The sequence below is a fragment of the Adiantum capillus-veneris genome, chromosome 25 (genome assembly GCF_014529385.1).
Source record: "Adiantum capillus-veneris isolate H3 chromosome 25, ASM1452938v2, whole genome shotgun sequence".
NCBI lineage: Eukaryota > Viridiplantae > Streptophyta > Polypodiopsida > Polypodiales > Pteridaceae > Adiantum > Adiantum capillus-veneris.
In genome coordinates, this window is record NC_140955.1 from 51,680,961 (window position 1) to 51,753,049 (window position 72,089).

General features: G+C 41.6%; 1 protein-coding gene across 3 annotated transcripts; it reads right to left on the reverse strand.

The window, feature by feature from the left end:
- Positions 1-6,818: 6,818 nt before the first annotated feature.
- On the reverse strand, positions 6,819-31,218 carry LOC147424878 (uncharacterized). 3 transcript variants are annotated; one of them, XM_086500288.1, is made up of 6 exons: positions 30,990-31,218; positions 9,658-9,827; positions 9,428-9,577; positions 9,176-9,329; positions 8,791-9,067; positions 6,819-7,189 (listed from the first exon to the last, which is right to left on the reverse strand). In XM_086500288.1, the coding sequence occupies exons 1-6, from the start codon at positions 31,024-31,026 to the stop codon at positions 6,982-6,984; spliced, it is 996 nt and encodes a 331-aa protein (XP_086356414.1). In that variant the 5' UTR covers positions 31,027-31,218; the 3' UTR covers positions 6,819-6,981. The 3 variants fall into 3 exon arrangements, with proteins under 3 accessions (XP_086356414.1, XP_086356415.1, XP_086356416.1); XM_086500289.1 differs by having other exon boundaries at positions 9,658-9,824; positions 30,990-31,216; XM_086500290.1 differs by lacking the exon at positions 30,990-31,218 and having other exon boundaries at positions 9,663-9,818.
- Between the last annotated feature and the right edge of the window lie 40,871 nt (positions 31,219-72,089).

Below are 72,089 nucleotides of genomic sequence, written 5' to 3' on the forward strand. Positions count from 1 at the left end.
TTCCTTTCACTGCCTCCCAATGTTTCTTGCCTGGGTTTGACATGTATAGACTTACTACTCCCACTGCAAATGCAATGTCTGGGCGAGTAGCAATCATTGCATACATCAAACTACCCACTGCAGACGCATATGGAATCTTATCCATTTCAGCCTGTTCTTCCTCAGACACAGGACAATCTTGTTTGCTAAGTTTCACATATGGTGGCAATGGAACACTCAGTGCATTTACCTTCTCCATATTGAAACGTTGCAAAACCTTGTCAATATACTCTGTTTGAGATAACCAAATCAACTTCTTTGATCTGTCTCTCTCAATGCGCATACCAAGTATATGACTTGCCTCACCCATGTCTTTCATGTCAAACGAGTTTGCCATCTTTGACTTCAAAGCTGAAATTTCTTCCAAGTGCTTGCCAGCAATCAACATGTCATCCACATACAAAATAAGGATCAGCCAACTACCATCCTTATCCTTCTTTGTATATAGACAGTGATCGAACTCACTACGTTTGTAGCCTTGAGAAAGCATAAACTTGTGGAATTTATGGTACCATGCCCTCGGTGATTGTTTTAAGCCATAAAGACTCTTTAACAACTGGCATACCCAATCTTCCTTGCCTTTCTCAACAAACCCTTCTGGCTGCTGCATGTCAATTTCCACATCTAAATCACCATGCAAGAACGTTGTCTTGACATCCATTTGGTGCAACACCAAATCTAATATGGCAACCAATGCAAGAAAGCATCTCAATGTAGTCATCTTGACCACCGGAGAGAAGACTTCATCAAAGTCAATGCCTTGTTCTTGCTTAAAGCCCTTGGCAACAAGCCTTGCTTTGTACTTTGGCTGACTATCATGAGTGGTGATCTTATACCTGTAAACCCATTTACAGGGTAGAGCCTTTTTGCCCCGTGGTAATTTAACTAGCTTCCATGTCTGGTTTTTATGCAGAGCTGTCATCTCTGACTGCATGGCCAATTGCCAATTCCCGGAGTCCTTCATTTGCACCGCTTCCTTGTAACATGAAGGCTCATTGCAATCAGTCAACATGACATAGTTCATAGATGGAAAAAACCTATCAGGAGGTCGCGTGACACGTCCAGATCTACGCACAATAGGTGGCTCATGCTCAGCCACAACCTGTGGTTCCACTCTATCCTGTCCTTGCTCCTCTTGAGCCCTGACATTTTGTCTTGCACGTGCAGGTCCATCTTCTTGGAAGAAAACTCTTCTAATCTCCTCAACCCTCTCTGGTTTAGAATGATATTTGGATTCATTAAAGTGAACATCATTGCTGCAGACAACCTTTCTGGATTCGGGATCCCAAAGTCTGTACCCCATCTCACCAGAATTACCATAGCCTAGAAAGATGCACTTTCTACTCTTTGGCTCAAGTTTGTTCCTAAATTCCTTTGAAACGTGAGTATATGCCTCACAACCAAAGACTCTGAGATGCTTGTATGAGGGCATTTTGCCTGACCATACCATCTCTGGCATTGAATCCTTCTGCAAAACCTTGCTAGGAGATCTATTTACAAGATGAACAACTGTTGATACAACTTCAGCCCAAAAACCATTTGGCAGCTGTGCATTAGACAACATACTTCTGACCTTCTCTTGTATGGTCCTATTCATCCTCTCAGCAACACCATTTTGAGGAGGATTGTAAGGAGCAGTAAGTTCACGTTTTATACCTTTTGACTCACAAAAGTCTTGAAAGGCCTTTGAAACATACTCTCCACCATTGTCAGTGCGTAAGCATTTAAGCTTCTTGCCACTCTGATTCTCCACAAGTGTCACAAACGTTTTGAAAACACTAAACGCTTCATCCTTGTGCTTGAGAAAGTAAACCCATACTTTCCTCGAGTAATCATCTATAAATGTCATAAAGTAAGAAGCTCCCCCTAGAGATAGGTTAGGTATAGGTCCACACAAATCACTATGAACAAGTGCCAACTGTGTATCTCTTCTACTGCTTCTATGCTTATGTGGCTGTTGTGTTTGCTTACCATACAGACAATGTTCACAGAATTCAAAATCATTAAATGAAAAGCCAGGCAAATAACCAGAACGAGACAAGATTTCCATTCCCTTCTTGGACATATGTCCTAACCGGCTATGCCACAAAGAAACGTTCGGCTGCTCGGTTACAGTGATTACATTTTTAGAGACATTTGATACATAAATCATGTAAAGTCCTCCAGACTTTACTCCATGTGCTACTATCATAGAACCCTTGGATATCTTCCACATGTTCTGTCCAAAAGGGGTGACGTAGCCAGCATCATCAAGTAAACCTGTGCTGATCAAGCTCTTTGTAATTGCGGGAACATGTCTCACATTCTTCAGTGTGAAAGAAGATCCATTCTGAAACTTCAATTGAACATCTCCAACACCTAAGATCTCACATGTCTGCCCATTGCCTAGCCGAACATGATCTTTAGTGGTCACATAAGAGGTAAACCACTCCTTGTTTGGAGACACATGAAGTGATGTCCCTGAGTCTATAATCCAGTCACTCATTGCATTTCCATCAGATGCTGTAAGAAGAGCTGAGTCCATTGTATTCTTCAAGAAGTAGATGTCTCCTGACACTAGACTGTCATCCTCTGCAACAGTGTTTGTCACATTTATTTCTTGAATCTTCACTGAGGACGTGTTCTTCTCACCATGGTCTTCAGCTTTCTCTTTGCCTTTTTCTGCTTTCCATTCTCTGCAGTCTCTTTTCATGTGACCCTTCTTGCCACAATGGTAGCATTCTATGTCACTCTTGCCTTTAGCACTGCGGGACTTGCTACGAGACTGATTCCTCTTTCCACCTTTGTACTTTTCTTTGGTCCTTCCCCTGACAACTAAGGCTGTTCCTTTGCCTTTGTCCATTGTCTTTCTATTGGTTTCTTCAGTAAGCAGACTTCCTTCTACACCTGCTATGTTCAAACCATCTGGAGGTGCAGAATTACTCAAAGCTGTGCGAAAAGTGTCCCAACTTTCCGGCAATGTGATCAACAGGAACATAGCTCTAACAGGTTCATCAAACTTGACACCTTGAGCTGACAACTGACTATAGATTGTGTTGAATTCATTCAGATGATTGGACATAGGTGTCCCTTCTTTCATCTTCAAGTCAACAAGCTTCTTAAGCCAGTATACCTGTGAAGCTGCACTCTGCTTCTCATAAAGATCACTCAGCTTTAACCATGCTTGATAAGCCGACATCTCGTCTGCTACATTGAAGTAAACGCTTTCTGCCAAAGTCAGCATAATGGTAGAAAGTGCCAATTCATCCATTTCGCTCCATTCATCTTCGTCCATATCTTCTCGTTTTATCCCCTTGAGCTTTATAGGTTTTATCTGCTTCTTTTGTACCAACACGTGCCAAATCTTCTTCTTCCACAATGGAAAATTGGTTCCATCCAGCTTCTTGATATCGTAAAGAGCAGTGTCCTGTGATCCAGCCATAGCTACGCTTCACAGTGGTTTACTTTCCTGGGAAAAATTCGGCAGAGTTTCCCCTGTAAACTGACCTCTGAACCAATATCAACCTGTCAAATGAACCAAGAAAGCTTCAGATTCTGCATAAATTTCGATAGAGTCTCCTTTGTAAAATGGCTCTGGTGTACTAAAAACAGACCAAAAAATAGCTCAAAAAACATTGTCTCTCTGACACTGTAAGCTGCGGGTAAACCTGTCCTGCACCTGTACTGTCTCTGACTGTCCTGTCACTGTCTTGTAAGCATAAATTGTGACAATGCCTCAACGGCAATAAAGCAAAAATGCAATCCCAACTGTCTAACTCACAGTCAATACATCCTAGCTGCCTATCTAAGGGTGCTCGAGGGATCGCTCCAAGACCTGTATCACCGAAAGAATCTCAACATTCGAGAATCCCCCAGCTCAATAAAACCTCACTCGACCCTCAACAAAGGCTGCAGTAAATCTGACAGTACATAGACTTCCCACAAAGTCATACATCCACAAATTTCCCATTGTATGCTGTAACCGCTGCGACGGTTGTTTGCTGCGTGACTCACAGCCAGCAAACCCTCAACAGACATACATCATCTCTGACAATACATCCCATGTGAAAGTACCTGCAATGTCAGGATGAAATCTGGAATATCAAGCAGCAAACACAAGCTACCTGATGAACTAGTGGATGTCGCCTACAATCTGTGTGTAGATGCGTCCGTGTCGTATGTGACACGCCTCCAAGAACTGTGAGCCGTCCTTCGATGTGTAGACAGCCACAAATCAACACTCTGGGAGTGTCGATATCCTCAGCACCTGCAGTCGTAGGCCGAAAACCCCAAATTTGCAGAGTCGGATCTGCACCCGCTGAGACCACGTAGTCGAAAATGGCCTGCGAAGAACTTTGTCGAAGCCGAACGGTGACCGAGATGACCTCAGAATGAAATTCTGACAACACCAAGCCCTACGGGCTTGCCCACGAGATTTTGGGCCGTGTCTTCGCCTGTCAAATTTCACTTCAATCTGAGTTGGTGACTCTAGCCTCCTGCAGTGCTGCCCCGAGCCTCGATCTGAGCTCTGATACCAGTTGAAGGAGTACGAGCGGAAGTGCGACGCGAGAGAGAGTGCGAGAAGAAGAGCACGACGATATGGTGAACTCGCTCTACTGTAATGTGTAGAGCATAGTGAGTTCTTATTAGGTTTTTACAAAAGAATATGTGTACATACCTGACGGCCCGCCCACTTACCTAGGCAACCACATTGGGCTTTATACCCCAACACCCTATAATCAAATTGAATATGTCGTTGTTATCCTTTGGCTTCTACCCTAGTCACAAGTCTTAATACTCTAGAAAGGTGGACTTATGGCAATGCACAATAGATTTATAGACTTTAGTCTCTTCCCTTCATTTGGAGATGCTTCTTGTGTATGCTCACAGTTGTGTATTAAAAGCACATTTGTGTCTCATGTACTTATGTTCCATCTGACTCTAAATGTAGATCCTCTTAAATATATCTAAATGTCAGATGCATCTATGAGGTCTCTTGGGATTGTTCCTAGGACCGTCAAAGTCGTGAGTCCAGGGGCACGTGATCGGTGACGTCCATCCACTCGACATTCTTGAGTGGAATGGATTGTTGCAAAGCTTAGATGCACACCACGTTAGCACGGGGAATTTATGGAGTCTGCAAGCAATGAAGGAGCTCCAACTCAGTGCACTGAATTTCATGAGGTGCTACCAAATCAATGCTCATAATTTTCTCTCCCTATCAAGTTTTGTCTCTATTGCAAGCGCGTTGTCACATCACATTCACGGCCCCCCTCCCCCCACGACGTTTGATGACCGAGAAAGGACCACGATCCACGAGTGTACTTTCCCTTAGAAAAATCCTCCGCTCCATAGCTCCCGACCTCCGCAGGTCGCCATGGCAGGGTCGCTTTATAATGGGGAAAGGACAACAAGCCTTTCCCTACCCCTTAAAAGTTCTCTTCTTCTTCTTCTTCTTCTTCTTCCTATTCTTCTTCTAGTTGTCCTCTCTCTTGGGATTGGTTATCTTCTCTATTTATTCAGCATCAAGGTGAGGCCCTTGTAGTTACAAATTTGGTGAGCATATGATCGAGCCGATGAACTCTGCATCAATTTCGCCTGCGATTAGCGCGAGAAAGGTACGAGCTGGTCTTCCATGCCTCTATAAATACCATGGCAGGAACCGCAGCAGCAAGTACACACATATTCTTCATTACGCATACATAGTACAAACACTTTTCTTCTTGCTCGCACTCAAGCGATGGCAGCCTCAGCATTGAGCAGAATGGGAGCTCTGCTTCTTCTTCTTGTGGGCTCTGCATTCGCCCAAGAGTTGGCCGCACCAACACCAGCTACTACATTATTCATGTCAGCTCCGGCGCCAACACCGGAGGTTGAGTTCTCATCAGTGGAACAACTCGCCGTGCCAGCAGCTTCTCCTACAATTAGTTTTACTTCTGTGCCAGCACAATCACCCAGCACCGCAAACTCGGCAGGGCCAACACAAGGGGCCGGTAGCATCTTCGCAGGGGTCGTGCCACCACAATGCAGCACTGCAATGCTTGCATTTACTGCTTGCCTGCCTTCACTAGGATCTGCCATGGGGAGTGGCAGCAATGGCCTTGGCATACCCAGTCTTTCCCCCAGTGCCGCATGCTGTTCGTCTCTACAAACCATCGACCCCACCTGCTTTTGCACCCTCCTCTCACAGGCCCAGATCTTTTTCCGGTCCATCCGAGGTGGTAGTGGTGGCAGCAGCACCAATGAAGACGACTCCCCTCTCCTCGCCTCCGCTGCCTACAAGCTCCCCTCACTCTGCAGCCTCCAAGCCATCTTTGTGCCCTCGTCCTAAATCAAGTTATCCTGCTTAGGTTCATACTCTAGTGTCAGCCAGAGTATATACCTAGATACTGAAGAAATTTACTTTATTTGAATAGGCTAGTTTAATAATATATTCCAGATGCTATTGATACTTAAGGTGTTGTAGGTCTAGATTAAGGAGTGTTAATCTACCAACGGGCTTCAGCATATTCCAGGAAGAAGACACTATGCGGGATTGATTCCCCTCCATAGCTTCAAATTTGTACTCTGCATTGTTGGCAATGAGGATTCTTTTTTAAATCATTTACACTTAGGGAGCTTGGCCTCTTGTACTGTGCATTGTTGGCAATGAGGATACTTTTTTAAATCATTTACACGTAGGGCGCACATTGTAAGTGGATTTGTTCAGAAATGCCTTTGTTCTTGTGTCTCATTCCCAATATTTGAGAAAGAGCTTCTTGCAAGGAATTAAAAGAGTTAAAAGGAAAAAACAAACCATAGCCTGTGTGAATCCCTCAAATTAACTTTAGAAAATGTACTTATGATTTACTGAGGTGGTATTGACACACAATCTATGCACAGGCTGATGGCCAAATTCTGGCCCAAGAGGCAATTTATACACAAGTATTGCTTTTTCTGAGCTACTGTGGAAGAGAGTGAGAACTAGATTGGCATTATACCCAGCCTTTTCCTTAGCTGCTCAAATATGAAGAAAGTGACAATGGTGTGTGGTCCAATTCTCAGCCAGACGGGCACAAACCCTTTGTATAGCCCGTGCGGTCCTTCGGACCGTAAGGTTTTCCAGAAGCAATCAAAGGTTGAAGAATACAGCATCCCGTGACCCTTCGCATCCACTGCTTGTTGCATTATTCTGAAAACCAGGAAATAAAGAGTCAAGAAGATCAATGCCCATAAGAGAGATGAGAACTGTGAAACAATTTATTGAGACTGCTCTTTTGATGTAAAAAGCTTAGGGCCTACTCCCACTACTCACCCTTCGACAAGCCATAATAGATCCAATCCCAATTCTCATACAACCACATCTAGCTACAAAGCAGAAGAGACCTTAAACTTAGCTCTGCTGCAAAGACCAGGAGCTCGGGTTTAGGGCTGAGGGTTTGGGGTTTGGGGTTTAAGGTTTAGGATGCACTAGCATATCTTGGTTTGGATACCCCAAGGAGAGTTCATTACAGAGACCCTACGTTTCTTGACATTTATACTAGTTGAAATATGACTCTCATGTATATGAATAATGATGATAATGTTACAAAATTAATCAAACCTTTCTAAGATTATACGTACTTAGTTGCATGCGCAAACACCACAACCGCTTGTGCCCTGAGCTCAAACAGTCCAAATTGAGTTCACCACAGGAGTTCACCATTCAGTATTGAAGATTTTTCCATTTTTCAGCAATTATACAAATGATCACCAAGTTTCATCACATGTAAGGAGGCGTAACACCTTCACGTTCAAGAATTGTCCTCACCTTTACGAGGGTCTCTTCAGATGAAAATCTTCCTTTGGAGGTTAAAAGGTTACTTCCCTCATTGTTTCCCCGACTCTTTTTACCTTATTGAAATCCAGCTTGTGTGATGGGTTATAGGGTTAGGGTTTTTGTGTCGAGGTCATGGACACAACCAATCATTGCTTCTTTTTTCACATGGACCACCTTTCAAGAGAGTGTTTGTGATTGCCCAAGCGAACTCAATGATCAGTTGCATCTATGGCGTCAATGCAGAAACCCTATCTCTAAAACCCATCGCAGGCTGACCTGGCAACAAGCTTGCTGGCATTGAGAATCAGTGAGATTTGGGCCCTGGTCCACCTTGTATTTTTACAAGTCAGGTTAAGAACACACCATGTCCAAAATTTAGCCCTTGGCCACATTCTCAGAAAGCTGCTGATATCAATGTCAAGGATATGTTGTTCCAAGTTCTCTCCATGTGCTGTGCCTCCACTTGCCAATGAGGATCTCCACCTCCAGAAAATCATTGAAAAACAGCATCATCGAACCAGTTTCTTCTTTCCTGTATTACCAAGCACTTTCCCTAACCATTGGAATGTAAGTATTCCAAGTATATTTTTACAAGCCCTTTAAACCAAGTGAAGGTTTGAACAATACATACCGAACTAAAGAGCTGCTAGCACTTAGGCATGAGAAGATGCTCCTCATAGACTATCATTTTCATAGTGCACTGTGAGTTCGACGTACTTAAGACGTCACCAAAATTGCACCACCCAATTATGCTGTTTGCATACTCACTCATGGCCCATTGTCCACTCCCTACGCTTAAAAGAAAATTCACCTTTTCTTAGCCGTAGCAACGGCCATCTCAACCAATTAAATCCATTGCCCATGAAAGGTATTGTTTTCTGTTCTTTGGCCTACATCCTTGCTTTCATTCTGCCAGTAACAAACTGCTGCTTAAATCAAAAGAGCTAAAATCAGCACTGCTGCCATTCATTTACCTGGTTCTTATGAGGTCTACAGGTGAGATGACAATGGCTGACATCAGTCCTGCCACCATTGAGGCTATCATATGGCATGTTACACCTTCACCTACAATTCCAGCATTCAGTATTGCATGTTTTGCATGATCATAACTTGGAGCTTGTGCTGCATTTAGTAGTGCTGCTCTTTGCATCGTTGGTAACAACCCTCGGTAAAGACCCCTTAACCCTTCTGTCCTTGCTATTGAGGAAAACGCTTGAAAAGGTCCGCCATAATTCCACCCAGCATGAGCCCCTAGGATGGCCACTTAGAAATATTTAGCGAAGCTAGATTGCAAGGTACGGCTTGAATATGGAAACTCAATATGTCAAGTATCAAGGAGCTTGCTAAGTGACATGCTACCTTTGAAAGGCACTTGAGCAGGCCGTTGTGCTTGCATTCTTACCATCACTACATCTGTGGGATTTGCAACAGCACTTCCAATAACTCCCGCACTTGCCCCAGCAGTAATCTTTATCCACAACGGCGTGTGGGCTTGATCATCACCTCCAAGCATCTTTCGCCCAAAAACAAAAACAAGGCAAAAACTTTAATGACACCTTCATAGCAAAGAAGCACCGCTTTCTCCAGGAAAACACATGCACACCACATTACCATTTTGAAGGGTTCATAGAGGCCCATGCGTATACTAGAATATGATGCCTCTCTAAGCAAGGCAGCTCCTGTTCCTCTCCAAAGAGAGGTAAAACCCTCATCTCTCCTTACCCGAAGAATACCAGAGACAAAGCCTCCATACACACATTCCTACACTTGCACCAAACGGGCTCCTTAGCCTTGAGCTTACATCTCCATTCAAAATAGCAATTCCACTAAAGAAAACTCACTGAACTTGACGGCAAAGCACCATCCAGCTGCATTCGCACTTTCACGACATTGACAGGATTCGTTACAAATGCTCCACACATGTTGCTGAGGCCAGCCAGTGCCGTTACAGTCAGGCTCTTATGCCAGTCCCTAAGTTGGGAGCTGAGATAGGTACCTTGTGAGCGTTCTGCTGCAAGAAATCTATTAGATTATGCCACGGGCTTAAGCCTTGGTTAAACAAATTGTGCCATGATCTTCTAGTACATGTTTAACAAAGATTTCATGTATGAAGAGTCTCTCTCTCTCTCTCTCTCTCTCTCTCTCTCTCTCTCTCTAAAGAAGGGGGGCTTGGTACCCTTTTGTATTATGTTATCAAATTACAGGACCAAAGGCAGTACATAAGCCCATAGACACACATAATATGACAGATTTGATAGTGAAAAAACCCCTAAGCTATTCAACAACCACAAACCTCAGGGAAAAACTGCCAGTGATATAGAGTAACAAAAGATGGGTGATACTACTCAAAATCTGGGAGCACGGGAGTAAGGGAAGAAGGTAGTAGAGAGCTGAAGCGGAAAGAGGTCACCCAAACTTCTGCTGAGAAGGCCAAAAACTCCACCAAAGAATCTCCAAGAACCAACTTGTCACGTGCACATCTAACACTATGTGCATGTGGACAAGCTATAAATTCTAATTCTAGAGTTTGAGACAGCCTAGGAAGTGTTCTGCCAGCCTTTGTGAGCTGGTTCGCAGGACGGGTGTAATCTCTTCCACCAAGTGATCGAATGGAAACACAGATATAACACACTTGGCAACACTCTTAGTACTTCAAAACAGCTTAAAAGAGTTAAGAAAAAGAGAGAGAGAGAGAGAGAGAGAGAGAGAGACAACACCACTCGGCAAATTCCGAGCCCAGACATGTTGGCCCCAAAGAGTGGTGCCTCTTTCGGTATTTCTTTATTATAGACTTGCAAAGGTACAACTCCCGAGGGTCCGACTCTCTCCGAGACTCTGCGTCAAGATGCTCTGAGAAGTGGCCTGTGGCACTTATAAAGAGTACAAGGGATGCCAAAAGAAGAGCCCCAAAAGCATCAAGCCCAACAGCACTTGCACCAAAGTCTGGCGCCCAAAGGCTGCCCAAAGCTGCCAACGTAAAAAGCGAAAATCCATACAACTGCCACATCATCACGAGCAACGCCAATCGTAGAATTTTTGTATAGCAGCTCCTACGTGTCACTTTCACGTATCTTTTGTGTGTGTGTGTGTGTGTGTGTGTGTGTGTCCTTTAGTTTTATGTAACAAACTACTGACGTGTCAAAGCCCTGAAGAATGGAGCCAACTTGAACATGTCGGCCGAGGGGCCTAAACCCTAAGAAGGACAAGTAGTAAAAGAAGAAGAAGTCCTACCAACTTATGGGGACCCCGTCCGATGGGGCCCCAGTGACATAAAGGGATTAAAATAAAGCAGAATCCGGACACACGCAAAAATTGATGACGTCGCAGATTTCCGAAAATTGCAATGGCATGATGACGTGGCAGGTTGTACGGATTTTCGCGTTTTGCGTTGGCTGATGACGTGGCAAGCTGTACGGATTTCCGTAAATTATGCTGGCAGCTTTTGGCATTGCTTTTTGAACCAAAAGCTTTTGAGTTTTAAAGGCTTTTTACTGTAACTGCTTTTCAGGCCAAGGGTCTTTAAATATGAGGTTAGGTCTCATTCTCTGGCATGCTTCCTGGCGAAGGTGCAGAGTCTCGAGTACCGGCTTGTACTGTGTTGATGCAATATAAAGAAATCCGAAAGGGGCGCCAAGGTTTGGGGCAATACTCTCTAGGGTGGAATTCCGTCACTCCGTGTCGTGTGTCGTCTCTCTCTCTCTCTCTCTCTCTCTCTCTCTCTCTCTCTCTCTCTCTCTCTCTCTCTCTCTCTCTCTCTCTCTCAGTTCAGTTGTTATTGAAGTGCTAAAAGTCTATTGGCACGTGGTGCCCGTCTTGTGACATTTTAGGCCCCTCGGCAAAACTTTATAAGTTGGTATTTCTTTGTTACTTCTTGTTGTTCTAGGTTTTAGGCCCTCGGACGATTCTTGCAAAACTTAGTCAAGTTAGTTCAAGACTCGAAGGTCACTCGGATATCCTAGTGCCATGCACATGATCACAAATGCAAATACCACAAAAAGAGAACTAATCATGGCACAAAGGATTCTGGCATTGACCGAGAGATTGGCATGGACCACCTTTCTAAGGAGCATGAGTCTGAGGCAAGGCAACAAATGCATTGTACCGATGCGTCTATGACCTTGACACAAAAACCCTAACCCTAAAACCCGTCACATGCTGCCTTCTAAAATCAAACTATGAATGAGAGTGTTGAGAGAGAGAGAGAGAGAGAGAGAAGAACACGACACCAGACGGTTCTCAAACCCTCCTCCAAGGGCCCCCCTCTCTATGGCGAGAGAGGTCTATACTATAGATTGCACAAATTTGGTACAATGGTCTTGATGATGACAATGTCGACGATGGAGACTATGACGACGACAACGATGGTATTGTCGTCAAGTCCGAACTGCGATGAAGATCACGATGTCGACGGCGACGATGATGTCGACGACGACGAGGAAGGGCTGAGAATGCAAAACGCTAGAGATGCTGCTGGCTGAAAACTGAAATCTGATCTGCTGCGGGAAATTAGGACTATGTCGGCGACGATGATGGTGGTGACAACGGCGACGACGACGAGCAAAACGCTAGGTGCTGAAATCTGAAAACGCTGGCTGAAATCAGAAACGCTGGTTGTTCTGACGGTACACTGAGGATCTACTAGTGGAAGGGTGTGATCTACGAGGCTAAGGGACTGATCTGCAAACGCTGAGGCTGAAAACCAAAACGTTGGCTGATCTGTTGTGCTTGAGGCTGAATCCAAAAACACTAGGACTGATCTTGGGTTGAAACTGAAAACGCTAGGTTGTTGGGATACTACTGAGAGAGAGACCACCTGCTGGGTGCAACACTTGGTGCACCACCTTCTGCTGCCTCCTCTGCCTCTACTGAGTGCCCAATAGGTTTCTTTTATAGCTCTTTAGCAATTTGCCCTACCTATTTTTCCAACAAACATCACTTATTAAAAAATAAGTGAAAAATGTGTAATTTGGAAAAAAGGGTTCTATGCTATGGGAAATGCTCATGATGGAATAATTGTTATGTGCAAGAGAGGGTATGTAACAATGTCAGACTTTGTAAATAATTAATTTATTTACGAGAAAATAATTATCTAATTAGTTGTGTGCACATCAGAATAGAACTAGCAGTCCTAGCCTCTAGGGCCTCAAGGTGCGCCCAAATTTGGGCCAAAGCACCTCAGGGAGACCCTAACAGAAAATACCTTGAAGCCTTAGTGATTGGGAAATCGGGTCTTCAATAAAGGGGTAGATAGTAGCCTCAGATTTCAGGCTCAAGAAATTACGCACGTCAGTGCGAGCACAAGAATGAGATGGGATCCTTAGAACGGTAACCCTAAGGCCTGAATTATTTTTACGGTCTTAAGATAAGTCAATTAAAATATTTTAAATAGTTTGTGTTGGACCAAATGGTCGGACAAGTGCGAACAGGTAATGCCAAAGCAGTGTCGGTCCGGCATTGTGCTGGGGAGCAACTAACATTTCACTAGTAGCATCTGTGTGTGCAGTTGTGAGTTAATTTGCACATTTTATTAATAGCTTAGGGACTTTTAAAATGTGAAAATTGAATGGTTTTTAAGTTTGTGCCACTTGACACACTTACCAATGCAAAGTGACTCTCTCACTCTCACTCTCACTCTCCCCTCCCTCATTCTCTAGCGCCCCCTCTTCCTGCTGGCATTTAGGAGCACCCCCTCCCCTCTTCTCAGGTTGGCAATGCACCTACCCCCCCAAAAGTGAGCGTGCTCTACGCATCGGAGCTCTCCATTGAAGCTAGAGAATCAACCCTTGTGGTGTATGTGGAGTCTTGGAGCTCCCATCACCTAGAACAAGGTTTCTCTTGATCATAGGCTGCTGTGGGGAAGATTCATCGTGAAAAAGTAGAAGGAAACTCTCTTTCTTTCATACCTAGCTATTGCAAATTCTCTGTTTTCAGCCCCTAATCACCTCTATTAGGGTGAGTTTTAGCAAAGCTCTCACAGAATCTAGTTCTTCTCTACCTACACTACGCGCACACAAAGTTTGGTGCGATTTCATTGCAAAAAAGATCTCTATTTCGGCATTTAGGTAACATTTTCAGGTTATGTGAAAAAAATTACAGCAAGCATGTGTGCATGCATTTTGCGTATTTCTCCCTTGTTTTTATTGCAGGAATGATTATGCATAAAGGGACATAGTTAGCAGAAGACACTCTCATTTATGAGAGCTTCCGTGGAGTTTTGTGGAAGATAGACTCCCGTTTACGAAGCTTCCCAAAATCTTGCAACAAAGGAAAAATCCTCGAAGTATTCAGAGAGTAGTTCTCTCACTCTCTCACTCAGAAGCAGAAAAGAAAGAATAAAGGACGGGCTTTTGCCCCGTTCCTGTGCTTGTAAAGATTCTCCCTTAGTAATAAAGATATTCTCTTTATGGGGGGGGGGACCAACCCATCTTCTGGTCCCCAATGAAGTGTCAAGCTTTCTCTCTCTCTCTCTCCAATTCTCTTGAGTATTTGAATTAAAATTAAAAGTTAGTTTACGCTTCCATATTTTTGTGACAATGGTATCAGAGCAAGATCATCTCTCTCTTTCTTAAGGGATTGATGACTCTTGGCAGACTGCAAAAATGGAAGGACATGAGATAGAGTTCTCTATCCTTCAACATCAGGTGGCAGAGTTGCAAAAAGCTATCTCCCATCCAAAAGTCCATAAGATTCTCCATACCCTTGAGAAAGGGAAGGAGAAAGTGCCAATGGGGTAGAGAGAAATCCCGCAGAGCCCAAAGACGCAAGAAACAAAGAAAGATCCTTTAATTGGAACCTCCCGCATGCACGTGAGACAGAGGAAACCTCCAGAACGTCATGTGCGGTTTAATCCAAAGATTCAAGCGCAGGATCCTCCTGATTCTCCTCACTTTTCTTTCATGAAGGATCTGGATGACATAATCGCTCCAGAAGACATGTTTCTTGGACCTCCAGAACGTCATGTGCGGTTTAATCCAAAGGTTCAAGAGCAGGATCCTCCTGATTCTTCTCAGTTTTCTTTCATGAAGGATCTGGATGACATAATCGCTCCAGAAGACATGTTTCTTAACGATCCATCGTAGCAGGAAGTGCATTCGAGGAAAGGACTCATGTCCACAAGGAGTCTAAGCATAGAAAGAAGGAGCACCATAAGAGGAAGCACCACAAGCAGAAAACATTCAAATCAGGTGACAAAGATGTAAAATTCGACACCTACAATGGATAGCGTGATAATGACAAAGCTTTGACTTTGATCCGCCAATTTGAAGTTTCATTTGCAAAAGGGAACTTTAAAGAAAGATCCAAGCTTCGCCATGTCAGTATGTACCTGAAAGGCACTGCCAGCAGTTGATGGTTAACCCTAATCCTAGAAAAACGCAAACCCCAAGATTGGGACAACTTTCAAGAAGGAGTTCTACGCACAGTTCCTTCCTCCAGACTATGAGAAAGAAGTAAAGAAAGAATGGGATCGACTCTCACAGTCAGAGAACGAAACTGTTCCACGCTATGTAGATAGGTTTTGGGACGTTCTCTTGAAAGTCACCCCATTCAAAAAGATTGAAGATTCGGAGAAGATGTGCAAGTTTGAAAAAGGATTACATGAAGCCTTGCAAAAGGCTATGAAGCTTTACCCTCGAGTTAACTTGCAGATACTTATGGAATCATCTCGCATAGCTGATGGAATACATGACAAGGGTACTCCTAGGAAGATGGAGCAAAGTACCTATCATGCCAAGCAGAAGGCTCTCCATGAACAGCCTACCTCTACTTCTTCTTCTCAAAAAAAGAAAAGAACCGCCTCCGATGCAGAAGCAAGCTAAATCAGCCCGAGAAAGGGAAATATCTCTCTCCTGATGAATTGAGAACCTACATTAGCAAAGGAAGATGCTTCAAGTGTGAAAAATTGGACATATGAAGGGTGATTGCCCTACCAAAACCCCACAACCACCTTCTTCCAATGCAGTCCCAGATGTACAAAGGAACACAACCAAGGATGGAAAAGAAAGAGCTCTTCTCAAAGCATGGGTAGCTTCAACAACCAACGGGCTCTTATTCTGTTTGATCCTGGCAATACAGACAATTTCATCTCTACAAAGCTAGTTGATGACCTGAATTTACAACCCAACCGTTTTGGAGTTTCTATTCAAGCACAATCTGCTTTCAAAGGGCAAAACTCCAGTTCTACTCCAATCATAGGGAAGCTGAATTTAAAGGTCGACAACTAAAAAGATCAAGAGTCTTTCTTACTAGCTTCACTTAAAGGGTGTGATGTCATCTTGGGAATGCCTTGGCACTACAAGATGCATCCCATGCCTGACTATGTTCAAAAAACTTTATTCTTTGATCATAAAGGAAAGCAATATCTTGTACTTGCGGATGCACGTGATTGGCGTATCCCCATCGCCAATCACATTGCAATCAAGAAAAAAATGAAAATGTGTTTCAGTGTACTTAATTTTTGCAAGAGAGAGAGATGTGTCTGCTTCACAATTTCTTCTTCTTTAGAGTAACAAAGAATTAAGTTATTAGAAAGTTTTGAAGATTGTTTTGCAGATGAACTTCAGAATGAACTCCCACCTTCTTGACCTGAGGATCATACAATTTATTTGATCCCAGGAAGTTCTCCTCCAAATCAGTCCCCTTATCGCGTTAGTTTAATGCAATAAGAGGAAATCCTTAAGCAGGTTAACGAACTTTTGGAGAAGGGTCTAATAAGGCCTAGTACTTCTCCATATATGTTCTCCTGTCTTGCTAGTACAAAAAAACGCACATTCTGCATGTGCATAGACTACAGATCTTTAAACAAGATCACAATCAAGAATCGATTCCCAATCCCTCGGATTGATAACATTCTTGATAAGTTACAAGGAGCAAGTGTCTTTAGTTGTATAGACTTGAAGAGCGGGTATCATCAAATCCGCATAGCTCCTCAGGATGTGCATAAGACTTCATTTAGAACAACCTTCGGGTTGTATGAATTCTTAGTGATGCCTTTTGGACTCACTAATGCACCAGCCACATTCAACAGAATGATGGATAGAACCTTTCACTCATATAGAAAATTTAAGGATTTTTCTTCGATGACGTCTTAATCTTCTCAGAGACGGAAGAAGAACACTATAAGCATCTCGCATTAGTGTTTGAAGAATTACGCAAACACATTATTTGTGAATGCTAAGAAGAGTGAGTTTAATCTGAAAGAAATTCACTACTTGGGCCATGTAGTATCTCACAACCAGGTGAGAATGGACCCTCATAAGATTCAAGCAGTTGTAAAATGGCCTGCGCCAACTACAGTACATGACGTACGAAGTTTTCTCAGCCTCTGTTCCTATTATCGGCGTTTCATTCGAGCCTTTGCCGCCATAGTGGGTTCTCTCCATGATCTGACAAAGCAACCGATTCCATTCCATAGGGAGCCTGGACAAGAACAAGCTTTTGAAAAGCTTAAGTATCTACAGTCGCGGACCTGTTCTCACCGTCCCTGATCTTCGCAAACCTTTCGAGGTGTACTGCGATGCATCTAGAGATTGTGTAGGAGCAGTTTTGAACCAAGAGGGTCACGCCACAGCCTACGAAAGTCAGCGCCTTAAAGATGCAAAGTTGCATGCTTCCATTTATGAGAAAGAGCTAACGGCAGTAATTCATGCTCTTTCCATTTGGAAACATTATCTGTTAGGAGCTGACTTTGAAATCAAGACAGATCATCAGAGTCTTCACTACTTTCTCACACAAAGAAAATTATGAGAAAAGCAGATAAGATGGGCCAATTTTCTTTCAACGTTCCATTTTCAAATTTTACACACTTCTAGAACAAAGAATGCAGTTGTAGATGCTCTCTCTAGGCGTCCAAAGATCAATGCAATAACAACTATCTATCATGAGGAACTAGAATCTCTCAGTGAGATGTATCCTCAAGATCCAGACTTCGCTACAATTTGGGCAGATCTTCAAGCTGGTCACTCAAGGCCACCTTATTCCATTAGGGATAGTACACTATATTGTCAATAAGCAATATGCATAGCTCAACCCTTACGACAGAAGGTGATGAATGAAGCACATAATTCTCCTTATGCCGGACATCGGGGAATTGTTGCTACCACTAGTAGCCTCGAAAGATATTTCTTTTGGCCTACACTCTGGGCGGACATTGAAAAATATGTACGTGAGTGTTTAGTCTGCCAAAAAGTGAAATATGACAGACATAAAGTTGATGGCAAGCTTCAGGCACTCCCTGTACCTAACACGCCATGGGAAAGTATTGCCATGGATTTTATTACAGATCTTCCTAGATCCAAGAATGGAAATGATGCAATTTGGACTACAGTAGACAAATTCACCAAGCAAGCACATTTCCTTCCTGTTGAAAAGACGATCAAAGCTGATCACATGGCTAGACTATTTCTACCTCAGATTTTTAAACACCGTGGATTGCCAAAGACTATTATCAGTGATAGAGATCCTTGAATGACTAGTCTATTTTGGCAAGCATTGTTCGAGAACTTGGGAACTAAGCTTGATTTTTCATCAGCTTATCATCCTAAACAGATAGTCAAAGCGAAATCGCTAATGCCACTGTTTTAGATCTCCTCAAGTGCTATGTTTCGAACAAACAATCCAAATGGGAACAGTACTTACCTTTAGTTGAGTTTGCGTATAATAATACCATACATTCCTCAATCGGTAAAGCTCCCTTCGACATTATTTATGGGAAGCCACTCTTACTTCCTATTAAGGTCACCAAGGAAAACATCTTTGCCGCAAAAGATCAATACACGAAGATCCTCCAGAAGTCGAAGAGACTAAGAAAATCCTTCAACCTGAACAGATAATATACCACATTGAGAGACAACTAAAGTCCGGGAGCCTACATCGAAAGTATTTAGTCAAGTTCAAGAATTACACCCCTTTAGATCCAAAGTGGATAACTGAGTCCGATCTCAAGGACTACCCAAACATCTTGCACAGTTATGTTCACGCTCTACAGTCGAGGTCAACTTTTTAGAACCAAGAGGGATGTAACAATGTCAGACTTTGTAAATAATTAATTTATTCACGAGAAAATAATTATCTAATTAGTTGTGTGCACATCAGAATAGAACTAGCAGTTCTAGGGCTCAAGGTACGCCCAAATTTGAGCCACAGCACCTCAGGGAGACCCTAGCAGAAAATACCCTGAAGCCTTAGTGATTGGGAAATCGGGTCTTCAATGAAGGGGTAGATAGTAACCTCAGATTTCACGCTCAGAAAATTACACGCGTCAGTGCGAGCACAAGAATGAGATGGAGTCCTTGGAATAGTAACCCTAAGGCTTGAATTATTTTTACGGCCTTAGGATAAGTCAATTAAAATATTTTAAATGGTTTATGCTGGACCAAATGGCCGGACAAGTACGAACAGGTAATGCCAAAGCAGTGTCGAAAGCAGCTAACATTTTACTAGTAGCATATGTGTGTGCAGTTGTGAGTAAATTTACACATTTTATTAATAGCTTAGGGACTTTTAAAATGTAAAAGTTGAATGGTTTTTAAGTACCAATGCAGTGACTCTCTCACTCTTACTCTCACCCTCCCTCATTCTCTAGTGCCCCCTCTTCCTGCTGGCTATTTAGGAGCACCCCCTCCCCCTCTTCTCAGGTTGGCAATGCACCTACCCCCCGAAAAGTGAGTGTGCTCTACGCATTGGAGCTCTCTATTGAAGCTAGAGAATCAACCCTTGTGGGTTTCTGTAAGGTGCAACGGAAGTGAATGTTGAACTTTGCTCAAGATGAGTGCTTCGGACTATGCTCAAGGTTCCTTTTACTTACAGAAGAGAGAGCCTTCCGTTCCTTTAGGGAGAGAGTGCAAATGATCACAAACAAAGTGAATAGAACTGTGAATGAAGGTGCTGAGACTGAGAGAGAGAGAGAGAGAGAGAGAGAGAGAGAGAGAGAGAGAGATATGACACCAAAATGTTGTCAAACCCTCCTCCGAAGGCCCCACTCTCTATGGCGAGAGCAGTCTACTATTGATTGCAAAAATCTCTAGAATGCAATGGACTTGCCGACGATGTCGACGACAATGAGGACGACGACGAGACGGACTGAAATCTGAAAACGCTAATGGCTGAAATCTGCAAATCTTGTATCTGCTGAATTCTGACTCTATGTCGATGACGACGGCGATGACAACGATGTGACGACGACGCGCTGAAAACGTAGATGCTGAAATCCGCGTTTTCCGGGCTGAATCTGCAAATGTTGGCTGATCTGACCGTGCGGCGAGGATCTGTTGTGGGAAGGTGAGATCTGCGAGGTTAGGGGCTTGATCTGCGGTGTCTAGATACTGAAAACTGAAAACATTGATGCAGAGAAGGTTATGACGTCGGAATCTGCAAAAACGCTAGGCTGAAATGCTGGTCCAAAAACGCTAGGCTGAATGCTGTCCTGTTGCAAAAACGCTAGGGAATCTGCTGGGTATCTGCTACGCCGGGCTGATCAGCAACTGCAAAACGCTGGGGCTGATCTTGATGAAAAACGCTAGCTATGTTGCTGCAGAAAACGCTAGGGCCGTCCGCTGCAAAAACGCAAGGTGGTCTTGTCTAGGTCTTGCTGAGAAGGTGCCTATCAGATGCTGAGTCTATGCTGCCTCTTCTGCCAGAAAGTGCTAGCGCTAGCTTTTCTTATATATTATCTTAGTCAGTTTGCCCTACCCAATTTCCCAACAAAGTCATTTATTAATAATAAGTGACAAAATGGCTAAAATAGGGAAAATAGGTCTGTGCACTGTAAAAATGCTCCTGATGGGTTGTGATGGTAATCTGATGATTATGTTGTGTGCAACCAAAGGAAATGTATCTACTCTAAGTGTCTGGACATGCACGGTTTGCGAACAGACTCACAAAAGTGCCAGAACACTTCCTAAGCTAACTGAACTGAATTGAACCCTTGTCATGAAGTAGCTTGTCCACGTACACATAGGGTTTGATGTGCATGTGACATCCCCTCCTTTTCAAAGTGAGGTACTGCTACCGACTGTATGGCATCGAGGGAGATCGCCAACAATGTCTAGAATCCTGGGAAGGACTCTTCGCCGGCCCACTCTGATGCGTGGGTCGTGCGATACTTGAACTTCATAAAGGTCTGCAACGCTTGCTTATTTGGGCCGCACCGAAAGCGACACAAAGTCATTTGTGGCTCCTTCAATGCTTCAACTTCATCTATAGTCATGCGTCTACGTTCTTCAAGAATCTCCGAGGATGAAAATTCATGAAACCACTTCCAACACAAAAACATGAACATATCCATTCCATGTAAAGTGACTGGAAAAATCCTAGTCTTCCCAAAAAACTGTGCATGCAATGTAGATGAACATATAGACGAAGTGCCAAACCGTTCATCAAACATACACAAACAATGGGATCGAATCTGACTTCCTGATCTAAATCAATCAACTGTGGCAAGTCACAATGGAAATGCCTATGTTTGATGCTCAATCATACTTGTGCTCTTTCGGATACTGTGTCATGCCAAGGAAGAGACATGGAATGTGAATTCCTTGGATGCAAACATTTCATCTTTCCATGAGTGATCCGCATACATCCGTGCTCATTCATGAGTGAATCGCGTTCATCGTACCATATGCCATGCCTATGAAAAGGGATCACATAAGGACGGTGACTAAAATACAGGAAAACATCACGAATAAAACACTCGAACAATGCGTGCTGACTAATCATTCGAACACAAAATACTTTTTGTGGAGGTTCTTTGGACCTCAACTCGAGAGCCAAGATCGGTTCTTCGTGATTGATCGAATCTGCAATGAGGTTAGCTTCACTAGAAAAAACATCAACTAAACCATCATCCTTGTGAACAATCACATCTTTGTCATGCAAATCATCATGCTCGTGAATAATCACATCTTGATCATGCAAATCATCATGCTTATCATTATCATGCAATTCATGTGTGTCGTGCTTTGGAGAAGACAAGATTGAGAGAGTCTCCTTCTCCCGATTCTTGTCATCTGCGCCTGCACATTAGAAAAGAGTAGGACCAATGCGGCTTTCCTTTCGTTGTGCTCACGCTCTATGGCTGCCATTCTTTCTTCATGTTTACATGCTATGGCTGCCATTCTTTCTTTGTGTTCACGATGAAATGCTGCCTTTCCTTCTGCTTTTCTTTCTTCGCGCTCGCGCTCCAAGGCGACGCATTGCGCTTCTTGTTGTAACTTCTTCCTGTCCATCATCGTCTTGATCAAAGCCTCCGTAGGATCTGGTACAATCCTTGCCCGCAGATGGGGAAGGGGGAGGGTCGAAAAAACCTTCTCGTGGGGAAAATTCTTCTTTGCCACTTCCATTGTAAGGTGCAGCGGAAGTGAATGTTGAACTTTGCTCAAGATGAGTGCTCCGAACTGTGCTCAAGGGTTCCTTTTACTTATGGAAGGGAGAGCCTTCCGTTCCTTTAGTGAGAGAGTGCAATGGACACAAACAAAGTGGTGAACACTGTGAATGAAGGTGCTGAGACTGAGAGATAGAGAGAGAAGAATACCACACCAGAATGTTGTCAAACCCTCCTTCGAAGGCCCCACTCTCTATGGCAAGAGTGGTCTACTATTGATTGCACAAATCTCTACAATGCTTTGGACTTGCCGACGATGTCGACGACGACGATGGGCTGAAATCTGAAAATGCTAAGGGCTGAAATCTGCAAATCTTTATCTGTTGAATTCTGACTCTATGTCATTGACAATGTCAATGGCGACGATGCGACGACGACGCGCTGAAAACGCAGATGCTAAAACTGCGTACTTCGATGGATCTGACCGTGCAGCGAGGATCTGCTGCGGGAAGGTGAGATCTGCGAGGTTCGGGACTTCTAGTGCGGAGTCTAACTGCTGAAAACTAAAAACACTGATGCTTCTTGGGGTTTCGTCGCGGTGAATCTACAAAACGCTGAAGTGTTATGCTGATGCAAAAACGCTAGGGCTGAATGTTGTCTTGCTGTGGAAATCTGCTAACGCTAGGGCTGATCTGTTGTTCTGCTACTGCCGGGTTTGATCCGCTATGCAAAACGCCAAGGCTGGTCTGTCATGCAAAAACGCTAGGCCTTGCTTGTTGCAAAACGCTAGGGTCTGCAAGGGGGAATCTTGCTAAGAAGGTGCCTGTTGAACGCTGTGTTCCTGTTACCTCTTCTGTCGTGGAATGCTAGCGCTAGGTTTCTTATATATTTCCTTACTGAATTTGCCCTACCCAGTTCCCAACAAAGGTTACTTAAAAAAGAATAAGTGAAAAATGTCAAAAATAGGGAAAATAGGTCTATGCACTGTAAAAATGCTCCTGATGGGTTCTGATGGGAATGCTGATGATCATGTTGTGTGCAACCAGAGGATATGCATCTACTCTAAGTGCCTGGACATGCACGGTCTGCAAACAGACTCACAAAAGTGCCAGATCACTTCTTAATTTAGGCTGACTTGACTGAACTGAACCCTGGTCATGCTGTAGCTTGTCCACGCACACATAGGGTTCGATGTGTCACGTGATATTCCCTCCTTTTCAAAGTGAGCCTTTGGAAAAGGATCACGTAAAGACGCTGACTAAAATACAGGAAACGATCACGAATGAAACACTCGAACAATGCGTGCTGACTAATCATTCGAACACGTATTACTTCCGGAGAGGGCTCTTTGGGCCTCGACTCGAGAGCCAAGATTGGTTCTCCATGATCGAACAAATCTGCAATGAGGTTAGCTTCACTAGAAAAAGTGGCAACTAAACCAATCACATCATCTTCCTACAAATCATCATGCTTGTGAGAAATCACATCTTGATCATACAAATCATCATGCTTATCATTATCATGCAAATCATGTAATTCCAGTGTGTCATGGTTTGGAGAAGACGAGACTGAGAGAGTCTCTGTCTCCTGAATCCTTTCAATCTTCGCCTGCACATTAGAAATGAGAGATGAAGAATGAACAACTTGCTCTCCACAAAAGACAAGGGGAGAGTCACTTTTGACATTGAAAATGAACGTATTTTCCGCCCAATCAATGAGAGGGTTATGTTCACGAAACCATCGAATGCCAAAAAGCATATCACATCCTGAAAGAGGAGAGACTACAAATATCCTGCGGAAGGATACTTGTTGAACAGTGAACAAAACATCAAGGCACTCTTGCGTGATGAAGAGAGTCCATACCGGGAGAGAAGCCAGACACCTCGAAAGGAGATGTCTTGCGAACCTCCAAGTGGGCTCTTTCGACAAGAGAGTCACTAATCAAATCATGCATACTGCCTGGGTCAAACAATATGACAAAACATTGACCATTCACACGACCATAACACTTAATGAGAGACTCATCAATGGGAGGATTATGAGAGACTTGGGTCACACTCGCGTTCTTATTTATTGCATTGATAGAGGAAGTGGGTTATGTGGATTCTTTAGATTCATTCGATTCAAGCTTAGAACATGTTCTTTTTATGTGACACTTGATGTGACAATGAAAACAACGACCTTCCTTAAAATAAGTGCTTTGCTCTTCCAATGTGATGTATCCTCGTAAAATTCCTTGTTCTACCTTTTCATATGGAGTGAGCTTAGGTTTAGCAATTGTGTTAGCCTTACCCTTAGGTTCATTTGGAGAGTTCTTTTCTGAGAGACTACTGGGAGATTGGTTAGAAGAGTTACCGTTCTTACCAGTCTTACCGTTCTTACCATTCTGAGAGGTACTTGTGGAAGTCTTGTTTTCCTTAGGCTTTCCCTTGTTCCCTTGTTGTGCTGCATCTCCTGTGCAAGAGCAATCGCTACCGCCTTGTTGAGATCGATTGGGTCGAGGACTTCGAATCAAACCTGATATAGTTGTCCAACCCGAAAATGAAAGCCTCCTTGCGCTCATCATCCGATTTGCGTAATTGGGTTCCGAACTGCTAAACACGATTGGAGAAAAACATAACTGGCATACCATTTTGCTTGAGACTGCGCCAATAGTCTTTCAACCGTGCTAGGTACTGTGGGGGCATAAACCGCACCTTAAGCTTGTCTTGGAAGTCGGCCCAATTGAAGGAAAGGGGCACCCCATGCTCGGTGTAACCGGCCCTTAGGGCGGTAGGCGTTGGCTTTCACCCGAAATTCTTTACTTTATACACACACACAGAGCACTTTGCAAAGAGAACCTGTAATGGGAATTAACACTTCAACTCACACACGGCTCGGAAGCTAGAATGCTCCGAGCAGACGCTGACAACCTGTAGGCCCCCAAATTGGCGCCCCTTTCGGTATTTCTTTATTCTTTAGGAGGGTAAATTACAAGGTAAGGTCTTGGGAATCCTTCACGTGTATCCACCTAGATACCATTTGATTTGGCCAAATTTCGGCAGCATAACAGCCCCAAAACTTGCGCGAAACCAATTCCCCTGCTGGAACTCGCTTGCACTGGTGTATACCCTTTGATTCCTGTCCAAAAACAGTAAATTCAGCACGCTGTATTTACTGGTTTTTGCCCTGTTTTCAGCCCCAAACAGTCCCCTAACTGTCCTTTGCCAGTGGGGCACGATTCCCAATGATCCTGGCGTCCGTATGGCTGAAAAACAGTGAATTTACAGCGCATACACAGCGCTGATTTTGCACCTGTACGGTGAGGTTATGACCCTCACCAGTGCCTGCTTTGGAGCAGCAGTTAGCTACCCCTGTTCCTGCTCAAGGAGGCTCTTGCCTCAGCACAAAAGCATGAACCCACACAACTGTACATCAGTCAAATGAGTAGCCCTCTTGTGGGGCATCACATAACTGCACGTAGGGGAGAGAGAGAGCAGTGTGTAGTGTGCAGGGCATCACTCCTAGCACCACACTGTACATGAGAGGGAAAGAAAGCACTCCATAGCTCTTAACCTGTGACAGGTTGCAAATGAGGCTTCTCCCAGCTTAAAAATCAGCGCCCATTTTTCTGGAAGAGGCAAGTCCCTGAAAATGTGACACTTGGCGCATTTACAAGCATTTTCCCGTTTCGGGTTCGCCGCTTAAAAATATCCCAACCGACGCGTCAGTTGACTTCGCGGCAGAGTTATAAAGTGTTCCCCTAGTCATACCGAAGGTAATGACGCGAACACATTTCACGGCCCAAAATAGCAGTTCCCTAAATTTTAGGAGATGCTTCCGTTGGGCTCCCACTGGTCTTCTGACCATCTATCCTCATTGGGACCGCATCCAAAAATGCAATGTGGCCCAACTGTCGCATACTTTTTGTTGGAAGTCCCACCTTGACTTTACGCCTTAATTGAGTTCACTTCCTAGCATCCACCAACTTGCTAACTGCGACGGGGGGACCTATATGATCTTGCTCTGAGCCTAGACATCCTCTTACCATACGAATTCCAGTGCCGACCACTTTCCGTCTGCGGGTGAATCTACCGTTCACATTGGCCATACAATGTCCGACCGTTTGCTACTTCAAAAAGAGGGTCTTAAACAAATAAAATAAACCCCATTGGAAAGAAACCAACAACCAAGGTTAGCAGTTGCCACATCTCTGTGACATGGTTAATAACTGCCACGTCCTCGTGACTCGGCTTCCTCGAGAGCGCGGCCAACTGTGCCTCTTGCCATGCGTGGTACCAATTGATGGCATCACCGGAAAGCTTGTTATTTCCTGTCTTCTTAGTTGTCGCAAAATAAGCATTAAACTGATGCAACCAAGAATGAATAATTGTAGCATCCATCTTACCATCATACCTACGCATGTGAAATTCTTATTTTTAAATTATCAAAGATTAGCCTTAAAATAAAGTCCACTTTTAGATTATTCATTCATTTCATTTTTATTTGTATCATAGTAACAGGGAATGGCCGTTTTCAGGTCTCCATTCCCCGTTCCAATTCTAAGTTTCCGTTCCCAATCCCCGTTCCGTGTTTCAATCGTGAGTACCCTTAACAGGGAATGGCATTTTGTGGTAGTTGCCATTCCGCATTCCCCGTTCCGGTTTCCCGTTCCTAATAACTATGATTTGTGTACAAATACCTCATATGGACACAATTGGGAAACCTATATGCACAATTTTATAGGTTTTTCATAGCAATGGTTGTTTTTCAACCATATACGCTCTTTAAGTTTTCTTAGAAGAGCTTAAATGTCAAGATGCCTGTGAGTTTGAAACCTTGAAAAATGTTCAATTGATCGGTGTTTGTCTATACATACATTATAAACTTTAAGTTTTGCCTCATAACCTCATCATGTTAATAAAAGAGGCTTTGAGAGTGTAATTGAAATAGAAATATATTTATTTATAGATTTCTTGAATGCTCAAAATAAACACACTGTCCGCCCAAACGTACAGTGACCATAACTCATAAAGAACACTTTAATAATAAAATATTCATAAATGTGCTATTCTTTTGCATAAATGAAAATGAAAATATATTTATTTATTGCAACTGATAGGTGACAAAAGCATAAGTATTTGATGGACTATGTGAAAGGATAACAATTTTATAAGTATTTTATTATTAAAGTGCTCTTTATAAGCTACGGTCACTGTACGTCCGAGTGGACAATCTGTATTCATTGAGCATTCGAGAAATCTATAAATAAATATATTTCCATTTCCATTACAAAATACCAAAAATTTTCTCTTTGTTAGCATTCTCAAGATTTCGATTCTTTTATTATAACAAAAAATTGGCATAAGAACTAAGTTATGAAGCTCAAGTTCTTGTTATAATAAGTTTTTTCCTTTGCATAAACCTTGGAATCTATACAAAATCTCATTTTGATGAGAAGTTATATTCAGCTTATAAATTTTTTGGTAAAACTGCACTAAATTTTTATGTTTTTTCCATCTTAAAACTTACCACCGTAATTTAATATGGTATTAATTTTGGCAGAATTAAAAATTTGACTATGTTCTTCACCTCATAACTGACCTAAGACATGAGTATGACCTATAAATCTTGTTTCTAACTTCACCAAATAATTATAACAAGTTGCTAAAAAAACAAGAAACTCTAGTGTCTCAGGATACTTGAGTGTCCGATTATAGAACTAGTGTTAATATAAATCTTCAAAGAGCACAATCGTCGGGAAGAGCACTCTTCCCAATCTACGACTGCCAAACTGAAAAGAGCCTCCTCCAAGGCTCTTATTTAAAGGCCAACAGCCACAAGCATTAAATACAAAAAGCTGGTATTGCTCCAAAAGTAACTAAACGCCAAAAGCTCTTTCACTTGGGCACCTAGGAACTTCCCATGTCATCACTTTCTTACACCTATCACTTTGTGATAGGTGTAAGAAACCTACATAAATCTACCAAAAGCTCTATCCGCCTCAAGCAATGTAGTGCAACCACAATGTCTATAGCTGGCCACTTAACTGATATAAAGTGTCTGATATAAGAAACTTCCAAAAGCAGCTCATAGAAGCCAAGAGATTGTAAAGCCCCTAGGCTGTGATTCCAAAATCATCCACATCCAGTCTAGCATGTCAAGACATCCACTCTTAAGATGTCTCGACGTTCTCCAGACAAACACAGAAAAACATGTCAACACATAGCGACACACTCCTCAAAGAAACATTCAAAAATCTCCATGAACCACATGAAAAGAAATGGGCATGCAAGATCTTAGATATCGAGAGACATCTGTTGAAGATGCAAAACCTACTAAATAGTCAAAACTCCTCAATCAAAGTGCAGAGACTCACTCTCAATAGTGCCCACTGTAAGAGGCACCTGCCGATAAGATCTCCAAAGGCTGCAATAAGGCACCACAAGATGATCCTGAGCTGCTTCGATAGTTGGTCCTCATGCTCTATGTGTCCTACTCTGGAACATCCTCTCGATCCTCATCTGGTGCACTCTTCCTCAAAAGGTTTATCTCTGCCTCATCCAACCTCTGTCTTACTACCCGTCCGTAAACAAGGATAGGCTGTACTTGACCTTGTCTACCGTCTCTGTCTTTGATCAACATTGTGTTGTTGAGCGCTCTGTTGCTCCTGACTCTGACCCCTCTGATCTCTATCATGTTGCGCATAGGATCATGATGCGTAGAGGATCGTGTTGCTGTGCAAAACCCTGTTGAGTCAGACAATCGTCCCCTCCTACGACCAATTTGTCTCTTTTGTCGACCTCTAAGGCAATCCTTCACCAAATGCCTCATCTCATGACATCTAAGACACTAGTTCGACCAAGCCGTAACCACGATCCTCTGAGTGTAGCACTTAAAAGTGATGGAATCAAGAAAATATATGGAAGAGATGGTAGCCACCTTTATAGATGGCACGATTATATGGGCCTGTATTGAATACATTACACAAATATATGGGCTTGTATTGAATACATTATGGTATGCCAAAAATAGAACCCATCCGCCTCAGCATGTCCAGCAACTAAATCTGGGAGATGGGGAACAGATCCCTAGGGCCAGGGAACGGAGGAACAGGGACAGTTGGGATGGACGATACAGGTCGGGGACGAACGAGCGTCCCAGCCATCACAAGGGAAAGGCAAGGAACACGTCCCAGGGACGGGAACGGCAATGGGGGATGGGAAAATGGTTTTAAAGGTCAATTTTGATAGTCAATGGCCCTCTTTTTTTGGAGGGTTTTGCCTTTAGGGCCATTAGCCGTGCCTATAAGTGTGGGCCGTGGCTCCTCCAAGAGGCTAAAGCCTAGGCCACAAGCTCAAATTATACATGTCACGACTCAAAGCCACCTTGCAAGTTGCTCAATGCTCCCGTGCTTCCTCTCTAATCTTGTCACAAGTGATGATGTAGCAACCCGTCGACAATAGAAGACGTAGGACACAGAGAAATTCTTCACAAGTGTGACTCTTCAAAATGAAGCACCTCCGGAGCTGATTTGATGTAGCCGATGTTTCTCCTCAATGTGGGCACCGGATGAACACCAAAAGGGGATGCTCGGGGCTGATTTGATGCACCAAATGTAAGCGCAATATTGGCTGAAAACTATGTAATGGAAAGGGGACCACGTGCCAATGGGAAAGAACAAACTGAACAGACTTTAGGCACTTCAAAACAACTGAATTGAAAGAGAGTCTCAGCAGTGATTTCACCCCTGGCACATGGTACCGGATGGTTATTTATGTAGGATTTTTTAATTCTTCTTGGAGTCCTGGTATTTGAACACCACAAAGGCAAAAAATCTAACAATAGTTTCAGCATCTTTGGGTGTCTTATGTTGGAACAGGAGATGGACGTGGTGCAAAATTTCGCAAGTTTCAAACATCCACAATAGGATCAGTAAACCGCAACTAACCCAGATTGTTGTGGCACAGAAGGTGGTTCACGTGGAAGAGGTTGTTGATTACCACAAGGCCCATGTGGCTTCTCTCCCAAAGCAAAATGCCTGAATGACCCTCCCAAAGATTTGACAGTTCTATCCAGACAAAGTATTACAAGAGGAACACAAGATAATGGTCAGTGGGTACATGGATAGCAGGAGGACTAATCAAATTGAAGTACCCATGCGATGATTCCACATCAATCAGCTTATGGATTAGAAACTCTACAAGTTGCAAAAATTATCAGATCACATAGGAAGCACAAGTCTCATTGCAAGATTACTTTTTGAAACTTCTTGGAAACCATATAAAGATTTTCTTTGGGAACTTCTTATGTTTTGAGACGTGTGCATCAGCAAGAGTACAAGCCAGGACCACTCTAATAAATATGTGCTTACCCCTCTTGGTACCTCAAAACACTACAAACATAAAGGTTGCCACTATTACAACAATAAATCTGACGCCTATACTAAGAAAGATAGAAGAAATAGCTCCAAGTCAAAAAGCCAAATCACTTTGAGCTAGGGTGGCACTAAGTTGAGAAGTAAGATTTTTTTCTGCAGGAGGTTTTGATTGGCACCAAGCAGCATCCTTGTTTTCTTGCAAGGAATGAACTATGTTTGCTTAGAAGAACGATCGATAATAGTTCAGATCATATCATGCTCAGAATGGAGTTTTGACTCCACCAGCAGCTTCATGCGGTAAGGGGAGCAAGGATCGGATGAGAAGTGGAACTGTGGTGAATGATGACACCCTTCCCCTTTAATCAACCGCCTACGATCACACTACCAAATTCACACAAGGCATGGTGTTGTCTCTGTTCCGTCCCCTCAACGGACCTTCTGCTGCGTGAAAGGCAAACCCAAACTAGCAAGCAAACGCAATTTGAGAAAGATCGTACCTTGCAGATCTGAGGGGGGTGGGGAACTCCTCTCCATTGCAACCAGTTGTGCTTTGGCAAATAAGCAGATGCAAATCACGCAAGTTTGCAACTCTGTCGTGGCTTCGATTCGAGCTCATCCAGATCCACAGTACAGACTTGCCAGGTCTGCCCCGTTGACTCGGACCGATGTTTTACACGGAGGCTGGAGCCCACCCCGTGGCACATTATGTCTCCGGAGGAGTCCAGACTCTAGGCCCCAACTTCCACGGCTAAGAGGGCTCCCCCATAGACCCTCTAGGGGGTACCCAATTGTAGAAAAAGGGTTAATAAGCGGGATCTCAGGTAGATGCCATTATAGCTACCAATTGCAGAAGCCGTTATAGCTGCCAATTGCAGAAGCCGGTGGCTGCCAGGAGAGTAGGTGAAGAGGCGGTAGCAAAGACGCGCGTAGAGGAGCAGGGCAGGCCACAGGTGTATGCGAACGAGCGCACTAAGCTTTTTTTCATCTATGCTGCTATGACCAAGACGTGCCCGAAGAGAGCAGTAGCTGTCGCAAGAGGAGAAGGCTGGCCCTTTTTTTTGTCGGGGACGTAAGGCAACAATCAGCGAGCCAAGGGTGGTGGGACGGTTAGCCCAGGCTTCTTGGGTATGGTCGAGGCTGCCAGAGATCGATACTTGCGACGTGATGGTAGTTTTGCTTCCTGTCACGAGGTAGATTGTCTGCACTGTTGCGATTATTGTGGGTGGAAGAATCTGAAAAGTATCTAGCTAATATAAAGGTGCTATTAGGGGGCCCTTGAAAAAATTAATCCGTGCCTCATAGGCCTCCACAAAAGTGAAGGGCCCTTCACCTAAAATGTCTCACTGAAAATGTAGGGGGTCCTTCAACCACCCCCTACACTTGAGAAACACTTTTATAACTTGGTGTAGGAAGTCAACAAAGTCAAAAAGAGAAAGATTACTCCGAATTCCTCGGTGCAAACGACTGGAAACTTGTTGTTGAAGAGTTTATGGGCACACAAAGGGATTTTTATAGGCCCTATACATTTCAAAGGGCCCTTTTCTTAAAGTGTGATTTAGAGGGTTTATGGGGGAGCCCTCTAAGGTTTACACACTAGGGTGGGTTGAAGCGAGCCTACAACATGGAGTAGATTGATTGGGCCAAACGCAACGAGCGCACTTTCGAAACCACCATATTTTGGGCAACAACCTCCCTGCCCCCCCTCAACACATCTACCAGGCTCCGTGTAAGACAAGGGAAGCTAGAGCCTGAGAGTCCACCACCCAACCACCCATTATATAGGCAAGCCCCTAGCCCTTTTCCTTAGTTGAACTCCCCGTTCCACACCGCCTAGCCAGCCCTGCCCTTGTCTAGTCCGACCTTGCCGGTGCCCTGACATTACTCCCCCCTTAAGAAGAGTTTTCGTCCTCGAAAACAAAAGTGGGGAACTTCTTTTTAAGAACACTAATGTTTTCCCAAGTGGCACCTTCTTCATGTCGGTCTTTCCACTTGATTAAGGCTTGTTAACGTGTATGCAACTCATGATAATCAAGAACACATTCAGGTTCATGCGATAGGGTAGGAGGTTCAATGAAATCAACCAAAACATGTTGGTCAATGACATTGTCGTCCCCATGTAACCGCTTACGTAAACGGCTTACATGAAACACCGGATGAATGCGAGAATGTGAAGGTAGTAATAATTTGTAGGCACGATCACCTACTCACTTGAGTATTTTGAAAGGCCCACAATATCAGGGAGACAATTTAGGCGTCGGCCCAGTTTTCAGACTTTCTGAATGTTCTGGCACACGTAAAAATACTTCCTCCCCTTCTTCGAAGGTAACTTGCCGACGTTTCTCATCAGCGTACTTCTTATACCGATCCTATGCTTGCTGGACATTCTGATGAGCAAGTTTCAACATATCCATGTGGTCTTGGAGAAAATCCTTAACCTGTTGGAGTTTTTCGGTTGCCAACCCCACCGTAACTGGTGACCTAGGTTGAAACCCGTACATGAGCATGAAAGGACTAAAACCTGTTGTAACATGCTTAGCATTGTTGTAGGCAAACTCGAGAATAGGTAAGTATTCTTCCCAGTCTAACTGTTTTTTGCTGACGTATGCTCTTAGCATATCCTCTAGCACCTGGTTAACCCGTTCCATTTGACCATCCGTTTCTGGATGATCAGCTGTACTGAGGTTTAGTTGTGTACCCAATCGTTTAAATACAGCTCTCCAAAAGTGGCTGTTAAACTTGGGATCACGGTCACTAACAATGTTACTTGGCAAACCATACAATTTGTATAGATTGTCCACAAATAACTTGGCTAGTTCTGGTGTCTTAACCGTTGATTTGGTCAAAATAAACTTACATAGTTTAGTCAACCTGTCTACAACCACCCATACTGAGTCATGACCTCGTACAGTGGTTGGTAAGCCTACAATAAAATCCATAGAGATGCTTTCCCATTTTCCATTGGGAATCTCCAAAGGATGTAAGAGTCCTCCTGCTTTCAGGCGCTCTGCCTTGTTAACTTGACATTTTTGGTAGTGCAAGACATAAGCTTGAACAATCCCATGTAGACCTAGCCAGTAAAACTGTCTTCGTACGAGAGCATAAGTTTTTCTAATCCCCGGGTGCCCTGCACTTGGACTATCATGACATTCTAAAGAATTTGGAGCCAAATGTCTGTGTCCGTTGGTACACAAACTCTCCCCTTGTGGAGTAGGTACCCATTGTTGATGGTAAAATGCTTCCATCGTTGTAATTCATCACTTGATAAAGGAGAACTAGGTGTGGAGGTTAACTGTAAACCACCGTCATTGGAGTGAGAAGGATCCCTCTTTTGAACATGGCTCCACACTTTGGAATATGCTTCATCATGCTCATATTTGCCCTTGAGAGTATCTAAAAATTCACTACGAAGTTTTGTGAACAAGAGCGAATTGATCTCTGGCATTCGACTTAGAGCATCTTCCACTACACTGTATCGTCCTTTGGGATACCTTAGCTTGGCGTCATATTCCTGAAGGATCTCGGCCCACCTGGCTTTTCGACCCTTTAAATCCGTTTGTTGTGTAAACCATTTGATGCTTTCATGGTCAAACACAATCTCGAGCTGAGCACCATACATATAATGCCGCCATATTTTTAAGGAAGACACTATTGCATAGAGTTCGCATTCGTAAGCAGAATAGTTCTACTGAGCTGCATCAAGCTTCTTGCTTTCAAATGCAATCGGTCGTCCATCTTGTAAACAGGACTGCTCCAATAGCACGGTCAGTGGCATCCGTTTCCAAAACGAATGGTTTCAAAAGATCTACAATAGCTAGTATAGGAGCTGTAGCTAATGCATCCTTGAGCGTATCGAAACTGTGCTGTTGAGCAGATCCCCACTAAAAAGCTTTACCTTTTCCTTTTAGTTGATACGTCATACGAACAACAATTTGAGCATAGTTTTTAACGAACCTTCGATAAAAACTTGCAAATCCTAAAAATATATGTAATTCTTCCAAATTTTCAGGAGGAGGCCATTTCTTGATGGTATCCACTTTGGATTGATCCATGTATAGGCCGTTAGCTGAAATAACATGCCCTAAATAATGAATTTCATCTTTTAGAAAATCACATTTAGATTCCTTGGCATATAACTTGTTTGTGCGTAACAACTCAAACACCTGCATGAGATGTTGTAAGTGTTCTTCTTCAGAAGCACTATAGACTAGGATGTCATCGAGGAAAACAATGACAAATTTGCCCAAATATGGCTTCAAGACACTATCCATAAGTGTCATGAATGTTGCGGGCGCATTGGTTAACCCAAAGGGCATTACCAAAAACTCGTAGTGTCCAAACCGTGTTCGGAATGCAGTTTTAGGTATATCGGCAAGTCGAATATGAATTTGATGATATCCTAACCGCAAGTCTATTTTTGTAAAAATGCGAGCATGAGTGAGCTTATCAAACAACTCATCTACTCTTGGCAATGGTATTTGTTCTTAACTGTAATCGCATTTAAGCCCTGGTAGTCTACGCACATGCGCATACTGCCGTCCTTTTTCTTCACTAAGAGGATAGGCGAAACCCATGGTGAAGAACTGGGTTATATAAACCCTCTGCTAAGGTAGTCAGCAAGCTGACGTTCCACCTCAGCAGCCTCTGAATAACTCATACGGTAAGGTGGTTTACTAACAAGTTTATAGCTTGCAGCCACGTCAATGCTATGTTGTATTGATCGTGTCGGCGGTAGTCTTGATGGCAAATCGTTAGGAAATACATCTTGAAATTCCTTTAATAATTTTTGTAATTAACTAGCAACATTTTCTTGTTTAAAATTAGCAACTGGTGGAATAGAGGAGAGAGAAGCATGCGGCGTTGAGGAATGTTCAATAGACTCAATGTTAGAAAGAAAATGAGACAGTGAGTACACAAGAAAACCTGATCTATTTCATTATCAAAAACGAGTTGCATAAGCTCAGCGGTACAAATCAGTGGTGATGAAGGTATATCTTTTTCTCCTAACAACAACACATGTGCGCCATGGGATTCAAACATCAAGCTGTTGTGCTCATAGCTACGCTTCAGTGATGGTCCTAGGCTATGCAATCACTCCCTACCAAGAACCACATCAGCCCTTTCCATGTTCATAACCTGAAAATCCAAACAGGTAGAGTACCCTCGTACCTCCAATGGAACAGCTCGGCATTGAGTATCCCATATTTCAGTATCATGTCCATTCATCATTGCTACCTCGGAGTTTGAGGCAGTTTGAGTTTTTTCACCAATCCGTAATTGATGAAATTGTGAGTAGCACCGTCATCTACCAAGATGCGCACCTTGTGCCCTTGCAAATATCCATGCATACGTACTAACTCATGTGGTCCAAAGGTTGGTTGCCACATGGAATCTGTGAGACAGCATTCATGCACCACCTCAGTGTGTGTTACTTCCACTGTAGAGAATCTTGAGGAAGACTCAAGAGGCAGCAGTTGCACCGTGTGCACTGCTTTCTCCTGTCCCTGAGCAACAGATTTCCCCTTGGAACAATCCTTTTTGCCATGACCCCTTCCTAAACATTGAAAACATAACTTTTCTTTCTTGGCTTTATCAAAATCCTCAGGAGAAAGAGGACCCCTGGACCCCTTGGGTTTTTTAGATGCATCTGAATTAGCAACTAGAAATTTTCTTTTATCGTGCCCATACTGAGTGCGTGTATTACCATGTATACTAGCAAGCACGTGAATATTATGTGTTTTCTTCTCATCAAGATCATCATGAATATGTGCTTTCACTATGGCTTCCTCAAGTGTTTTAGGGTCTTGGGTCTTGACATACTTCTTAAGCTCGGGTGTCAAACCTCGTATGAACCCACGTACTTGTTGAAAGGTATCCAAGCCTTCCAACTTGAGGATAACGTCCCGATAGTGAGAGATATATTCAAGGAGTGATGGGTTATTGGCGCATGGAACATGTGTCCCAAGCCGTCCAATTCCGATCGGCCTCATTTGTAGGCAAAAATTCCTTGCTAAACATTGCTTCAACAGGTGCCAAACTCTGCGGTATGATGTTCTTCTCCTTGAGAGACATCCACCATTTGTAGGCCCTACCTTCCAGAGTTAAGCTCGTTTGCAGAACTCTGACTGCATCCGGAGTGCGCCGGAAGGCGTGAATTCCATCCCACTTGCTGAGAAAGATATTCACTGCATCCTTATTGCGATCTCGGTCTTCTTCCTTAAAAATTGGTGGTTTAGTGTTCTTTAACAATTCATCCACCTCTTTGGCAGTGAGAGTATGCAATGTATCAGCATTTGGGTCTTGCCCTAGATTAGAATTGCCCTGCCCTTGTGTGGCAACGTGCTCATGCATGTGCGTGTCAGCAGGACTCTTAGACTGCTGATGCATTAATTGAATTACTAATGTGGATAGTTTAGTAACATTTTCATTTAAAGCTTTAAATTTTTCATCCATGACTATCATGCATGTTTGAAGTGCACGAAATTCTTGAATATCAAGCAATTCGTTAGTATCTTCTCATGCCGTAGCGTCGCGAGTACTCTTCTTGAGAGGACCCGGCCGCGGGCCATCATTGGTAGGATCAGGAGTACTTTGCTCAAAATTGAATGTCATATTGATATCCAAATCCATGGCTACACAGTGCGGTGAAAGAAGTACTCAGAAAAAATACCTGGTATTGAGAGCACTCGTAAAGTATAGCAGCCTTGCTAACTCCGTCAAAATCGAGAGTAGTCCGGTGGAAAATGATTTGAATTGTCCACCGTATATGGAATTCCACTAGCTCTTGATAGTCGAATCAATTAGGCTTGAAAGCATTAATTGAGCCAACAAAAACTTGTACTACAACTTCGCCAAATTGGTTGTCTTGAAATTTCTGAGTTTTCGCGTAATACGCAGGAAATTGTTGTCGGAATGCGTGCCGGATTCGTTGATGCCGCCTAGCCCGGCCTTGCCGTACTCGAACGTAGTGGAGTAGGGGGGGGGGGGGGGGGGGGGGGGGGGGGGGGGGGGTACCCACTGTGGGTACCACCCCTTAAGCTTAAAATTATTGTGTATGGCCACTACCCCTAAGGGGGTGGGCGCCCTTCCAGTGGGAAAAAGGAACTCACAGTCGGCTATGGCGCCCAATGGACAGCGCACAGAGGCTTTGAGAGCCTGGGGCGGACGATGCGAAGCCCGAGGGGCTTCGGCCCTGTGTCGTAAAACTTCCAGGACGGCCTTGCGCCCCTAACGAGCCCTAGCGCCTGCGTTTTGGTGCTCCTGCACCCGACGGTCCTCCCTTGCCAAGGTTGCATGCCCACGGACTGCCTCTTCGTCTGCTAAGGGGTGATCCCCACTGTGTAAGACCCCGACATGCAAGCCTTGAGTGGCTAGAAAGCTCCACGCCCTTCCCCATTTCCCAAAATAGACACAAGCTTTGATACCAGTGTAAGACAAGGGAAGCTAGAGCCTGAGAGTCCACCACCCAACCACCCATTATATAGGCAAGCCCCTGACCCTTTGCCCTAGTTGGACTCCCCGTTCCACACCGCCTAGCCCGGCCCTGCCCTTGTCTAGTCCGGCCTTGCCGATGTCCTGACGCTCCGTTTCAATGTGAAGTGCAAATTGTGCACATCAAGCTGAGCTCGTTCGCTTAGGTTATGCCTCGTTGGCTTAGGTTACGCCTCATTGGCTCACAAGAGGATCATCCTTCCAATTGAGCAAGTTACCTTTGTCCTTTGGTCACACTCATTATTCAATAAATGAATTATCATTACTCTCAAGTTCAATTCCAAAAATATTGTCGCAAGAGAAAATCATCATATATCCTATTCCAAATCCAAAATGTAAATCCAAATCCAACACATACCCATTCCAAATCCAAATCCAAATATCCTTCATTTTGTATTCATGGAACAAAAGCATATTGAGAACAGTAGTGGCTAGCCACTGCAGCATGATTTCGTGATTGGTGTTGCTTAAATCGACGGATCTACACCAATAAGACGTGCTGCCTAAATCGGTGAATCTACATTTGGTATTGTTTAAAAATCGTGAATCTATAGTTTGTTGTTGTGCTACCTATGCACGTGTTATAGAAATGATACTTTATGATTTATTGCAGTTGACAGGTGGAAAAGACTAGACCGAGCTAGGCCTATGCGAATGAAAATATATATTGTACATTTTATTATTCAAGTGCTCTTTATGAGCTTTGGCCATTTATGATCGGCCGGCCAGTTTGTACTCACTTTGACCATTCAAGAATCTATAAATAAAATACGTGCAAGAGGGAAATGGTCACTCTTGCACGGGGGGAGATTGCACCCAGTGTCTGTCTATTTCTTCTCCCCTCTCCTCTCTTCTCTCTCGCCGTGCCAGACGTAGCACTCCGCTCTAGGAGGTTCGCCTGCACGTGCTCTCTTGTTCTATCACGCTCTCTTTCTCTCTCTGCTTGTGTTCAACTTGGATTATGCGTTGTGCTATTCGAGGTATGCGGATTTGTTCGTTTCATGGCTTGTAGTATATTGTTTATGCTATTTTGCAGGGCTCGCGACGTTTCCGGCTGTAGCAGTGGTATCAGAGCGCAAGACTATGCTCTTGGTAATAAGCAATTAGAGAGGCTACGAATTCGCATTCGAGCGAAGATCTAGGCAATTATACACCAAAGATAAGTGCATTTATCCAAATTTTCTATTTTTTGATTTTTATTATTTGTTCCTCATAAATTTTTGAACGACTTAATGTTAATCCTTCCTCACTTGGTAATTAATGAAAGAGATCTAATTAGGATCGTAAAGTCATAGTCTTATACCAGTAGGACCAAAGTTTGTATACTGTTAATATATAAATACATATACATACAATAACAAGCACAATCAACACATGCAAAGCTTATAATGATAGGATGCATGTGTGTGACGTATGATAAAGACGAATACTTAATTAAATCAGAGAGTCTATATAGTAAGAGAAGATGATGATGTAGAAGACGTATAATGAGAATAAACTTTTGGGTCACAAGGGACCTTTGCGACGCTTGCCTTGTAAGAAGCAACCCCTCCTCGATAATGACCCACAATGGCCAGGGTAACTCAAAGTACCATAAGTACTGGTGGGACGCAGACCCAAGAGATTCCACAGGTTTATTAAAAGAAAATAAATTTAAAAAACTTCTCTCTCTGTTGCACGGTTGGAGCCCCGCAACCCTGCTCGTGAGGCCTTTGCCACTTTCAGCATCAATGGCTCGACGCTCAAGCAACAGCTGAGCTACCGGATTTCCAACGATGTCATCATCAAATGACGTCTTCACATGCGGCAAGACGCTCCTGACCTGCCGAAAACATGACTTCTCTCTCTTGCGCAACCTGTGCTGCATGCCTTGCAGATTCTCTGTCCCTCCTTCTCTCTCTAGAAACCGATTGTTTCACTCTCACTACTGGGACCGTCCACTAACCCTCTCTCTCTTTCTCAACTGATGGCGCAGCTGTGTGCCTTACAATGCACACCACCAGCCCGGCTAGACTGCATGGCGACACTTTCCCACAACCAGTGTTTCGGCCAACCTTTTCCCAGCGCTGCATGACAGCCTTCGACACCCAAACATAGGCGCAATCTCTCTCTCTCTCCCTCTGCCACTAACTGGCGGCCCACCAGCAACGTGAAATATTTCTCTCTCCCTCTCTTGCCCTTTGCCCACACCATGTAGAGGGCAACAATCTCTCCCTCCCTCTCCTTTGGTGGTAGACCACCCACCCAGCAGTTCCACTGGAGCTTATGACTCTCATGGCATGCAACTTACTCTGCGAACTGTAGCTCTCTCTCTCTCTCAGGCAGTTTCAACTCTCTCTCTCTCTCTCTCTCTCTCTCTCTCTCTCTCTCTCTCTCTCCTCAGCCGTTCTTTATTTCTCTTCGAGCCGCCACTAAACTTCTCTCTCTCTGGCTCTTTTTTAGTCGTCATCTCTCTCTCTCTTCCTCCCTCGTCAACAGGCAGCCACTGCATGCCACTCACACTCTTAACGGTCTCTCTCTCGTAGAGCATGCAGCCACAGTTTTCTCTCTGCGCTCACTCCCTACCACCTGCCTATCAAGGGACATACACACCATACAAAAAAAAGGGGGCGGCTCTGCTCTGTTCAGTCGATGCAAATTGTAGCAGTCTCCTCGTCTGCATGGCTCCCACAACCACCAGACACACACACACACACTCTTGGTTCTCGAAAACTACCACCAACCAACCTGCATACTCGCCCAGTCTTCAGTCACTCACGTCGGGATCAGTTTTTTTTTTCCTTCTCGATCTCTTGCCACTACTACATGTCCTTTGCTCGATCTTTCGATGAGCTTCCCAACTTTCCCTAGCTCGAATAATATGCAGCGTACTGCAGCAAACGTAACAGGTCCCCTACAGGCAATTCCGCCAATATGGCTCTTGCAATTTCAAAGCCAGGCCGGACACGTCGTGGCCATGATGCTGGATTATATTTTATATTTACTAAAACAGGAAGCTATTGATCGCCTAGGTGTCCACATGGAGGTGGATTCGATAGCGACTTCACTCCTACAGCGGACATGAGGCCCCAAGGGCTTAACTGACATATTTTTGGCATTCCTTGTGCAAGAGGCATGGTGGACGCTGAAGGCATTGCTTCATCCGGCTAAGTCTTATCATTTGGGACTTCACGTATTTGGCATGGCTACATACAACCGCATGTCATTTCTCTGCAAAGATACTTATCTTGGAGCAATGTGCTGCTTAACACCCTTTACCCATCAACAAAATCTCCCTCTATCTGACCAACAACCTCTGTGGCTGACGGCGCAGTACCTGCATTGCCTACACGGCCCAAAGACTGGAGCTTTACCAACTAACAAAACACGCACACATGGGAGCGCCATATCTTGCTTCATTTGGTCGAAGGAGCCCGGGCTGGAGAACACATCAGGAAGACAAAATCGTGGTTGATAGGGGCAACATCAAGAAGAAGCTCCGACACGATACTAACTATCACGCTCACTACCTAGAGTCAAAAAACAATAACTGTTGGGACACAGGCTAAAACTTCATCATCGTTCTGTTGTTGCAATCACTCTACTGAACACCCTAGGGATGGAAGCTTTTACTTTGCTCACTTGCAGGCCACAACTCACTTTAGCCTCATTCTTACTGAGTTCTTTGGATGCCAGTAGTTTCCAGGGTGCCCCTCGGACCCTCTCTCCTCTTCTCGAGTGGAATTGATCTCAGCAAAATCACGCGTGCCACAGAGCAAAACGAGAATCACAGTCATTATTGTATTTGCGCTCTTTGACTTTATTGATTATCGGTAGGCTTAAGCTAGTCATAAAATGATTGTAATGGAGAGCAAGTTGATCAAACATGGTAGCAAAAAAAAGGGGGTGAAATGTTTGTAGGAAACACTGGAGAGAGCATGTAAGTGCACATGCTCACAATAATCTTCATATGGGTGCTTCACCCTTGGGAAAATCCCTCAGGATCAGTATGATTGTATGCACCCAAATCACTATCATCAACCTCATGCACATCAATGATACAAAAGATAGCCTCTTCTCTAGAGCATTCACAAATTGTTTTACACCGACAGTGATTTAACTTTGAGCCTGACAGGAAACTCTTCTTCCCTACGTTAATTGATCTAAATCTTCCTTGTGCACTGATAATAGGTCAATTTTTTAATTTTTAATTTTTTTTAAATTTTTGGACGTTACCCATTGTCTCTTGGCACTTGCACATAAAAATATGATCTATTTTGTATAAATAGACTATCCAAATCTATAAAATCTACAAAATTTGAAAGAAATTTTCTACTAAAAAGGAGAACATTTCTCTCTCCTCACATACCCTTGGCCAGATGATGCAAGATTCTCCTTAGCAATACTTTAATGTAATTTCATTTGTAGCTTGGTACGCTTGTACTGATTATTTCCACTATTGCACTATACGTTCCCTAAATTTGTTATTGGAGTTTAGACGGCTATGATTATTTACGGTTAGGTACTTACTCTTATGTTAAAATTAAAAACCACACTCCTCGCATCATGAGTCATACTTTTGTTTGTATTCGAATATGGACCCATCATCATCACCACATACCTGAGTATTTAGTATCCGGTTAACCTGTTAATAAATTCAATAAGAATTTTTATTTTTAGGGCTTTGTCTTTGAGAAACATGTTTGCAGATATACCTAAGTACAAGGCTACCATATTGTAGACCCTCCAGCTATAAATTCCCCTACCTTGGTTATGGGTTCTGATAAATTTATGCTTGTTATATTTAATTTCTTTTATAAATCTTCTTATAGATATTCTCACAACTCTATAACCCGAATTGTCAGTTTTAAAATCAATAGCCTCAAGATATTCCGCCTTTAGGCCTTGTAAATTTAGTGTATGATTAGATTGTTGTTGAATTTAACACAAAGTCGTTTTTAGTGCTTTGTTTTTTTTTAGACAAGTTTTGCAGATAAAATATAAATACAATGTTCTTATATCAAGCTCCAGGTATGTCATTTCTTAATGCATTCTAATAATACCCCTCTTGAAACATTATTTCAATTATTCTTGATAAGTAAGATCTATCTATGTATCTTTAGTCCTCAAAGTAATATTATCTAATTCAACACAAGCTAGTACCTATCCCATCTCCTCTTTTACCTTGACCCCTCCACATTCCCCACCCTTCACCACATCTCCTTATGTGCAAATCCTCTAGTTTAATAGTGGTTTGATAAGTTAATGTTTATTATATTTGATCTCTTTTAAGTGCATCTTCTTGTAGATATTTTCACACCGCTATAAATACCCAAGCATCTTTGCAATAGAAAAGATTTTTTCCAGATACTTTTAAGAAGACATAACTCCCTTACTTGTTTACATTATGTTGTAAAATCCATTGTTTCTCATGTCATGGATTCTACTTTCTTTGATTGGACTCTTCCGGAGATAACTTGTCATACCACTACTTACATGAGCTCAGCTGGTGTGTGATGATTGCTAACATTTAGTATACGTTTCCACATTCTAGTCTCTTCCAATTTCATATCAAACAGGTCATTTATTTTTTCACTTTTTTTATGCCTAGCCTAGTCCATTGGTCACGAACACACAGATTCGCCGATTTAGGCAGTGTGTAGATACTCATCTTGGTGCAGACCCGCCGATTTAGGCAGCACATTGATAAATAACAAATTCATGATTTTTAAGCAATATCAAATGCAGATACGCTAATTTAGGCAGCATTAGTGCAGATTCGTTGATTTAGGCAGCACGTCTTATTGGTGTAGATTCGCCGATTTAGGCAACACCGATCACAAAATCATGCTGCAGTGGCTGGCCACCACTGCAACTGGTATGATTTTGTTACCCGGGTACATAATGAAAGTGATTTGGATGTGGATTTATATTGTGGAATTGGAATTGGATTGGGATTTGGTATCTGGTGATTTTTACAGCAGTATTTACGTGATGAGATTGACATTATGAGATTGATGATGAGTGTGACCAGTGATATCCTGATTCATCAGGGTATGACATATACTGCTTATTCTAGTGGTATGGGGCACTAGAATAGGTAGTATGTGGATGACGGCAGACATAAGCTACTGTTGTTTAGTCTGATAAATTTTTCTTTTATTATGTGATGTTTTTGACACAACATACTACTCACTATTTTTGACAAGTATTGTTTACAGATTTTTATCTTCGCAACTGAGGACAGTTGCTTTCCAACGGAGAGGTATGTTATAGAAATGATATTTTATGATTTATTGCAGTTGATAGGTGGAAAAGACTAGACCGAGCTATGCCTATGCGAATGAAAATATATATTGTACATTTTATTATTCAAGTGCTCTTTATGAGCTTTGGCCATTTATGACCGGCCGGCCAGTTTGTACTCACTTTGACCATTCAAGAATCTATAAATAAAATACGTGCAAGAGGGAAATGGTCACTCTTGCACGGGGGGAGATTGCACCCAGTGTCTGTCTATTTCTTCTCCCCTCTCCTCTCTTCTCTCTCACCATGCCAGACGTAGCACTCCGCTCTAGGAGGTTCGCCTGCACGTGCTCTCTTGTTCTATCACGCTCTCTTTCTCTCTCTGCTTGTGTTCAACTTGGATTATGCGTTGTGCTATTCGAGGTATGCAGATTTGTTCGTTTCATGGCTTGTAGTATATTGTTTATGCTATTTTGCAGGGCTCGCGACGTTTCCGGCTGTAGCAGTGGTATCAGAGCGCAAGACTATGCTCTTGGTAATAAGCAATTAGAGAGGCTACGAATTCGCATTCGAGCGAAGATCTAGGCAGAACCTTTATAGCTCATGTCCATATGCTCCAGCTTTGCTAGCTAGCAGCACATCCTATCCGACAGCTAGGAATATTTGCTCCATAAACACCCACATAATCTCAATCGGTGTTGCCACAAGTGTGAGGACAACCATTGCTCTCTGCATGTATATTCCCACTTTACAATATTTGCATGGTCCTAAAGCTTGTCCACATAAGGTCTCCAAGGCACCACCCAAGCGAGGAAGTGGCTTCGCCATCCACTAAAGGATACACAATGTGTGCAGGGGAGGTGGTGCTCTGGCTCTGTGGAGAGAAAGCAGCAGAGAGACTCATGGGAGAAGAGGGCTCAGACCCAAATGAGGAAGAAGGAAGGGGAGGCAACGCCATGCCTACAAAATTTCATGTGTGTGTGTTGGTGGGTATGTGTGTGTGTGTATGTGTGTGAGACAGAGGGTTTTTTTTATAATAAAAATGGCATGCAGACAACAAATGTGAGAGAGTGTTTCGCGTACTAATGGGATTGGTTGATAAAGATGTGTTGTAGACAACAACCGGTCACGTGGTTGGCCATGCACTATAGCTAGTCACGTGGTTAGCCATGCACTAGAGTAGCCGTTTGCTCCCGCAAATATGGACCGCCCCATAGTTAGTGCAGATGTGGACCATTGAAAGCAACGGATGCATGCGATAGTAAGAGGTGTCGTACACAGTAGCCGGCCACATGGTTGGTGAGTGAGAGAGTGAGAAGGGGTTCATGGGTGGTTAACTCAAGAGAGAACTATGGACGGTTGCTGGAGAGAGAGAGAGAGAGAGAGAGAGAGAGAGAGAGAGAGAGAGAGAGAGAGAGAGAGAGAGAGAGAGAGAGAGAGAGAGAGAGAGAGAGAGAGAGAGAGAGAGAGAGAGAGAGAGAGATTTTGATTGCGTACTGTTTATGGATGTGTGCGTACACCACATGAGTTGGAGCTGCTTTTTTTTTTAAAAAAAAAGTGAGATCAAAGGGGGGGGAAGTGAGAGGTGCATGCAAAAAGGAAGGAAGGGAGGGTTTAGGATGGTCGCAACTAATAGTGGCAATGGTGGTTGAGAATTTTTGACGTGCAAAGCTGCATGCACAGCGTGGGGCAATAGCTTAGTGAGAATTGTGGAGTGGCTCCACTGACAATTCTCATGGGAGTAGCACACGACGCGTAGCTCAAAGATATGGACTCCTACTATCGCCAAGCCAGGCCCATTTGTCAAAGTAGCAGACGACAGACAATGGAGCTTATGAGTTTTTTTTCTTAAATATTTTTATTATTAATACCTTGGAAGTCTCTTGGAGCTCTGTCCCACAGCAAGGGAGCGAAAAATGGGGAGCTGAGGTTGAAACAAGGAGTGTTGGATAGATCCAAACGCATTAAAATTTTCTTCTTCTCCTACTACTACAATTTTCATATTCTTTCATATATATCTCCGATCTAATTGAATAATTTTGATATAATTGCATATGTCCACATATGCGCCTCACTATTACTTATAATGATGCTAATAATGCTTAGGTTTTCCTAAGTTATTATCATTATTACTATTTGATTCATGTCAATTTCCCTCATCACAAATTGAAGAATTACTATCAATAACATATCTGGAAATTTGCAATAAATATACAACATCAAGAAGGAATTAATTTTTTTGAATAAAACAAAATAGAACTATGTAGCCGTACTTAGCATTTGTGCACAATCGCGAAGAGCCATGTTGTCAAAGAGCAAATTGTACACTTCGAGTCTGTTACCAAGAGCGTAACCGTGGCTCTGATACCATTGCTGCAAATGGAGGCACGGTGGCCCCGCAAAAACACCGAAAAGAACATGCTACAATCCATAAGAACCACAAATTCCATGCCTGGCGACCATTCTTGCGCATAATCCACGTTGTACGTGATCGGAGAGAGAGAGAGAGAGAGAGAGAGAGAGAGAGAGAGAGAGAGAGAGAGAGAGAGAGAGAGAGAGAGAGAGAGAGAGAGAGAGAGAGAGAGAGAGAGAGAGAGAGAGAGAGAGAGAGAGGGCGCACCTCCTAGAGCGGAGAGCTATGTCGGCACAGCAAGAGAGAAGAGAGGAGGGGAGAGAAGAAGACACAAGCACTGGGTGCAATCTCCCCCTGTGCAAGAGTGAGCATTTCCCTCTTGCACGCATTTACTTATAGATTTTTTGAATGCTCAAATGAGTACAAACTGGCCGATCGGTCATAAATGGCCAAAGCTTATAAAAGAGCACAATAATAAAATGTACATAAAATATATATCCATTTGCATAGGCCTAGCTTGGTCAAGCCTTTTCTACCTGTCAGCTGTAGTAAATACCAAAATATCAATTGCATTACAATAAGAGGCATTTTTGGCACATGTGATAGTACTCTCATTGGGGACTACCTCAAGAGAAGTGAACGTATCACGATAAGTCATCATGTGCTTCGTCGCACCATATCAAAGTACCTTAGATTAACAACATATATGGTACTTTGTAGCACCACTATCAAAGTACCATAAATGTGAATTGGTAATCGTTGCCATACATGCATCAATATCCTTTAGTGCACAATTGAGCTAATTATCAAAATGAACACACACAAGAAAGATTGGCACACAAGAGTCCTAATAACATAAATAATCAAGAAAGACCATACTTTATGTTGGACTAGAGAAAAAAATGATTTTTTGTTGAAAGTGCTAAGCCCCGGTGCATAAAATAACACGGAGTGGAGAGAATGAAGGAGAAAAATGGTGGCATCTATGCATAAAAGAGCATTAGGCAATAAAATGCATTCCATAACAAGGAGTAGAGAGAGTGAAGGAGAACAACGGTGCCTCTTTTTGCTTACAAAGCTCTAAGCTCTTCTTACAATGATGATATACTAACTTAAGACCTTGTAGCACCCAAAATGACATGACAAGACCTTTTTATTAGAATGGACTTGAAATTCTAGGGTTTCCATGTGACTAACTAACACTAGTTGATTGTGGCACAATTGGGCTTTGTGAGGACAAGAAATTGCATTAAAATTCCATGCAACAACCATAGGCATAGCGCCTTGCAAAAACACACGAATACTGCATGCAAATGATGAACAAAACAGGATACATTCCATGAAAACATGTGAATGCAATGACAATCAAAGTAACGAGCAAAACAAAGAGAGATGGAGAATGCAACATGAACATTTTTACAACTAGAGTGCTACACATGGACACAAGAGAGGTAGAGGAGAGAGGAGATGAGCGACACAGAGCACTCGGAACAATCACCCGACGTGCAAAGTTGACCTTCTTTCTTCTACATGTATTTATTTATAGATGGAAAGTCCAACTCAAAATAGATACAATCCACCTTGCATAAAAATAGGAATGGTCCACAGACTCTATAATTGGTTTGCATGGATTCTTGAAGACATTGACAGTGTGCCCTGCACCTAGCCACTCACTGTTTTGCTAAACAATAACATGATGTGATGTGATTATATCAATGTTCAATGCACCATCAATAAAATACAAATAATAAACAATCATTCAAATATCCATTTTCATTACATACCTTAAAGTCACAAGACAATTTTCCTCGATCATTACCAAAAGTATACTAACATCAGTGGTGGCAAACCATTCGCAGAATGGTTTAGTAATTGATGTTGCTTAAGGTTTAGTAATGGACGTTGCTTAAACCACCACATCTACACCAATGGACATGGTGCCTAAACTGATGAATCTACATTTGTGTTGCCTAACTGGGCGAATTCACACTATGGTCGTGCTACTTAAATTGGAAAATCTACACTAATGTTGCCTAAATCTACAATTCTATACTAAAAAGGGATCATTGCTTGAACCAAAAAACCTATAACCCTAAGTGTATGATATACAAGAATCAAATGGTGGTAGTGTGGACTTAGTGATGCTTTGAATATCCAGTGGTATTCTTCTGAAGAGTGATTTTTGTATTTTACTAAATACCTTTTGTATTTATTACCCGTACAAATAGTGGTCATGGTCAAGGATTGTTTTGGGAATAATTTTTTATTATCCTCAATAAGGTAGAAGTCATTCACCATAGGACTATTTATCTAAGGTTATCTACAATCTGATGAAATATAATTTCTACATCTTCCAACGTACTGATGGCCTACTCAAATGGAATATTATTTTATTAAAATGATATGTCTACACTTAGTGGCCTATTGACATGGTCTATGAGAGTCACCATCTAGTACATGGCTGCCAATGGTAGAGACTCATGGAAAAAAAAAAGGATTTGGTCAGTAGGTTAGGAATCCACCCTCAATTCACCTCAAATTGCATGTACTTTTTGCTATCCAAATAACAAAATAGATAAACTAACAAATACAAAAATGACTAACTGGGTTGCATATTTGGAGAAACTTTTGTCTTTGATGTCATGAGCCTCAATGATGATGGCTTATAGGAGCCTGGAATGATATGACTTAACAAAAAACAAAAATTGAATAATCATCAACGAAATTCATGGGACAAGTGATAGTTTGGACTGTCCTTTTGCCTATGAATATAACAAAGAAAAGAATGTTAAAAATGTTATGATTGATCTAGTAGATTATGTATGTACTAGTAGTAAGCTTAACTTCTAGCAATTCATGATAAAGATCCGCACATTGTTCAACAACACGTAAAAGTAGCTCTTACTTAATAAATAATTTAAATTACTCTTTACAGTGGCAAAAAAAATTGAAACAAGCAATATCCTCAAATACTTTTCATGTCATAGGTTTTTAAAACATTTGAAATAAATTGAAAAATTGAAGCCTGCTACACTAAATTTGGTGGGGCTTCATATTATTAGTTGACTCCAAGTCTACTTGCCCTTGGCTTGCAAACACATGTGAATGTATGCTAGATGTGGATTTTGGGGATTGGTAAGTGTGTTTTTGATGCTTGTGAGCTAAGATGCTTGGATGTTGCCAAAGTGCACGTGTATGGGTTCATTATGTAGTTCACAAAGTGCTCTACAAGCCTATTTTATGGCTCAGTGATTAGAGTCTATAAGGGGAAGTTATGAACACTTTCATATTGTTAATTGAGGATCGCGTTTGCGCTTTGGAATGCATGACAGGTAATCCATTTCAGTTTGTTGGGGTTTTGGTTGATAGTCTCTGAGAAAAATTATGAGATGTGCTTTATAGCACTCAAATCAGATTCCATTTGGTCCAATTATGCTCATTTTTAAGTCAACACTGAATGACTTTCCGATTTCTAAGCTTTGTCACACAAGGAAATGCAATGAGAGGGCATGAAAGCTTGAAGGTTTGCAGCCAAAGTTGATATTTGGATTCTGGGTGATGAGTTCTCGATCTATTCGGGATTTACTGCACCCAAATCAACTCTTAAACAAGACAATTATGGAAAACGTAGTATATTGTTGAATAGCTCTTATTATTGTGGTTTTTTTTTTGGGCTTCAAGTGTGGGAAATTTACTAGTTAGCAAGCCAAGCTTTGGATATTGGGGTGTGGACGAGGGGCTTGGAAGCTTGGAGGGCTTTTTGAGACTCCATTTAGGTTCTGGTGTAAATATTATGGTCAAATGAATCTCAAGAAGTGGGTCTTTTGTTATTTCCAAGTGTTTTTGGAGGCTTTCAAAGGGGATCCACCCTAGCATGCCATGTGGTCGGGTGGCTAATTCCACACGTGCAAAGCAAGAATGGAATGTTAGGGTATATATACCAAAAGGAGTCATTCTCACTATCAACCCAAGGGCTTCCCCCAAAGGGAAGGAGCTCCCCATGGCGATGCCATCATCTCCTTCACACGTATGCCTGCGACACTACTAGGTGTTGCTTCGGCGGCAAGCAGCAACGTGGATGGCGTCCAGTGGCCGGTGACAGCAGTGCTGAAGAGCTTTGGTGGTTGGGGGGGGGGGGGATGTTCCCATGCAAAGGGGGCCACATGGGCCCCACCTTTGATGCGAGTAAGAGGAGGCTCACATGGTTTGTCATGACACTGTGACAACCCGTGGGCAGGAGTGGTTTGATAAGGAGAGTAGCATGCCGTTAAGGGAGAGTTGAAGAAAAGAAATCTTAAGATAGCAAACAAGGGTAAAAAGAGAAGGAAACTTTTTCTATTTTTAGGGGAGATCGTAAAAAACGAGCTACGAGGAGTTCTTTGGGGCTTTTTCCAACAGCTTTTTGTGTGTGTTACTTTGGAGAACGAAGTAGAGGAGGAGGAAGAGATCTTGGGGAGAAGAGGTTAAGCTTGAACTATTTCTCTCTCTCAATTTCTCCATTTCTCTCAAGGACAACAAGGGCAAGCTCAAAGGGCAAGAAGAGCTCACAATTTCTTTGTCGCTCTCTATCTTTGGGTGTGTACGTGTTTTGAAGAACCTTGGAGGAGCAAGGGAACATGGGGAAGTTTAGGTAAGGTATGAAGCAAGGGGGGAAATCAAGATATGGGAAGAGGAAGAGTATGCCCTCTCTCATGCTCTCCTTTGTCAAAGGCATCACCTCTCTCTCGTCCACTCTTGATCAAGAAGAAGAAAGGGGAACATAGAGCCCTGTTTATAGCTAATTCTTGTAATCGGTTTCAAAATACATTAGCAACATAAATTTTTGTTCCAAAGTGTCAATTGAGTAGAGTTTCTTGTGTCGAGCATCTTCTCTCTCTTTTCTAGTAGCTAGAGGCCCGGTGTCTTCTTGACTCACCTGCCGAACACATTATCCCTTGACATCTTTGGTGAATCCTATGTGACGCAAGCTGGGATAGGAACTTTTGATTGGAAAGATTTCTTCGCCGCAAGAGGCAGCCATGCAATAGATGGTGCAACCATTTGTTACTTACATACAACAACAACAAGGCACACAATAGCAATTCCATTTGAATGAATGATTTCAAAAATATCGACACACAATAACAAATAAATTGCACCATTTTGAAGGTTGTGATATCTCAAAGTTTTGTAGCATTTATGAGCAATCTATGGAGGATGGTGGAATTGATGATTATGATGTAGTTGAAGGGTTTCATTTGGTTGTAGTGCCTGATCTTAGGGCCTGAATTAGAGAGATGTGGGATGCACCAAATACAAACTGGCAGGATTTCAAAAAGTCTTTGCAGTAAGAGGAGTATTTTCCTGAGGATTCTCAGAAGGTGACCAAACAGAGTTTTATAAAGTGGATTCATAAACAAAATAAGGGCTTATCTGCACGAGAATTGCTACAAGAATTTGAGAAGAAGTTTGAGCAATTGTCTATAGTGGGGCAACAAAAAATGAAGACACAATGAGTAGAGCTATTTGTCCAAGTTGCCGATCAACGACTTCAAAAGAGTTTGATACAATAGCTTGAAGTCCAACATGTGAATTAGGCTTAACTTTAGATTAGAAAATGGTTTTTTAAGCGCTAAATATGATCATGAAGGAGCAAATGAGGATGGACAAATTGATGTTTTTAATCCCATGGACACAATTGAAGAAGAAATAAACGAGGGGTCAACCCCTGAAAAGCCCAAGTTGGAGGAGCCAGTTCTTTGCTTGAATTTAGAAAAAGGTGGTATGAAAAATCTAGTGGAGGAGATACAGTATAATGTTCCTCTTGTTGAAGAAACTGCATATGGGTTGGAGGTATATGGTAGCAAAGATGTTGAAGGTGTAAGAGCTAAGGGAAATTTATGGCCTCATTCTTTAAAAACAGTGGAATCAAGTAGGTGGCCCAAGAAAAGCTACACTAAGTAGGAATTGTATTCGAGAAACTAGGGTGGTCTGATCTAGTGGAGTCTCTTTTTGTATATGTGTTTATTGCTAAATATTAGGCTAATGAATCTATATTGGAAGAGAAGCGTAAAAGGGATGAAGATAATGCGGGATTGTCAAAGAGGGCAATGAGGTCTAACAATAAGAAAGAAGAGGATCATGCTCTTGAAGTGGTTATGGAAGGGATGCCAAATTCAAGAAACAAGGTAAGCCTAGAGGAACTTCTTATAAATTGAAATCCGGCATTGAATTGGCTATAGATTCAAAGAAGGGTTTTGAGGAGTGTAACCTCAAAAGCAAGGAGGAGCTCATGTTGACGAATTCGGGCTACCAATATGCTTCCATGTGATCTTTATGGTGCATGTACAAATATGAAGATAATTATCACAGATGTATGTGAACAATTACTTTTTGTATAAGAGCATTCGTCCTATCCACATATATTGAGAAAACCATACATTATGGTTGTGCATATTGAAACAAAGGTGCTAGATGATAGCTCACTCTACGCAAGGATTTGGAGTCAAAATGGTAAAAGAGGTATTCATTTTTTTACTTTGTGTGTTGTGCATACCAAAAACAAAGATAGTTTGCATGATCAACCATTGCTAAAGATACACAAAGTGTTTAGAGAGAACACAAGTTTGCTCAAGATTTTCTTGGGTTGCCACTATAGAGTGGGACTATGGTGGTACAGATTGGGGCTAACATCTAAAGGGCCAGTGTCACACAGGAAGCTTAATGAGTTACCTAAGTGGGAAAAGCAATTTGTTTCAAGTGTTCAAAAAGAATTATAGGGATGTGATGTGATTGAGCATGATGATGTTATTTTAGAAATCTTTGAAGAGGTTGTTGGAAATAGGATTGTAGGGAAACATACACACAACTTGGAGAAGATGAAGAAGCTCAAGACACAAAACAGAGAGTATATTGCTTAGTGCACAATGGAAAGATAAGTTATCCCTAGAGTGATGGGTGTATATAGAATGCATGGGGGAAAAAACCTCCTAGCGAGGGAAAAAATGCCATGGTGGTGCTAAGTGTGTTCTCACACACCACTACCACATATATATGGTAACAAATCCCCCTGGGAGTGATGCGGTGAATGAGGGCTAGCACATAGTGTATAGGGAAGTGCCATGCCATGAGGACATTATGCAATCCACAAAGGGGAGTAAGCCCAAAGCTTTGCAAAAAACTTCTCACTTCTCACGAGGCATTGCATTTATGAATAGATCTACAAGGTTGTCATGTGCTGGCACATAAGCCAAGCTGATCTCTCCTATTGAGAGTCTCTCTTTGACATAGTGATAATGCACCTCAATGTGCTTTGTGCGAGCATGAAAAATTGGGTTCCTCACAACTGCCAATGCGCTCTGACTATCAGTGTAGATGATGTTGGCACTGTTTTGTCCAACACCCAAATCAATCATAAGGTGTCTCAGCCATACACACAAAACCGTAGCTGTGAATAATGCCTTGTACTCAACCTCACAACTGGAAGTGGCCACAATAGGTTGCTTCTTGCTCAACCATGATATGCATGAACTATAGAGCATGAAACAAAAACCACTTGTGGATACTCGCGTGTCATAACAACAAGCCCAATCCAAGTCTGAAAAAGCATGTAAATCTGGCAACAATGATCCCCCCTTGTGATAAAACAAGCCAAGATGTAAAGTGCCACTCAAGTAGCAAAAAATACTCTTGGCAGTCTGACCCTGGGCTATGCATAAATCTATTGACCTGTGAGACTGTAAATTGAATATCAAGCCTCGTATTGCATACATAAATAAGGCATCCAAAAATAGTTTGATAAAGAGTGACAAAGGCAGGATCACTAGCATCATAAAGACTCAATTTCAAACCTGTTTCCATTGGATTGGCAATAGGTTTGTAGTCCCCAAGTCCAAACTTACATAGTAATGTCTCTGTGTAGCTTGTTTGACACAAGGCAATACCACCATCACACTGCTTGAATTGTATTCCCAAGTAATGATGCAAAAGCCCCAAGTCTTTTATCTTGAAAGTAGAATTCAAATCAGCCTTAAATTCAATAATATGTGTCTCATTTGGTCCAATGATCAACAAATCATCAACATAAAGAACAACGATGAGAAATACATCCCCTCATGTTTTACATACAAAGCGCTTTTTATTGGACTATTACAAAAGCCTTGTTTAACCAAATGGGTGTTAGCTTTCTCATACCAAGCACCAGGAGACTACTTCAACGGATGCAAAGCTTTCTTACATTTGCACACTTTATCTTCTTGTCCTATCTTAACAAAACTGTGAAGATGCGTTACATAAACTTCCTCAATATATCACCATTCAAAAAAGCAGTAACAATGCCTAATTGATGTACACCCCATCCAAATGAGCTACCAATGCACATAGAAAACGCACAATAGTAATATGACAAGTGGGAGCAAAAATCTTTTCATAATCTATGCCTTTCTATTGTGCATAACCTTTTGGAACAAGTTGAGTCTTGTAGTGATCAAAATCTCACCATCCAACTTACATTTCAACTTGTAAACCCACTTTGTACCAATGGCCTTTTTGCTAGGAGGCAAATCACATAAAGTCCATGTGTCATTTTCTATAAGTGCATCATATTTTGATTGCATGGTAGCCATCCAATTTTTTGAAATCTTTGCTTCATAAAAAAGCGAAGGTTCCTCCATATCACATAAACTAGAAACAGCCAAAGCAAAACAATCTAATGGATAAGACGCATAGCGAGAACCTGAACGAGTATGACTAGACATAGGTGCATCCAACTCACTGTCATGCAAAGTATCTTGATGGCTGTATATGGAGCATTGCTCCCATAATACGTCTTAAGGCAGTTGCAGATAAAAGGAAAATTAACCCTAGTAATTATGGACCTTGTCGAGTAATTACTTGAACAACGAAGAGTTATGATGTCCAACCTTGGCAAATGTCATCAAGGGTAACAAAAGTCTTTGCCTTTGCATCACCACAGGCTTGTTCTTTGTTTGAATAGTTCTGCAAAAACTATTAAAATGCAGAAGTGAAATCATGGATTTAAACGTACTTACCGACCCGCCGTGAAAGGTAAGAGATCTGCCCTCCTTGAGAGCTATGCTAATAAAAACTTTGGCGCTATACACCCTTGTTGGAGAGCTTGCTCGCATTAAAAGAACTTGTTCGTCAAAGAAACACAAAGTCTTGTGTGATTGTTGTGATCTGCAAGCCTATTTTTGATATTTGCGAACAATGTCTTTAACAAAAATTTAGTGCTGATGGTAATTTCTACAAGCCATGCTTGTGCTTGCAATATTGATCACACACATGTTGCATGCCAAAGTTATCAAGCACATTCTCAATAAACCTATGTTGAGGCGAGACGGGCGACTTGCTTAGATTAAAGTCAACTGCGTACCTCATGACGTAGTTGTGCCGATTTGCCAGCTCCATGGTCCTCAAAACCCTTGATGTCCATGGCTCTTTCCGACCACCACCATGTTGTCGAAGTTGTGTAGTTTCAGAAATTGCAAACAATTTGCATGGGCATAAGAAATTTTGATTTCTGCACGCCTTGGATAATCGCCCCAAGAGCCGGAGTTGAGGTTCATAGCATGGACTTTACGTTCATAAACGCCCACAAGTCGGAATCGAGCATGGGATTTACCTCCTAGCAGAGGAGGTTGATCAAATAATTGGGCGCCCCTTTTTCACCAAAAGTGGGAAAACAGACTTAGCACTGGCTCAGTTTCTTGCAGACAGCACAGAGAGGGAAAGAGATCTTGCACCGCTCGCTACACCCTGTTTTGGCCATATCTGCAGAAGCGAAAGTCGTTCAACATCCCCATGCGCAACCTTTTGGTTCCAATGTCGCCTTGTTTGGTGAAGATCGCCGATGCTCCATTGGTCTGCAAGGTATGGTACCCACACTTTGTTTCAAGCTTTCTTGCCTTTCGTCCTCAACTCAAGGGGTCTTGCCCAAAAGATGCTCTATCGACGAGAGACAGAGAGAGAGAGAGAGAGAGAGAGAGAGAGAGAGAGAGAGAGAGAGAGAGAGAGAGAGAGAGAGAGAGAGAGAGAGAGAGAGCATGCAAAGCCATGCAAAGAAACTCGACCCTTCTCCTTCCCTCCTACATGGATCTCCTCTCCCTTGAGCTCTGATACCAATGAAAGGCCTAGGAGATTGAGATGCCGGATCCACCGTCCTACCACCCTAAATATAGGCCGGCTCCTAGCCCTAGCCACAATATGAATCCCTAGTCCACACTGGTCCAGTCCGAGCCCCTGGTTTAGGTCCTTGACCCCCTAGGTTGAGCCTTGCTCCTTAGGATCCTTGTCTTGACACGATGCCCATTGTACATGCATTTTGGCAAGCACTTTCAAGTGCTAGTGAGCTTTCTTGAGAGCATTGTTTTCGCATTGATAAAGTTTTCGGATTGCAACTCTTTTGGAACTTGCTAATGCGCGGTCACTGTGTTGATGTACTTTGAGTGCGGATTACCATTGTATGTGAAAATGTGGAGCCATTTTGGCATTCTACTCATTGGCATTGAGTAGTGTTATGGTTGAGGTAGAGATTGTACTTGAGTTTTTGCTCACTTTATAGGGAAAACTCTGTTGGATTTTCCTAGATTCTTGCCATAGTTTGTGATCGAGCTTAGCTCTCACATTGACAAGTTTACAGACAGGTTTGAGGATCATTTGTGAGCTGAATTTTTCAGCCATTGTACTCTCTTTGCAGGTGCCTATGTATGGCTCCATTGTAAGCTAATTTGCAGCACTGTTGTGCCCTGTTTCTTCAGCTATTTGAGAGCTGAACTTGGGGATGATTTGCAACCATATTTTTCAGCCATACATGAGCTTGTGTTACTCTACAAGTACAATTCTTGTTACTCTTGATAGTGGTTGATTTTTGACTCTCACTTTTACACAGGTTGTGTATGCTACGATTTTCTGGCACATTGTTTATTCATTGACACATTTTGGTAGCAGTTTTTCATTCACATATATATGTCTTTTGTGGCCCGGTTGAGTGATACTCCGGCTAGAGCGGTTTGGCTTTGTATATGACTTTGTGAGGTGATTCCGAACGAGTACATTCCCGGATTGGCCATTTGGGCATTTGTTGTTGTCTCCATTGTGATTTACTGTTGAGTTTTTTGCTCCAGTTACATGGGAGACTCTACCGAAATTTTGCCAGATATGTATGCCTATTGCAGAGGCTAGTGAGCTTGATTGTTTTCTCACCTTCTTTGCTTGAGATAGTGGTTTGCTCTCGGGTGGGAGAGTCTTGTGATCTCGAGCATTGTTTGCCATAGTTTTGGCATGGATATGGAGACACTTCAGGTTAGAGGTGGTTCTTGCTCACGATTGCGATGACAGACATGTTGGCATTGCGGCCACGATGGGCATATTAGGCATCATTGCTTCAAGCGTATGAGGCAGCGGAAGAAGCAGATGCCTGGTGCTACTATGAGGACATATGCTAGAGAGTATGCATGTGACGGGCATGTCACTTTTGAGTCTAGCTTGCCTTCAGACTACTTTGTGTCTTGGGATAGCACATTGTCTACGCGTTTTCTACTAGACGAGCTGAATGTAGTTTTTCACGTGATGCCATGTCGTGATTTGTTTTTCTCTTTCTCTAGTGGGAGTTTTGGTTGTGTATAGTTTGCTGATGGTTCAATATATGACATATAGGGTGTTGGAGATGTATTCATGTTTTTACCTAGCGATGCATTGCTTCTGCTACAAGATGTATGTTATGTACCAGGACATTAGGAGTGTCATCGTGGATCTAGTCCTAGTGGTATGCATGTTGTATCTACACTAGAGTGGTTACACATGCACTCACGTGTTTAGAGTGAGCTAGTGGGCATAGGTTGAGAGCTGACTTCTCTCACCTCTTGTAGATACTAGTTGTAGGCTAGTCTTCTCGCCACTTATTGGCACACAGCCTTTAGTGGGAGAATGTTAGGTAAAGGCGGTGTGCCTCAGCGTGCTTTGCCCATGACCACCGGTCAGTGTCCGACCACCCATATTTATCCTCTTATTCTTTATACATACAAAGAATAAGGAGCTCTCACTCATTCTCACATTGTGCTCATACAGTGAGGTTTGGAAGCTCCACCCCACATCCTTGTGTCGTGCTCTCTCTCTCTCTCTCTCTCTCTCTCTCTCTCTCTCTCTCTCTCTCTCTCTCTCTCTCTCTCTCTCTCCCCCCCCCCCTTCTCGCTCTCTGCACACGCACCGCATGTACGCACTCACAATCCCGCCCACATATATCTCCTTGTTCTTTATACATACAAAGAATAAGGAGCTCTCTCTCATTCTCACATTGTGCTCATACAGTGAGATTTGAGAGCTCCACCCCACATCCCTGTGTCATGCTCTCTCTCTCTCTCTCTCTCTCTCTCTCTCTCTCTCTCTCTCTCTCTCTCTCTCTCTCTCTCTCTCTCTCTCTCTCTCTCCCCCCTTCTCGCTCTCCACACACGCATTGCATTTGCACACTCATAGTGCCTTCCCACATTCTATTAACTGACATTGGCTCAGTTAACATTCCCTCCATCCGATTTTAGTACCCGTCCTTGGGCACTGTTGAAATGTGTCCGTGGAGGCTAGGAGGTTATTGATTGGTTGTTGATGGGCTTTATTTGCTTCAATTGAAGATAAATTTGTTGATGAAGTTCATTCTGCTGTAGCATCTTCATTGGTCCAAGTTTGTCTCTGGTGTGAGAGATGATGTCGCATTTGTCCATTGTAGCAGCATAATGGTGAGTCCTCTGTTTATTAATAAGAATATGAGGATTTAAATCAGGGTCTAATACCTAGATGACCAAAGGAAAAAAACCCAGTGGAAAAAGTGCCTTTTGGGGTACGCGCATTATTGGAGTACTTATTAGCACGGGAAATATTGACAAAGTACTAAAGGGATTATTTGCTGATGAATATGAAAATAAGAGGGCATCAAATATATAGGGTAGCATGATGGAAATTTGGATTGCCTGTTGTAGTCGAGTTAAGGTGCATAGGTGAAAGCAAAAAAAAAAGAGTGTCTAACACATATGTCTAATGATAGGACATCCTATTTGAATACACAAAAATGCATTGAAAACAATATGTTGTGCAAGAAATATTTTTGAGGGGCTCTTTAAAAAGAAGGTGTAGCTATAAAAGCATATGATGGGGCTTTACAACCTAGCACCCCTTTAAGAAGGGTTTTTGTTGTCGAGGATATGTGCTCTCATCTTATTGTGCACTATGCATGAGTGTTCGACTCTACGTCACTCCACCATGATTAAGTTAATAGACTTCGACTCTTATAGTCATCTCATCCAGCATGAGCGACACGACTTAGATATTCTCAACTCTTCTAGCTTGACCGTAAGCCTAACATATACAGACTCTTAGCACATAGTTTATACAACTTGAAGCTTTTGGACTAATTATTTGCTCATTTTGTGGCTTAACAGCCCGACTCTGACTATGCCAAAAAGTGTTTTTTGCACCCTGGAGACTTGATTTTTTACATTCTCAATCTTACTACAAACATTTCTTCTGGTAAAAGTAAGCTCAAATCCTTTAAAAAAAAAAGATTATTGAAGGAGCAAGTTGGCATTGAAGGTATCTTTTGCCATACCTATTTAATATTTAAATTTGCATCCACATTGGTTGGGTCATCCTTCTTTGAATGTGAAGACTCCATTGTCAGTTTGTTTGTCCAATTAGGCATGTTGTAAGGAGACTTTGATGTTGGTGTAGGCCTTTGTTGAGTGTTAGCATCTCGATTTTGACTTGAAGTATTGGAAGACTTAGGAAACTAAGTCTCTTTATGACCTTTGTAGCTTCCTTGAGGACTTTGCCAAGCACTAGGTCTTGTTGAACTCTTAAGATCTTCATGCAGTTTTGTTGTAGTTGCAGTTAGTCTTTGGTTGACTGGTAGCCAAATCTTTGTATACCCTGTGTAGAATCGAGGTAGAATCCTTGTCCAAGAGGAAGATTTTTTGAAGTCCATCTCTGTTTTGTATCCTCTTGAGAGTTGTGGTTGAATTTAGCAGCATTCGGTGTTGTTCTGCTATTTAAATGCTTCTTAGGTACCCTGGGATATTGTTGAGGTTGATATCCATTTGACCTTCTACTATGGGAGGGTCTTGATTGCACTTCATATGCCTTGACCTGTGGTTTTGGTACCCATATGTGTCTATTACCTCTATAGTACTCTTATTCTTTTAAACTCCATTGTGATGCTATCCATCCCATGTGTTTGTCTTTTCGTGTTGAGTTTTCCTCCTCAATCCACATCAGATTATTGAATTTTACTTGACTGCTCAGGACAAACACTTCCTTGACTTTCATTTGCTTTCTTGAGTACTTGGGCTGATATACCTTTGCTTTTTTGGGCGTCTCCCTAGAGGTTTTGTTTGGTTCAAAAATTGACTAGGAGTTTCTAAAGCTTGATTTGCTTGAAGAAGTTGATCCATGAGGGTTCTTTGATGTTGAGACATATAATGTCACACCCTTTGTGCTAGGTGGTTGAAGGTCCACGTTAACTTTACCTTTGTTTGCAAGGTTTGTTGTTGATTCTTGTGACTTTTGCGACTCTGAATCCAACATTAACGGTATTTATAATTGTTGCTTGGTACCGCTTGGACAGGAGAGTAATAGCATTGTATCTTCTCTGTAGGCCTTGTTTGGTCTAACCATTGATGTCTAGGGATGAGATCTATAAGCATGTCATTTGAAGGCTTTATTTGAAACTTTACCTGCTCTTCATGCTTCTGGATGCTAAGAATAACAACCATTTCTTCTTGACTTGTAGCCTTACCTAGTATTGCTTTGCTATCCTAATTGCATGGAGTAATCTCTAGAATGCTTTGGATGTTGTCTGCAACCATATTGCACTTTGTTTCTTTATCTAGTAGAGCATTGCATCTGACACTAGATCCATTTGCACTACTGAGGACTATAGTTATTCTCATTGGTGGTTCTCTCGAAGATTTTTGTCTTGCTTTTGCAATAGTCTTGTGCCTGATCTAGCTTGGTCTCTATGGAAGGTGACTTGAGACTTTGTTTTTGACTAGGACTTACATATGTTGACTGAACTGACAATGTCTGATAGATCTCTGGACTTCATATTGCTTCTTGGTTGTCTGCAATCTCAATCTTCTTTACTTTTGGCTTTAATGGAATTCTCAGCTCAATAGCTTCCTTGGTTGTTGTTTGCTCTATTTGATCTTCACTTGCTATTGCTTGATCTTCTTTAAGCTCTTCTAAGGTTTTCTTGGTTGGAGATGAGTCATCTTCAATGAACTCTGTTTTGGTATCAGTCTCCATTTTAACTGTACTCGAGGACTTTGTGCTGTCTTCCGTGGGTGACCATTCTTGGTCTTCATTCTTGGCTGTCTTTGAAGACTACATCTTGTTTGCACTTTGTATATACCTTTTGGGCTAGTTGCATTCCCAATCTGATGTTATCGGTTACATCTTTTACTATCATCACTTGAAATTGAGCAATGAAAGTCATTGAACCTATCTAAATGGCGGTGAAAATGATTCCCCAACATTCTGCTCGTTTATTTTTTGATATGCTAATGAATTTAGGAGCATCTTCCAGCTGTGGTTGACCACATCTTTTCTTTTTTCTTGTTTGTTTCTTGATATGCTAATGAACTCAGGAGCATCTTCCAGCTGCCGGTTAGCCATATTTTTTCCAAGTGTGAAAACAAATGAGGTTCTTGTCTAGCTGAAAATGTAGCTTTACTTTGCTTGACATCTTTTCTTCATGCTCACTAGTAATGTTGCACTTTATCTTCTTAAGATCTTTTTATGTACTGACTGGTTTTGTTGTGGTAGCGTCCCTCAATTGAACTCTTTCTACATCTTCTTTGCTTTGACCATGTGCTTCAATTGATGTTGGCTCATTTTGTTGTGCTACTGAACCTTTTTCTTGCAATTGTTGAGCATTATCTGCTTGCATCTGAGGAACTTTTGATTTTAAAAGATCCACTTTACTTTTTGGAAAAATCTATCTCTTCGGAGGAGATTTTGGTGGTGACCTTTGTGTAGCCTTCTAAGCTTTAGATTCCATTGATTTTGACCCATGTGTCACCTATTCTAGAAACTTGAGTTTTTGTATCATCTTGAAATAGTCTTTGACTTCAGGATTACCCTCTGTATGGGTCTGTACAAGGTCATGAATTGTTGATATTCATTACCATCTGCATCTTGATATGCATATGTGAGTTTGGTCACATGCAATTGCTTAAACACTATTGGGTTCGTCTGCTTTTGACTTTGACTTATGGAAGTCAATCGAAACTTTTTTCCTTAATGATCTTCATAGAAGCATATGTCAATAGATTTTGACGAAATCTAGGTCAACTGGGAACTTCCAATAACCATATGATCTTTCAATGGTTTCCCCTTTGAAGGGGTATGGTTAGAAGTTCTAGGGCTTCTAACTGGTGTCGTATTTCTTGGTACAAGGGATGAGTTTGTTGGGTTTGTAGCTCCCTCCTTTCTACGGTGATCAATAAAGCTTTCTCCATTTTTATAAGAGCTCAAGACTGTTTGGATCTCGTATGATTGCACCTTTTGAGACTGTGAAGGCATTCTATGTGTAGCAGTGTAGATGTTTTGCATCTGCAAACCTTTTTCATAGTCTCCTTTGTACCTTTGTAAAACATGACAAATGGTTCCCCAAGTCAAACTCTAGATAGCATTATCTTTGCCTTGATATTATCTATCTCGTGGGTTTCCTATGATATAAGCTTATGTGGTTTTAGGACCCAAGTCCTCGTAGTAGGTTATAGACTCTTGTTTATATCTACGTCAATTTTGGTCAAAGTATATACTGGTCTGGTCACAATGTTGAAGCTTGATTTCCAATGGATGAGAGCTTGGCTCTAAATAGAATTTTGGGTTTATTTGGGTAATATCATTCAGTTCTAGGGAGGATGGGCTATAATAGATTCTTTCCTCTGAAATGAACCATCCTTCCTAATCTATCACTGGGCACAATTCTATGAGCTGGTAAGTAAGCCTATCAAACATTCATGAGCTCTTTTTGTGCACTTTCCCTTCTTGGTCTATGTAGCGTGCATAGGAATTATATGTGCCATACAATGCAAAATCAATTGGAATTTAATGCAAAAAGTAGTTAAAAAATTACCAAAAAATTACAAACATTATCCAAAAAATACCCTTTTTTTAATAGAATTTTTCACACATAGAGGAATGGTGTAGCCAAATCAAAACTCAATTAGAACATCAATTCAATTGCCAATTATGATTTTTTAATGCATACACAAGGGCTAAATAGTGCACACACACATAAAATTAGGCGTGCACACACTCAAGTAGAGTGCACACATACTTGACTTTAGTGCACACACTTGCAATTGACCATTCAAGCATGCAATAGCAAATCAACAATGCAGTTAGCACATGAAACCACCAATTTAGAAAAATTTTGGCATTACGACGGCATGCAAATGTGCAAAATCAAAAGCTCAAAATCATCAATTTGATAATGTCTAGGCATACCACACAAATGTTGAATCCAATGGCACCATCCACTTGCCAATTATGCAATGTGTAGGCTAATTTTATCGATGCTCCAAAGCCCTTATCTTGCATTTAAAAATCAATAAATCAGTAAGTGATTAGAATTTAGCACAAACCGGCATTATTTGAATGCAATCCAAGCCTCTAATCAGGGAAATATCAAAGCATAAGCACAAAATGTTAGTCCAATTAGTAAAAAAGTAGTGTGTAAGTTAGCAAAAATTAGTGAAATTAGCAAAGGATTAGTGTGAAATTAGAGTGTGTAGGCACACAATTAGCAAGTTTGGTATCAAATTAGGGGAAACTGAATACAAAATTAGTGAGGAAACCAATCCGATTATGTTATAATTACACTAGCATAGGCCATTGATCCCCAATAATGATGCCAAATGTTGGGGGTACCATTGTAGCATAGCTCCAACAATAATTGTCAATCCAGAGAGATGAGATACCTGGCTAGGGCATGGAAACACTTACTGATTAGGGAGATAATCATGGCAACACGAATGGAGACTCTATGAAATGAGCTTTTTGGCGTATGGAGGAGGTAAGCCACAAAGTCCGCAATCTCCACATCCACCTCTCTTCACCTCAAATCAATCCAATCACACACACTAATGATTGCAATTATGCACACATCACTAATCCCATCATGCAACACACTAACCATAAGTGCACACACATAGATCTATTGAGCATCCACACTCCAATCAAACCTACATGCACACACAAATAATACATGAAATCACACAAGATTAGAGAGGGACTAACCACTAATTAGTGAAGATCTAGCTAATCAAAGCACCATTAGCAATCACAAGAGAGTATGAGAGAGGCATAGTGAAAGAGAATTAAGAATTGATTAGTGTTAATGAAGTCACATGAGTAAGGAGAAGCTCAAGGATTCCATAGCCACACACCTCATGAGCTCTCACTAAAGAGCGGTCTCAACAAATGAGGCTCAGAACGCTAATTCCATTTACACAATGCCTTATATACCTAGGGTAAAAATATGAAATGTTTGGGCCCAAGGCCTCTAGGGCTCCACAACTTACTGAATCTGCAACCTAGACACACTAGCTGACCTATTCTTTACAACTTGGAACTCTCATTGAGCACGTAACAAGTTACAAATATTACCATGGCTTGAATTAAATCAAAAAATTACAATATAGGGCCATTTTGGGAAAATGTGAAAAATCTTCACTGCTTCTCCGTATTTATCTTTGATGTGCCTTGTAAGGCTTGTGCCTTTAGCAGCTTCTTTTAACTAACATTGTCTCAGTTAAAATCGTGCAACTAAGGTGTCTTATTATACAACTCATCACACACACACACACACACACACACACACACACACACACACACACACACACACACACACACACACACACACACACACACTCATAATAGCATGGGATGATCTGGATGGATCACATGAATAGTATCAAATTATACACATGCTCCATAAATACCTAAACTCACGAAGTACCATAAAATCATGTGAACATTTGAAAAAAAATAAACATTGTGCCGGAATACTCAAGCTTAAATATTCAGGCTGACACTATTTCCAAGATGTGTCTTGATCTTAATTCATGATTATGATTGTACATGATGGTTTATGCAGAAGAAACCTATGTCAAGAGGTACTTTGGCCACCAGTTTTCCCTCGGACAGCATGTGAACCTGATTTTCACCCGGCTTGGGTGAAGGAAACGCTATGGTTGAAATTGCAAGCTTAACCCTAAATCGGAGATCCCCCCTTTTTTCTTCTAAATACTTTGAGTGTGCCCCATATTGTAATGTTTTTTATATAAAAAAACCTTTTGTTTTTTGGATGTCCCATATATGGCCTAGCACATGGCGGTGGTGGTGTGATACTATGGTGATTAGATTACTATGTATAGTAGGGCTCTAACTACATAATGTTATTTTTGGATACCTTACCTAAAACCCATTTGCGGTATAATCACTACCTCGCTGGCACTGCGCCCAGCACGGCACCCGATTTTATGGTATATAATGGCATGCATATGCAAATTTCTTTGATCTCATAAAAAAAATAAAATATTTTACCATGCCGTTGTGATGGGTATTATAACTAATTGTTTAGCACACATAAAAAAATGATATCTCTTCTCACCCAAAACTCAAATAGCATTGACATACTCGTTGTGGTATGGTAACTGGGAATAGTTTTTTTAATTAAACTGATTTTAATGTTACACTTTCCATTTGTTACCAATATCTCATAAATAGGTATGTATTTTAGGTTCAAGCTAAGGGCATGGACTGCAATTACAGAAATACTGCTAGAATGCGTGTGTGTACTGATCCCGTCAGGATGGAAATTATCAATGAGAAAATATTTTAGATCGTAACAAGAAGGAACCAAACCCCTTGGTAGTTATTCACGATACAAATTACATAACCTTGTCTAGGCCTAGACCTTTTCTTGCCCGAAAAGCCAAAACTATTGTACATTACCCTTAATACATAATGTTGAACTAACAATTGAGTGTGCGGTGGATGTTTTATGGGATTGACAGCGATAACAAGCGGCTGATGTTGCCTTGTACCTAACTACCGACAATGTTTAGGTGTGTTATAATATTTTTAGATCGTAACAAGAAGGAACCAAACCCCTTGGTAGTTATTCACGATACAAATTACATAACCTTGTCTAGGCCTAGACCTTTTCTTGCCCGAAAAGCCAAAATTGTACATTACCCTTAATAAATAATGTTGAACTAACAATTGAGTGTGCGGTGGATGTTTTATGGGATTGACAGCGATAACAAGCGGCTGATGTTGCCTTGTACCTATCTACCGACAATGTTTAGGTGTGTTATAATACATATGTATTGTTGGATGGTGGCAAGTATAAACTTCAGTCTTACTTTGTAGAGGATTCATCACCACAACCTTTGTATCAAAATGATGTACTTTTGATCACTATTATGAATGAAAACATTGATACATATATCAATATTGTTTTATTGTATTGGTGTTTAGTCTAATTTAATTATACAATTTGTATATCAAATGGGATTTTTATAATAAACACACACACCATATGTTTCCCTGATCACTCTTGGTCGAGTGATCCTATATAATTAAATTATACTAATATCCAAATGATGTCCGAAATACTAATAAATATTTATTCTTAGTAGGTAGAATGGATCTCCTCCATAACCAAACTGGGTTATACCAGCAATCAGAGGATACCTATTCCACCTACAACCACACAATGTGTTCTCTCGTGTTTGAAGGCACCTAAGTTTCATAAACGTCTTCTAGACTTTGAATCGGAGGCTATAGCTAGTGGTTCCTTATCTATTCTAAACATTGCCTCTGTTAATGATTGTATTTCTCTTCTTGCTTCTTCTAGGAAAGACCCTTCTAACCTTCTCTCTCTATTTGAGAATTTTCTACTTAATGTTCCTTTCATTCATACTCAAGATAGTTCTGACTTGGACTTTTATTTCTCATCCCTTCGTACTATTGTAAAAAAATTATATTTATTTATAACATACCTATCTTGCCTTTAGAAATAAGACAAGCTGAAAATGTGATCAACCCTCTTTTAGACTTTGATCTCCTTGATCCACAAGAGCAAGAAGCCTTCTCAGCTCTTGCTGGCACTCCATCTTTATCTAAACCGAAAAAATCTAATTCACATATCTTCTCTGGCGTTGTTCCTCTTATTCCCCCCTAGACAAGTGGAGTTGGATTCTATTCGACTAGACAATCAACTTTGGAGTTTTGAGCTTATCAACCACTGTGCACCTTTTGTGATCAGTTCTTTGGCCCTTTTGTGTAGTATTCGAGTTGAAGTTGTGGAACACTGTAAAAGCAGAGCATTACAAGCTAAACATCTCTTATCCTTTGATCTCTCCTTTGAACTTCAATATTTCTTTAGCTCGTGTTGACTCTAACAAGTGCTCTAACTCATCTCTAGTAGCAAGAACAAAAGGCTTATCACTTGTAGATCGGGTAAAAGACACAAAGAAGTTTCTCAAAAATTGTTGGAATACATATAGACCTTTTGTCAAATGTACCTACAAAAAACTAGACCCTGGTTCATCTTGCAACGCGTCTATACTATGGTTAGTTCACTTACTATGGTATGTGTTTCAAAATCTACCTTAGTTTTTTCCCTTCAACTGTGGACCTACACAAGTATATGCATTTATTGCATGGTTAGCTACTTTAACTCTTGAAATACATCATGCTATTCTGGTCTATTATCACTTTTTGAACATATGCTTGAAGCTACTCATGGGCTCATCCTATATTCCCCAGGTAATCTGTTACTACCCAGACTTGCCAACACACCTATAGCCAATACCATCGAAAATATCCTTAGACCTTTGAAAGGCAAAGAAACCATGAAGAAGATCTTGCATACACCGGGCAGTTCTTCTTCTACTGCACATAAGAAACCTCGACAATTTTGTGGTGCTGAAGATATTGGTGATACATCAAAAGCTTTGGAATTCTTCTCAAATGAACATCAGGTTCGGACTATTCTGACAAAAGCTAATTCACTTAAACAAATGACTAGAACAAATAAATCAAAAGGAAGATTCGTACATTTGGTTTTTGTAATAAATTTTTGGATTTTATAGAGCCTTCTATATTTTACGAAGAAGTCTTGAATTCGTGTAGCATACCTAGAACCTTAACATATTTTAACATAAAGTTTGACTGGAAAAACACTATAAATTTAAACAACTTTTTATATAAATCTTTTAATACATTCTCTATCCCATTTGACTTGTCACCAGGATGTAAATGTATGACACTTAATAGGTTTGCTAAGTTCCGTAAAAATGTGGAACCTTTTGGTATACATGTTCTTACGACCGGCACTAGTATTGGCAGACATTTCATGCTTGAAGACTTCTTTTGTAAAGGGCTAATCCATATTCCTATGGTCCCCTTAGACCCTATCAAAGCTACAAAAGAGTTAATTGTTGGTTGGACAAAAATATGTAATATTTTGGGTATAAATGACTCTATTATGTACCATAATATTATCTCTCAAAAAATTAATAAAGCTTTTAAAGTCAATTTCTCTTTTCATAGGGTTAATCAATTACCTTGGTTTAAGGACCCAGATCTAATGAATGAAATTGATTCTTTACTTGAGCACCTTTTTATTTGTGGTTTGGATAAGTCATCCCAAACCCCTATATTTATTTGTAAAAAATTAGCTCGTCTAGCGGCAAATAAAAGAATTTCATCTGATGAATTTTAGAGCTGTCACAAATCTGAGAGTGAAGTCATCGCAGATATCCTACAATTTTTCTCGATGAATGAATTATTATTATCGTCTAAACATAGTCTTCCATATCTTATGGGTAATTACAAAATTCACAAGCAGGAATTTAGATGGATAACCAATGCACATGACTGTATATTCTCCACATTGACTAACCTTATGGCAACAATTCTCAAGGCATTAAACATTGGCTTGGGTGAACACACTAAAGGTTTTCATACTAAACTAAAAACCTTCTAAAAAATTATTACTAATAGTTATTGGATTATCAATAATCAATATGTTTTTTTGATAAATATTCCAGATAAAGTTTTTGTGGCATACACATTCGATATTAAATCATGCTATGAGGCAATACCACATTATGGTAATAATGGGTTAGTTTACACGTTGCAACATACAATAAAATTATTCAGCAAAATGGGCTATAAAGGTTTTAAAAAATCTCGCAAAAACATCATTCTCACCAAAAAACACAAGGAGATTACATTTTCCTTTGAATTGTTTATCACTTTGAACCATTTTTTATTAGATAACTGTGTATCAAAACTGGGAAATTGCATTTTTTGTTAGAAACAAGGGATCCCAATGGGTTATGCTTGGTGTAATCTATACTTAGCATGGTTTGAGTTATACTATATCTGCAAATTGTCAAGAATCCAAAATAATGACATGTTACAAGCATTTTTTTACTCATGGAGGTACATAGACGATCTCCTATTCATTAACAATCAATATGTTTTAGATTGCTTAAACCATAACAGACCTCTATTAGCAGAGGACCCCTTTTCTATCTACCCACTTGATATTATCAATGTTTTAGATTGCTCAAACCATAACAGACCTCTATCAGCAGAGGACCCCTTTTCTATATACCCACTTGATATTATCAATGTCAAACCCACTTTGGACACCCATACTACGTCACACTTAACTTGACTTAAGTACCACAATCAAACTCATTCACCCATTTATTGGGAACTTTGATACATCCACATGTTGGAAAAAAGATGTATTACCAGGTGACCATGTAAATTTTATTCATACACATAATAACAAACCTAAACGAATGGCCGAAAAAGTGTGCATATCTCAAGTTCATCCAATTATTTACAATGCATCAAACACAACTTTAGCATTTATTGATTTATCTTCTAGGTGCTTTGAGTGTGCCCAATATTGTAATGTTTTTTATAAGAAAAAACCTTCTACTTTTTGGAAGTCCCATATTTGGCCTAGCACATGACAGTGGTGGTGTGATACTATGGTGATTGGCTTACTATGTATAGTAGGGCTCTAACTACATAATGCTATTTTTGGATACCTTACCTAATACCCATTTACGGTATAATCACTACCTTGCTGGTACTGTGCCTGACACTGCACCCGGTTTTATGGTATATAATGGCATGCATATGCAGGTTTGTGCACACTGCTACCTGTGTACATGCACACAGGTGCAAGCTTACCTTTGCTATAGGATAGAACTCTGCCGTTCTGTATGTCGGTTGTGGCAACGAGAGTACTCCTAATCAATAGCTAGAGTACACACACTCACTCACACTCATATATACACCAGCAGTCTCAAGGTTTTCCGTCTACTTGCGATCCTTGTCTCTTGGGAAGACGTAGTCCCCCTGCTGATTTAGCAACAAAAGGCTCTATTGCATCCTACTTTGTATTAACATATGGTGTCAACTAATATGGTAGGTTGTCATACCTACTGGGATTATTTAGATTCAATGCTTAAGTAAACTTGTGCTATTTTTTCCTCATTGTGATCAATTATACTGGTTTTTTTCTAAGAACTGCTCACTATTTGTTTCTAACACAAACACATGGTAGAATTGTAATGCTGTATTGCGTTAATCTAAGGATTAGGTAAATAATGTCGTTTGAGAGCATAATACAACTATTGTGGGTAACATAATAGCGTGTTATCTTTGGCATAATTTTAGTACCTTTAAACTCCGAACATGGTATAATCAGGGATAAATAAAGAACCTACTGAATGGTACTTGATGGGTCAGTAAAATGATGTCTTGGTCAAATCGAACAGTGTACATGCCCGGGGGATTCATTCTATGTACAAAATTGGACGCCACCTGCGAGCGGGCAACTTTGATAAAACCCCTATATACGACTCATATTAGGGAATATGACCCCCCTTTCTACGCTTATACGATAATCAATTTTGAAAACTATCATACACCTATCTTACATATAAAATTTAGATCTCACATGATCTAACTGTATAAAACTAGTCAAAGAGTGTGTAGCATAGTGATTGGCAATGTACAAAGGAACCACTTTTGTTGATAACTATATGTACTCTCAATGTGTCTTAGTTTGACTTTCAAACTATGTGCTCGTTCACTCTGCACTCTAACTACTCATCCAATTTGGACCCATCTAAATTACTCACGAAACATGGTTATAAAGTTGTGTTAGGTTCTCCGTGTAAATTTGCATCTATAGAAGCTCTTTATAGCTTTCATCCCGCAAGAAATAAACTATAATCACAAAACAAGCAATTGATACAAAGCATTGTTAGTTCTTGCATGTATCGTTGTAGCTATTGACTCACAAGTTTGAGGGAAGACTCTTTTGGGAATCCATGATTTTGAAACACAAGAACTTCCTTTCATCCCCCCCCCCCCCCCCCCCCCCCCCCCTTCCCCCCCCAAAATATGATACCCCCTCCCTTATTTTTAAGCT

What these genes read in the sequence shown, in the direction of transcription:
- LOC147424878 (XM_086500288.1), bottom strand. Translation starts at nt 31,026, where the DNA reads ATGGAGAGGAGTTCCCCACCCCCCTCAGATCTGCAAG. An exon ending in TGCTCAAGTGCCTTTCAAAG is followed by an intron (nt 9,068 to 9,175) that starts GTAGCATGTCAC and finishes TGGCCATCCTAG; the next exon opens with GGGCTCATGCTGGGTGGAAT. An exon ending in GTAGACCTCATAAGAACCAG is followed by an intron (nt 7,190 to 8,790) that starts GTAAATGAATGG and finishes CCTGGTTTTCAG; the next exon opens with AATAATGCAACAAGCAGTGG.